At 42.5% G+C, this 72,089-nt stretch overlaps 1 protein-coding gene and 1 pseudogene across 2 annotated transcripts; both read right to left on the reverse strand.

Annotated features, from left to right (window-relative positions):
- Nucleotides 1-2,666: 2,666 nt before the first annotated feature.
- On the reverse strand, nt 2,667-3,213 carry LOC307050117 (large ribosomal subunit protein uL22-like; annotated as a pseudogene). The gene has a single exon. The product of its transcript is annotated as a large ribosomal subunit protein uL22-like (transcript).
- Nucleotides 3,214-6,892: 3,679 nt separating this feature from the next.
- Nucleotides 6,893-58,565, reverse strand: DHTKD1 (dehydrogenase E1 and transketolase domain containing 1; the record flags this gene model as incomplete). Its single annotated transcript, XM_079700853.1, has 17 exons — nt 6,893-6,997; nt 7,818-7,903; nt 9,586-9,755; nt 10,101-10,183; nt 13,529-13,693; nt 19,031-19,137; nt 19,517-19,667; nt 25,653-25,792; nt 26,726-26,810; nt 27,992-28,304; nt 30,700-30,898; nt 32,097-32,268; nt 36,880-37,149; nt 41,333-41,527; nt 42,292-42,503; nt 43,882-44,037; nt 58,409-58,565. 17 exons carry the CDS (start codon nt 58,563-58,565, stop codon nt 6,893-6,895), a joined length of 2,766 nt encoding a protein of 921 aa, XP_079556979.1.
- Nucleotides 58,566-72,089: the final 13,524 nt, after the last annotated feature.

The following is a 72,089-nucleotide window of genomic DNA, read 5'->3' on the forward strand; positions in this document are numbered from 1 at the left end:
CCGCCCCCCGACAACAGCCAGGCCGTTGGCCGCCGGCGCAGCTGACGTCCGCCGCGTTGCCATGGCCACCGCCGGCTCTCCCGTGGGCGTCCTCCCGTGGGTGCCGGGAGCTGGGAGCCTCTGTGAGGCCAGGGCCGCCAGGGCCTTTCCGCTCTGAGTACCTCTCCGAGCTCAGTGTCCAGCAAGGGCCGTCTCCTCGTCCGCGGCTCCTGGGCGCCCCGCGGGGCAGGTCAGGACCCAGTCAGAGCGGCCGCCCCAGGAGCGTGGGCCGGGGTTCGATCCCCAGAGCCGGCGTGACCCAAACAAACTTTTTATTTTGCTTCCATCTTATTGGAACCACTAGGAAGTTTTCAGAAATTTGTGACTCTTTGTCTATATATAGTTAATAGCTTCTGAACTCTCCACTATCTAGTACTTTTTTTTTTTTTTTGGCTTCGCGGAGCAGCTTGCGGCATCTTAGTTCCCCCACCAGGGATTGAACCCTCAGTGAAAGCGGGGAGTCCTAACCACTGGACCGCCGGGGAATTCCCTCCACTGTCTACCACTCACGCTCCTTTAGCTTCTCCGAAATACGTCAGGATTTTGTCCCTCTGGACTAGTCTCTTTTGTCTCCTCTTGGACGGCGTAGTGTAAGGGAACGCATGCAGTCTTAGGAATCTAATGGCCGTACATTAGATTCCTAATTCCTAATGTATTAGGCCGTACATTTTAGTCCCTCCTACTTCTTAATGGCTTTGGGCGATTAATTTTTCTGAGCTACATCAGTAAAATGAGGATAATGATAGCCACCGCCTACAGGTGTGAAAACTAAATGAACGAAGAGATTGACACATGGAAGCCCCTCAAATTTATTTTCCTTACTCAAATTTTAAACCCCTGCAATATAACTTCTGCTCTAACAACTGCTGAAACAAGCTATTTCAAAGGACACTTAATGACTTATAATCACCAAATCCAATGATCCGTTCTAATGCTTAGATGTATGTCTAAAAAAGAAGCAAAGTACACACACACACACACACACACACAGCCTCCCCTTGACCACACTCTAGCCAGGCTCCTCTGAGCCCTTTCTCCACTAGGCCTTACCTTGGCCTATAAAGAGGTGGAACAAGCACCACACAGTTCCACCCTAGGCTGTCCTTAGCCCCCTTAAAATATCTGCCTGGGAAAGCTCAAGGCTGCCAAAAGAATTTACCGTTTCTTCCAGCCAACACTTGAAGGCAGGATCTCTGGCTCCCAGCCTCTGTGGAAGGATAGGAGCTTAACTTCCATTAGCACCAGTTAACAAACCTGGATGGGTTTCACATGGACCAAACCTTCCAACTTTTTTCACTTAATTTTTCACTTTCCTGACTCTACTGAGCCTCCACTCACTGCCCTCTTCCTATTCTCTCACTCTCCTCTTAAAATGCCAGTCACTTTTGTCCAAATCAATGTTGGGTTTAATTCACACTGGATTCTTTTCCCTAATGCAATACATAGTATATTACTGAATAAAATCTGTCCTTAGCACTTTAGTGTCCAGCTGTGTTTGTCTTTAAACAAAGTTATGTACATATACATACACGCAATACATATATATACATGGCATATATATATGGCAATTTAGGCTGGGCTTGCATGAGTCTCTGCTCCACTTGGGGTCATCTGCAACAGGTCCAAGGCTGGGGACTTGAATTATCAGGAGGCGCTCTCACTCACAAATCTGGCATTTGATGCTGGCTGTCAGCTAAGACCTCAGCAGAATCTGTCAGCTCCAACATCTCCACGTGGCTTCTCCATGTGGCCTGGGCTTCCCCACAACATGGCAGCTGGGTACCAAGGCATGTCCTTGGAAGTGACCCAACATGACTTTCAGTGCATTGCATTTATAGAGGCAGCCACAAAGTCTTGCTCAACTTCAAGAGGGAAGGGAAATAGACTCCACCTCCAGGTGAGGATGTGGTAAGATTCTGGAAGAGCTTGTGGGGCACAAAATACGGCTCTGGCCTTTTGGAAAATGCAATCTGCCATAATCATCACTGCACATCCTGTGACTTCATTCTTCTCTCATTCTACTTTGTTTTAGTCATTTTCATACTTGCCTAATCTCCCCTATACACCATAAACTTCTGGATAGCAAGGAGGGTCTTATTTAATTTTTGTATCATTTTCAGTTACCTGCAAGTGTTTGACTTAAATAGTTTTTTTGTTTTTTTTTTAGATGTTAGGGGTAGGAGTTTATTAATTAATTAATTTATTTTTGCTGTGTTGGGTCTTCGTTTCTGTGCGAGGGCTTTCTCTAGTTGTGGCAAGCAGGGGCCACTCTTCATCGCGGTGCGCGGGCCTCTCACTGTCGCGGCCTCTCTTATTGTGGAGCACAGGCTCCAGACGCGCAGGCTCAGTAGTTGTGGCTCACGGGCCTAGTTGCTCTGCGGCATGTGGGATCTTCCCAGACCAGGGCTCGAACCCGTGTCCCCTGCATTAGCAGGCAGATTCTCAACCACTGCGCCACCAGGGAAGCCCTTAAATACAGTTTTGACACTAGATTGTGAACTAATTTCGTGAATCCTTTCAATAAAGATGAACTAAATCGAAAATCTAATTGACAGGAAGAGAAGAGTGGCCTGTACCTCTCTCTCTTTTTTTTTTAAACTTTTATTTGCATTTATTTTTTGCGGCATTTATTCCCGGGCTATAAGTTTTTGTTTCTTCAGTTTCTTCTGGGATATTTTTCTTCTGGGCAATCTCCTCTTCTGGTTTAGGAACAATCTGTTCTTTTTCAGTAAGTATCATCTCAATGTGGCAGGGAGAGCTCATGTATGGTTGATCAGACCATGAGCTCTGTAAGTCCTGCACCACATCATTGGGGCTTTGTTCACCTGGATTTGCTCAATGACCAGAGAATCTAAATCTAAGCCCTTAAGTTCGGCATTACTCTCTGCATTTTTGAGCATGTGCAGTAAAAATTCAGCACTCTTTTTGGGCCACCGACCCTGGGTCCAGCCCCGCTCTTTGGCCTGGGCACACCTACCAACTCCACCATTGTAACAACAGAATGGCACACATTGCTTCTTTAAAGTAACATCCTTCAGATACTTGGTGGCTTTTCGGATATGCATACCCTTAATGGCCTGGGCAGTTTCACAAGTGTTCTTAAAGTGAACATGAAGATTTGAACCTCTTGCATGATTTTGTGGGGTTTTCTGGGTCACGTGAATAGCGAACCATTTTTAGAGGTGACTCACCTCAGGCCCCTTACCAGAAAAGTTCTCTCTTTACTACCTGTTTCCGGGACAGCTCGCTGGTTCAAGGAAAAGCCTGGGAACAAGCTGGGAATATACCCTAGATAACTTTTGTGAATTTCCTTTCCAAGATTCTTCAGTCTTTCTGCTACTACTTGCCACTCAGGACTTTTCCTTGCATAACCACAAGACGCCACCTAATCTACATCTATCAGGAATATCACTCTATCATGACCTTCCCCCTTGTTTTAAGCACATTCAGCAAGAATCTCTCTCTGCATGTAAAATACTTTGTCTTCTCAGATTATTAGTCCATTGGGGCAGTGGGCAACCCAGTTTATCTCTAAATTTCATGTGTTTCTAATGTCAGAACAATGCCATGTATGCAACACATGTTCAATAAACTATTTATTGAGGAAATACCATTCTACACTTACAGGATCATATCTTATCTTTGTTCCATTATAGCTGGCTCTTCATGTGAGTCAGAGAAGACACAGGGAAACAACACTAAACTAGTATACTTTTATTAAGTTTGCTAAAATTAACTGATTTTGCAGCTGGCCGTGGGGAACTAACAATCTGCTTTAGATTGTGCTTTATCAGATTTAAATACAAACATGACAGTGAATTACTACTTCCATAGAATAATTTAGGAATTGTCTACTTGTGTAATAGTGTGTTACAAATATTGAGGATTTAAACATTTTGTCCAAATTTCCCAAAAATTTAATAGTTTTAGCCTGAATCCTCTGAGAAGCTGAAAAATGTAAACCAAATATCCAAATACATCTAAGAGAAATTAGGTAAAGCTTTTGGAACTTCAAGACCCAAGTCTTGATTCTTTTTTTCTTTCCTTCCTTCTTTAAATCTAAGTATAGTTGATTTACAATGTTTCAGGTGTACAGCAAAGTGATTCAATATCATATATACATACATATATATATTCTTTTTCAGATTCGTTTCCATTATGGTTTATTATAGGATAATGAATACAGTTCCCTGTGCTATAGAGCAGGACCTTGTTGTTTCTCTATTTTATATATAGTCGTGTGTATCCATTAATCCCAAGCTCCTAATTTATCTCTCCCCACCCCCTTTCTCCTTTGGTAACCATAAATTTGTTTTCCAGGTTTGTGAGTCTGTTTTGTAAATAAGTTCATTTGTATCATATTTTAATTCCACATATAAGTGATATCATATGGTATTTGTCTTTCTTTGACCAAAAGTCTTGATTCTTAATCTGTGACTTCCTTCCTGTGTAACCCTTAATTGCTAAAACCATATTTCTTCAATTTTGCAAAAGTGATACTGTTTCTATTGCCAGCCGAGGAATTTTTTTAAATAGTAAAACTTCAAAGATAATACAGTCAGCCCCAAAACGGCTATGCTTTAGAATATTTTTGCTTATAGTATGTGTACGGAAAATATAGGAAAACTGAGCAAAATTGTTCTTATAAAAAAGAAAATTTGGGGGACTTCCCTGGCAGTCCAGTGGTTCAGACTCTGTGCTTCTAGCATAGATTTATATAAATGGGATATTGATACCACATTATCAATTTTTAAAATATTTTACTTTATTATTGATATATTTATCCCATTCTTTATTATGTGAGTATTTGATTTGGAATTCTTCAAATGGCCTCTTCCTGCAAGGTAATTCAAAATGCTGATCCACGTTGCACTGGTGATTGAGAGTAAGGTTAAGATACAGAAGACAGGGCTTCCCTGGTGGCGCAGAGGTTGAGAGTCCGCCTGCCGATGCAGGGGACGCGGGTTCGTGCCCCGGTCTGGGAGGATCCCACGTGCCGCGGAGCGGCTGGGCCCGTGAGCTATGGCCGCTGAGCCTGCGCGTCCGGAGCCTGTGCTCCGCAACGGGAAAGGCCACAACAGTGAGAGGCCCACATACCACAAAAAAAAAAAAAAAAAAAAGATACAGAAGACATTTCACGGCTCAAGTTGGAGATGTAACAGGAAACAGACTCATGAGGGGTAAAGTTAGAAATCTGGAGAGATCGCAACTAAAAAAAAAATCTGGTTTTCCATCTCATTTTGTGCTCAGACTTTTGAAATGTTTTAACTCAAGAAACCGAGAGATCTGAAAAAAAAAAATGGCACTGTGCTTTTATTTTTTTTCTAGTTCAATATACAACATTGATAACCATTCTCATTAAACAGACCTTTGTAATTTTACTGGTTGACATGCGTGGCACTAAGTTACCTGATTTATAAGGCTTGGCGAAGGAAGAAAGCATTCATGTGTATAGGAATAAAAGGGATGTGAATGTTACAGGAACAGTAAATCAGTACACTAATGTACACGTTTAAGATGTGAATCATGAATCTACTGCTGTGGCCAGAACAACCTATACATTGATTCTGAAAGACATTAAAAGTTGCCAGTAAAAGTGGAGAGGGTGTTACAGGGCCCTGGTACTTCCCCCATTTGAGAAAAACAGTGTCCCAGCACAAGCATGGTACATGGTAGTGCTCTGTGGCACCAAGCCATGTAAATGTACACAGTTTACTGATATTTAGTTATACTTCCAGTTGTAAGCTTAATTTCAGAATAAGGGAGTGGGTTGGTGACCTCTAGAAATCCAGAAAGTGCCTGATGTTGGGAAGTTCCTGCTATCAAAGTTAAAGTGACCCTTAAGTATCACAAATTAACATCATATGACAGCAGGGACTTTTAGAGGCAAGGCTGATGATCAACCAGGAGCTGAAATCCCCATATCAGACACCCAGAGTTAATTAAAAATATTAAGTATCGCGGCAAGAACAATTTAAGGAAAAAAAAAAAGATACTATGGCAAAGTAGGCCACAAATCAATTTCATCATAACTATAACTCAGCTTAATAATACTGTGCTAAAGGATCATACACCCAGAGGTTTATATTTAATAAGACCTATTTTTAAGGATAATGGGTAAAATAGTGATCTTGAAGAACACAAATTAGGAATAATACAGTTTTGCTATAGTGTTACATAATGTGTTACATAAAATAGATTGCAGGGAGATCTATGTCACAACTGAAAACTAAACTCCAGGCATGATAAGGTGAGACATATCCTGGAATCTGTCCTATTCTTAGGTAACTGTTAGTTGGTTTTAGCTGTAGAGTTTCCTAAATTAGAACTATTTACAGGTGAAAATGATTTGGTGAAACATTTTTCACAGTGGCTGGAAAGCAGTACCAGAGATGACATAAACTGAAAATACAGGTAGTCAGGGACTTTGAATAAAAAAGGGAAAATTCATGAAAGTCACATGCATCAAGAAAATAGGGAGGTAATGTGGAGGTAATCCCTATGCAACTATAAGTTCAGACTCAAGAACTTTTCCTGGGTATACCCAGTTAATTAGAAAGAGTCGAGTCTGGAAACATCCGGATAAGGACCTAGCTCTACGACCCACGCAGGTCTAACAAAATATAGCACTATGGTACTTTTAAGAACGAAAGTGACTTGTGGGATTCACGTCTTGATGAACAATTCCTTTGGCTGTTCCATGTATTCTTCTAGATTAACCTCTCCTCTGTTCTCATCAATCCCAACATCTTCGAGGAATACATTCTTTTTGTGGCACCTAATGGAAGGAGGAGGTGAGCCTTTCTTTTTATGGCAGTTTTCTTACGAGTAAGTAGTGTTTCTTCGAAGGGCATCATTGGGTGAAGGTCTTGGCGAGGACTTCTTCATGCTGCTGTAGATGAACGCTGCCGATTCCTACAGCAGGTACCGGCAACGCGGGTCGGCTCACCAGACGGAGCTAGCGTTGGAGCAGAAAAGAAATACAATGACATTTGGACTAGACCAGAGCTCTGCTTAGCTCGTCCAGGGATGTGCATGTATTTCTCTGAAGTTGTCTAACTATAAATCACCTTTTTGGAAAATAATGTGTTACATAAAATAGATTGCAGGGAGATCTATGTCACAACTGAAAACTAAATTCCAGGCATGATAAGGTGAGACATATTCTGGAATCTGTCCTATTCTTCGGTAACTGTTATTTGGTTTTAGCTGTAGAGTTTCCTAAATTAGAACTATTTACAGGTGAAAACGATTTGAGTGCCGTAAACTGGTATCAAGTGACCTGAGTTTTAATCAAAGCAGAATAGAAAGATAAACAGAAGCACAACTGTTCATCTCCTTGTTTTCCTCTTCCTAAAACATAACAAAGAATTTGGCCTCTGATGTCTACCAGCTTTGCAGGTGGGCCTGGAATAAGTTTTACTGTAAAACAAGCGAGCTCATCGCTCTCCTCCCCCGGGGCTTGGATACTGACCTTTGGGACAAGAATGCTGAGTAGGCTAATGGGAAAGGTAGACAACAGGTAGGTAGGTCTTCTACCTTTTCGAGTATAATCATTGGTTTTTGTTTTTTTTTTAACATGATACTAGTAGGTACACATATACATCTTGCTAAACACTCAGCACTTTAGTCTGAAAAAGGAGCCTAAAACTAGGTTTTATATTTTAGTTTATCTTTAGAAGCTTTGGACTGATAATAGGGGATAAACCTATTTGTTGGCACTCCAATAGGAGAAAAGGGACACACACAAAACACTGCAAAGGGGAAAGAGGTATCACCTTGCAGGCCAGTTGCTTTTCAAACCTTGGAGAAACAAAAAACCAAGGACCCATGTTCTGAGGCTCCTCCTGACTCCATATAAAATCTATGAAAGAAGAAAGTTCATCTCAGTACCTCAAGTAAATATATACAACATACTACACACACAGACACACTATATATGTATGTGTGTGCACATACATACACATACGTATACTATACATGTTATATATGTATATATACACATATACATACATAGTTACATATATATACATATACACACACACACATATATCCTCAAGTAAATATATTATTACCTTTCCAATATGGCACAGTGTTGTCTTTTTTTTTTTTTTTTGAGAAATGCATAGTCGTGTATCCATCACCACAATCATGATACAGAACAATTCTCTAAACCCCAAATATTCCCTCATCCTGCCCCTTTGTGCTCAGCTCTTGCTCCCACCCCCAACCTCTGGCAACCACTGATCTTTTCTCTATCCCCGAAGTTTTGTCTTTTCCAGAGCATCAGGTAAGTGGAATCACACAGTATACAGCCTTTTGGTTTTGGCTTCTGTGAATTAGCAAAATCCATCGGTCATTTTGGCGATAGCAATAGTTCACTCTCTTTTATTCTTAAGGAGCAGGATATTGTAGGGATGCACAATGAGATTGTTTCTTCATTCACCAGTTGAAGGATGTTTTGGTTGCTTCCAGCTTGGGGCAATTATGAATACAGCCACTAAAAATATTCACATATGGATTTTTCCTTTCTCTTGAGTAAATACCTAGGAGTGGGACTGCTGGGTGGTAAGGAAACTCTGTGTGTAACTACATGAGAAACGGACAAAACTGTTTTCCAGACTGTTGTACAAAACTGCTGTACAAGTTTGCATTCCCACCAGCAGTGCATGAAGGTCCCAGTTGCTCTGCATCCTGATCAGTCCTTGATATTGTTTTGTTTTCATTTTAGCCATTCTAATAGGTATGTAGCCATATCTCATTTTGGCTTAATTTGCATTTCCCTATCACTAATCATGTTGATGATCTTCTCATATGGGTATCTACCATCTGGTTCTTTGGTAAAATGACTGTTCAATTCTTTTGCACCTTTTGAAAAACTGGATTATACGTTTTCTCACTGTTGAGTTTTCAGAGCTCTGTAAACATTCTGGAGAGTCCTTTGTCAGATATGTTTTTACAAATATTTTCTCCCAGTTTGTGGCTTGTCTTTTTTATATTCTTTGCAGTGCCTTCTGCAGTGCAAAAGTTTTTCATTTTGGTAAAATCTACTTTTTCTTTTCTGGAACGTGCTTTTGGTGTTATGTCGAAGAACTTCTTGCCTAACCCAAGGTCAGGAAGATTTCCATCCACTTCCTTCTAGAAGTTTTATAGTTTTACATTGAGGTCTATGATCAACTTTGAGTTAATTTCTGTATAAGGTGCACATAGATATCTAATCATTCCAGCCCCATCTGTTGAAAAGGCTTATCTTTTACAATTATACCGGATGTATCATAAATGATTGTATAGCACTGATTCCCTCCAAACTCAAGAAATTCGATGTCTTATACGAAAGCAGGGGAGAACGAAAGGGACACCCAAAGGGACACCAAAAAAGACATAGAGACATTGGCTTCAGTTGTATTACTTTCATATCTCCAGATTCCATGAGATTCAACTTTCTAATAACTCTCACTGCTCCCATACCATCTTTTTATTTGAGATAGTTCAAATAGGTTTCAGGTAACTTAAAACCAAAAAAGCCTAATGAGAAGGACCCTTTACCTCTAACATGTTTGTATTTGCTCATCTCTTCCTGCAGCGAATCCAGCGGGAAAGGGCAGAGTTCTTCCATTCGGATGATAGCAAAGTCATGCTTCCTAGCCTCCAAAGATCCTCTTTGCTTCATCAGGGCATAGAAGTGTTTGCCGCAGCAGAACACTAAACTCTTAACCCTGTTGGGTAGAAAAGGGACAGTGAGGCGGGGGAGAAATATCTTAAAGTAAGAACTGTAGCAGAAGAAAGGGGGAGACCACAGAGATTTAAATGCTTCACCACTGAAGCAGCGGGGGCGTTGTAGTGGGGTTCAGTCATGCTGTGCCCAGGCCAACCTTCTTAAGCAACATATGCCTCCAAAATTCACTCTTCTGTGCATATTCTAACTCCTACCCCATGAACTTAAAGGACTTATATAAGGATAGAGAAGATTTGGGTCACTTGGTGCACTTAACATGAACTAGTTTTCCCACTCACTACAAATCTACTGCAGAGTATGAAAACAGAGCTCCACATCAGATTACTTTTTTGGATCCACAGATGAATCACCAATGACTGGTTTGAATGCTGTTCCTGGTGCCATTTCTTGAAGAGTTGACACGGCTGCCTAAGGAGGGGGAGGGGGAGGAAAAAGCCACAAATCTATCAACCGAGGGAAAGGACCTGAAGATGCTTTTACTTATCAGGGATCTTTCCCAAAAACTAGTATCAAAATTCTCTCCTGGGACTATAAGTAAACATATGTACTAATAAACAACATATCTTTCCCAAAAGTATCTGTTCTGTATACTTCAGAATAAAATATTTTTCTGAGGTTACATAAGATTGCCTTTTGTCTGGTGCCACAATAAATTTTAACAGTCAAAATTTCAGTGTGGGGGACTTCCCTGGTGGCACAGTGGTTGAGAATCTGCCTGCCAGTGCAGGGGACACTGGTTTGAGCCCTGGTTCGTGAAGATCCCACATGCTGCAGAGCAACTAAGCCCGTGCACTACAACCACTGAGCCTGCGCTCTAGAGCCCAAGAGCCACAGCTACTGAGCCCACGTGCCTAGAGCCCGTGTTCCACAACAAGAGAAGCCACCGCAATGAGAAGCCCGTGCACCGCAACGAAGACCCAACGCGGCCAAAAAAAAAAAAAAAAAAAACTGCAGTGTGATGACTCAACTTTATTATCAATAAAAACTACACCTTAACTTTTTGGAATCAGAAACAACATTTTATAGAATTTATATCGTGAACCAGAATAGCTGAGTTAGGGCAATTATTTCTGTCTTTAGGATTTTGACTATAATTTATAAACGAAACAGAACAAGTAGGAACAACATATGAATATTTCCACGATGAAAAGAAATTTTATTACTGAACCCAATTTAAAAAAATACTTGGGAATTCCCTGGCAGTCCAGTGGTGAGGACTCAGTGCTTTCACTGCCGAGGGCCCAGGTTCAATCCCTGGTCGGGGAACAAAGATCCTACAAGCTGTGTGGTGCGGCAAATAAATACTTGTTGCAAAGAACTTAAAGTAGAAAACTGATGAAGCCAAGGTGAGGGATTTGATCCCTTTTGCTATCATCTAGTTAGTTTCCCTATAGTCTAGTCCCAAATGGGTATATGACATTTAGACTAGGCCATTGAGGGCAGCCATACTGATGCTGGGATACTCTATATAACCTAAAAAATTAATATTAGCTATTCAGCTATGCGTATTAGTAAATAATGTGTGATAGAGGCAATCTTTCTCCCTTCTGAAACAGAGCCTTTTGTCAGTCCCCACTTCCTACAGCAGGAATCAAAAGGTTCAGAGTTCAGAGTTAGGTGGGAAACTGGGCTAGGATTTTGGTACCACTTGACAGACAAACTCCCTGTACCCCTGAGTCATGTTTGCTACATGGTAAGTCATCTCTGAGTGGGCCATGGATAGAGAAGGCTGGCTATTTATATTCTGCTACATCACTTGTACCAATAATCCAATTTTCAGGAAGAAATCAGAATTCAATACTGGTTGTACTGACTTTCCATTAACAAAAGGACTTACATGTTTAATGAAAATATTTGACTACTTAATAAGAGTAGTTTTTCACTTGAAAGTCTATAAGATAGCTGTTGATATTTTTTAAGCTCCCCAAGGAAGGCTTCACTTATTTAATAAGTTGTATATTAGACTTGGGGAGAGGGGTGGAGCATTAGGGCCAAAAAATGAACTCATTTTCAGTTTCAAACAGCAAAAGAAATTCTCAACAAAACTTCTAATAATAAAAAAAAAAACTTCTAATAGTTCACTCAATACCTAATAATATACATGCATTATATTTAATATCATTGTACTCCTTTTAGTTATGATTGAGAGAGCAGGTGACAATGTTAGGGATACAAAGAAAGTTGGGTTCAAGAATCCCAGATCAGGACTTCCCTGGTGGTCCAGTGGTTAAGACTCTGCCTTCCAATGCAGGGGGTGCGGGTTCGATCCCTGGTCAGGGAACTAGATCCCACATGCCGCAACTAAGACCCAGAGCAAAATTATAGTAACTTTACATTTTGACTTGGCTCCTTTCACATTGCTGTTTCAAAATATCGGTGTCAAGACAGCCCCATCAGAAAGATGGTATAAAGGGACTGAATTTGTTTGTCTTGAACGTCCCATGATGCTCATGAAACCATCTCAAAATTCACAAGGTTGTTCACAGAGAGAATAAGCAGACCAAACAAATGAACTTTCAGCCATTGGTGAAAGAACTTGAAGTGCATTTTCTCATTATTGACCCCTGAGGCTGGGGTGAGACAGGTGAGGGGCCTGGAGAGCAAAACTTAAGGGGGCTCTCACTCTGGGATCACTCAGGTACCCTTGACCGACTATGAGAACAAGGGTCACCTTACTCCCCTCCAAATGCTAGAAACTCCAAAAAAGGCAACCGGTGAAGGCAAATCACTGGCAGCTTCCCTCAACACCCCTCACTTCCAAATACACATTCTCTAACCTCTGTGAGAAGCACAAGGTCATCTCAAACAGCCAAGTCCTAAATGACTTAGTTCACCTCAGCAGTGGCATCCAAATAAATGCAGAGGTTTTTCAAATGTTAATCCTAATTCAGACTCTCATACAAAACTGAAAAAAAAAATAGCAGGTGGGGTAAATATATGCTTAGCAGTGTTTCTTATCTTGAACTCTGCCACTTGAAAACTAGCATATTTGTGTGATTTATAAAAACATGTGCCCTTAACACTTAGTTCCGGTAAACCAAGAGAAAATATACTCTTGTAAAGCCAGGTAGTGATAAGCTATCTTGTTACAATGTTTGAAATGGGGTCTACTGGTGATAAATCAGTTAACAGAAAAAGTCTAAATAAGAGTCAATGAATAGGGCTTCCCTGGTGGCGCAGTGGTTGAGAGTCTGCCTGCCGATGCAGGGGACATGGGTTCATGCCCCAGTCTGGGAAGATCCCACATGCTGAGGAGCAGCTGGGCCCGTGAGCCATGGCCATTGAGCCTGCGCTTCCGGAGCCTGTGCTCCGCTACGGGAGAGGCCACAACAGTAAGAGGCCCACATACCGCAAAGAAAAAAAAAAAAAAAAAAGTCAACGAATAAAACCACTCATTTTCATCAAAGTACTTTCAATTCCCAACTTGCAACTATCAACATAGCAGTGCTGAGACCATTTGGACTTTGAAACTTTTCCTGAAAGATTATTTCTGCTCAGACTGGGATGCCAGGGTTATAATATTTGCTATGCCTGTCCTTCATGACAATGAAACTGAGAGCGACTTAGATTTCTAGTTATTCTTGAAAGGTTAAAAAAAGAGAGAAAGAGAGAGACAAAGCAGCATGGCCAACTAAAACCAAAGAGATGCTTCTGTCATTTGCATCTACAATCAGATACAGAAAAGAGACGAAAATGCAGGGGAAAAAAAAATGACAGGAGGACAAAGACTAATAACCAGCTTTTTCTACTTACAGGGAGTCTGAGCAACATCTTCGGAGAAGCAAGGATGAGGGGCTTCCTGAAGTTCCGGACCATCTGTCTCCGTAGCAGGTGAAAGTACTGGGCGGGTGTGGAGGGGTGAGCCACACACATGTTCACGGTGTCCCCGTCCACGCCCTCCTCCACGCTGTCACACATCTAGGAAGGAAGTGAGAGGAAGGGCAGACAGTCGGGTCATCTCACTCCATCCTAAGGGCACAGGCCTAAGCTAAGGGGGACACGGGGCTCTCGATGAGCAGGAGAAGAGATGTGTCTCTTCATTATAGAAAAAGACCAGAAGGTAAATTTATGACCTGTGAAGAATTCACCAGAGGAGAAGCCTGATGGCTCCCCATCGGCCAAGTCTGTGTGTTTTAATGTGGTTCTTTCCAAACACAGCTGACTGCAGGAAGCATGTGGAGGTGGGGACTTCCCTGGTGGCCCAGTGGTTGGGACTTGGAGCTTTCACTGCCAAGGGCCCGAGTTCTATCCCTGGTCAGGGAACTAACATCCCACAAGCCGTGTGGCATGACCAAAAAAAATTAAAATTAAAAATTAAAAAAAAAGAAGGATCTGGAGGAGACTTTTTGAAAAATACAGATGCTGATGACTGTGGACTGAAGATGTTGGAAGGATGCACTATCCGAATCTCACTCTCCTGATGGAATAAATGTAAGTATAGTTTGTTTTAGAGACAAGAACAAGAGCAGCTAACGAGGTTGAAAAATTGAGGGCAAGGAATGGAATCTCAGAAGATCCTGCTGGGACAGAAACTTGAGGCATGGCTCCTAACCCTGATCAAGAAGCAGTACAGAGGGCTTCCCTGGTGGCGCAGTGGTTGAGAGTCCGCCTGCCGATGCAGGGGACATGGGTTCGTGCCCTGGTCCAGGAAGATCCCACATGCCGCGGAGCGGCTAAGCCCGTGAGCCACGGCTGCTGAGCCTGCGCGTCCGGAGCCTGTGCTCCGCAACGGGAGAGGTCACAACAGTGAGAGGCCCGCGTACCACAAAAAAAAAAAAAAAAAAAAAAGAAGCAGTACAGAGGAAAGTAAGTGAGTTGACAAAATCCTGAGATTTTTACTGGGCTCCTCCAATTTGTGACAGGGTGTGAGTGGCACCCTAGGGAAATAAAGGCAAAATCTAGGGCTGAAGCCCCTGCAGAATTCAGTGGAGGCAGATAGGGCTGCCAGGCTTGCTGCTTCCAGCACCAGGACATGCCAAGGAAAGAGAGGCCCATGGAAGTGATACACAGCCCTGACGAGGGAGTGGACCCTTGTATGGGCTTAGCTATTGAATCTCAGAAGGGACACCGGAATTTAGCAAGAAAAACCCTCTGTCCAGCAGAGCTATGTCCTCCCAAGCCATGTCCTCAGGCTTCATGTACTGGAGACTATTCTCAACTGTTGTTCTAAGAAGGTAAATTGGTACCAAATGGGAAGGGACATTAAGGGGAATTCACCCACAGCCTCTCAGGGAAACTATAAGGTTTTTGAAGAATTGCCCTAAATAATCAAAGACAAGATGAAATAAAATGATACAGTAACAATGTAAATATTATACAGCCCCTTATAACTTTTTATAAGGGGGGGACAAAAAGAAAGGAACATAGCAGGCAAAAGGCAGCCAATTTTAACAAAAGACATAAGTATTGGCAAGGATGTGGAGGAAAGGGAGCCCTTGTACACTGTTAGTAGGAAAGTAAATTGGTATAGTCACTACGGAAAACAGCATGGAGGCTCCTTAAAAAATTAATAACGGAATTACTGTATGATCCAGAAATCCCACTTCTGAGTATTTAACCAAAAGAACTGAAATCAGGATCTCAAAGAGGTATTAGCACTCCCATGTTCATTGCAACACTACTCATGATAGCCAAGATGTGGAAACAACCTAAATGTTCATCTACGGATGAATGGATAAAGGAAATGTGGTATGTGGTATGTAGGTATATTTATCTATATATGTAATATTACTCAGCCTATTCAAGGAAGGAAATCCTGCAATTTGCAGTAACACAGATGAGCTTTGAGGACATTATGCTAAGTAAAATACAGATACTGCACAATTCCAGTTATATGAACAATCTAAAATAGTCAAACTCATAGAAGCAGAAAGCAGAGCAGTGGTTGCCAGGGGCGGGGAAGGGGAAATGGAGAGTTGCTAGTCAAGGGGTATAAGGTTTATTATGTAAGAGGAATAAGTTCTAGAGATCTGCTGTACAACACAGTAGCTACAGTCAACAGTATTGCAATGCACACTTAAAAATCTGTTAAGAGGGTAGGTCTCATGTTAAGTGTTCTTACCACAATTTTTAAAAACAACAATGTTTTTAAGGGCAGATAGTCTTAAAGATAACACAGTAGAATTAGATAAGAAAGGTGAGTGCAATGCCAAGAAAACCAAGTGAGAACCAAACTCTACCATTACAAATGTAATAAATAAATAAGAAACATCAAGAAGCAGAACAGACAGGATGAAAAAGAAATGGCCTGAACAAAGAGCTTGAGATAATCACAGTGAAAGAAGATGAAGTAAGCAAGCGCTTATATAAACAGCAAACACTCTTCACTTTACATATCGATATATTAATTCTTTTGCAGGGTTAAAAATAAAATTAATAGTGTAAACCAAGAGCTTGAGGTAATCCCAGGGCAAGCACAGGAAACGATAATAATAAAAATGGTAAACAGCAAACATATAAATGTCAATTACTGTCCTAAGCATTTACATATATTGACCCTTTATACCTCACAGTAATCCTATGAAGTAGGTTTGAGAAAATTATTAACATGGACTTGGTAATTTTTTTTTTTTTTTTTTTGCAGTATGCGGGCCTCTCACTGTTGTGGCCTCTCCCGTTGCGGAGCACAGACTCCAGACGCGCAGGCTCAGTGGCCATGGCTCACGGGCCCAGCCGCTCCGCGGCATGTGGGATCTTCCGGGACTGGGGCACGAACCCATGTCCCTTGCATCAGCAGGCGGACTCTCAACCACTGTGCCACCAGGGAAGCCTGGACTTGGTAATTTTAATGCATATGTAGATGATCCTTTCAAATCCCTGGCAACCTGGTTCCTTGAACTCCTGTCCTCCAATCACTCTGTCCTCCATCCTACCTCAACAACCCATTTCCATGGCTACATCCTGGTTTCAATGACAGGGATCTCTCCATAAGCTCTACTTCATCCATTCCACTCTGACCACCACTTCCTACCTTTCTAGCTCAATTCCCTTTAACACGTTGACTCCATCAATCCTTCAGCCTCATCAATACCACCAACATATGGATCCTATCACCTTTTCACTGGGCTTCACCCTTCACATCTCCTCCCTCCTCCTTACTTAAGCTAAATTCCATAGTCAATCATTATAATCATTCTTTTGCATACACCCTTAACTCCCTTGACATTTTTTCACTCCAAACCACAAGCCGAGTTAATCTCAACTTTCCATCTGTCCCATTTCTGCACCTATGCAGGGAATGAAGCTGGAGAAAACACACAATCACACTGATGGATCTCACTTTAAAACCTTGACCAAGAATCTTAAGTGGGCCCTCAATGCTCTTAGACTATTATCTTCTATTTCCCTAATTCACTCATTCTCCTCCTCTTCCAGACGACTATTTCACAGCTTTAACCCAGGATCTCCTCCTGCATCATCACTCTCGGCTATCTCCTCAGACCTTCACCACAACATCTACCATGTTCTATCATCTGCCTCGCATTCTCTGCCTTCTGGTTATTCCCATAGATGAACCTGCCATGCTGCTGTCTAGAGCTGATCCAGTCCCTTGTGCAGTGGACACCAGCCCATCCTGCTCTCTCAAGGCCATCACTCCAGTCATTCTACTCTCTCACCTATGTCAATATTTTCTTCTCTACTGGATCATTCCTATCAGCATACAAACATGCTGTTATTTCTCCTATCTTTAAAACAAAAGCAAAAAGAACCTCTCTTGGTGCAAATTTCCCACTTCCTTGTTCTATGTGCAGCAAAACTTTTCAAAAGAGTTAAACTTTCCTCCTTCCATATACTCCTAATACCACTCCACCTAAACAAACTGCAGTTACCAACCACCAAATGAACCCTTTATTGCTAAATCCAACGGCTAATTCTCAGTCCTATCCTGATGGGCCTTGATACGTCCTCCTTCTTAACATGTATCCTTCACTTGCTCTCTAGGACCTTCCTCCAGCCTCATTGGTTGCTCCTTCTCAGCCTCCTGTGTTCTCCTTCCCCGCAGCCTCTAACCGCTGGTCTATCCCAGGGCTCAGTTTGGGGGTAACTTCTCTTCTCTAACTGTACTCATTCTTTTGATAATTTCATCCAGTCTCATGACTTTAAATATCATCTAGAAACTGATGACTCCCAAACTGTATCTCTTGCATGCTCATTCCTATATTTCTTTGAAAAACTGTAGTTTTGTATTTCACAGCTAGTTCTTTAATTTACCTCCCATTTATTTCTGTAATCTAATTTTTATGAAATGATTTCTCTGTCATTATCTATCTACCAACCAGTTATATCCATTTATCTAGCTACTGTTCTATCTACCTACCTACTAATCTATCACCTTTCTATATATTTTATCTGCCAGTATGCTAGGATAATTAATGATATTCATGTACTTAGGGCGATGTGTACTGATGTCTCCATTTACTTTCAAATGCATCCAAAAATTATATGGATTTATGGATAGACAGAGGGATGACAGATGAATAGATACATGATAAAACAAATATAATAAAATATTAATGGTAGAATGTAGCAAGTGGGCATATGAATACTCTCTGTAAAGTTTTTTCAACTTTTCTGTATGTTTGAAATTTTTCATAATAAAATATTAGAAATATGCATAAAGAGGCATTGGTAATGATTCTTACCAAAAGATAACAATGGTAATTTCTGGGTTGTTGTTTGACATTTTTTAATGGTCACGAATCATTTTATAAAAATACTATCACTACTTAGATCTGGGGTTGGTCACTGTATCTCTGTTTATAAAAAGCCCCTAGATGACTCCGATGATCAGCCTGACTCAGAAACTACTGATATTTGCCACATAAGAAGCACTTTCAGGGACTTCCCTGAATGGTCCAGTGGGTAAGACTCCACACTCCCAATTCAGGGGGCCCAGGTTCCATCCCTGGTCAGGGAACTAGATCCCGCACGCATGCCGCAACTAAAGATCCTGCATGCTGCAACTAAAAATCCCGCATGCTGCAACTAACTCCCGGCACAGCCTAAATAAATAAATATTAAAAAAAAAAAAAAAGAAGAAGCACTTTCATTGCCGTAAAACCGTGATACTAACATGCTTGAGGCATCACATTTCCAAGGAATATTGATTGACATTGCATTAAATCTGTTTCATGCAAATACTACAATGTCTTATAGTCCAAGGTTCACATTAGGTATTTGCAGGAAGCAGTTCTGTTTCAAAGCACCTAGAAAGCAGGCAAACGTTCCGTGGAATCCAGAAGGCAGTGGACATACCTGCAAGAAACGCTCTATTCGGCAAGACGAGTGCTCTGGTCCAGCCCCGTCGTACCCGTGAGGAAGGAGGACCACGAGGCCGCTCTGGAGGAGCCACTTGGCCTCACCTGCGAAGCAGCAGTGGGAGTAAGAATGCTACGACGCAGGCGCAGGACAGCCCGGGGCGACTGGGCAGTGAGACACATGTTAGTTTGTTGCTGGACCCCCAAAACCATTTTCATTGCACCATTCATTACAGCCAAGCACATTCCCCAGGAGACGCAGCCCTCCTGCTGACAGAGGACTTACAGGCTCTTCCTGGCAGCTCATTTAACTGCCTGATAGCTGCCATGCCCCAGTGGATGACAGAACAGGCTCCCAACTCTCGGAGTGGGGGGATGCCGTGGTACCCAGGAGGCTCATAAGCAGTTATGGCCCCTTTTCTGTCATTTGTCCCCGTGAGGCTGGTGCCACACGTCCACTACACACCCACAGGCCAACACCAACCTCCAGAGATGAACGTGTCAAAGATGATCTGGGCACCGTTGAAGAAATCGCCAAACTGAGCCTCCCAGAGGGGCAGTAGGTTAGGGCTTTCGATGCTCATCCCATACTCAAATCCCAAGACGGCCTCTTCCGACAGTGGGCTGTTGCTGACCTAGGGCAAAGGAGGAGAACAGAACCGTCGTGCAGGGAAGACGGGATGTGAATCAGTAAGAGTAAAGCATCATATTGGTACCAACTGCTCAAAAGGGAGGAGGGCCGTGAGGGCAGCTGTGCTTTCATTCATCCCCACATCCCTGAGAGAGGACATCTCCTGATCTCCATGAGTGATGTGTGTGGGAAAAGCTGGGGCAAACAGAGGAAGACATACAAAAGGTTGGAATATGGGCATTCAAGATTTTCTTGAAGGAGAAGCAAAATTAACTTCTCAGATGCCCCACCTTTGAAGCTGAGAGTAAAATGGTGTCATAAGAGCTTTTTTAAAAATGTCACAAAACAAAGTGGGGGGAGGGACTTCCCTGGTGGTCCAGTGGTTAAAAATCTGCCTTCCAATGCAGGGGACGTCAGTTCGATCCCTAGTCGGAGAACTAAGATCCCACATGCCATGGGGCAACTAAGCCCTCATGCCACAACTACTGAGCCTGCGCTCTAGAGCCCATGCTCCACAACTAGAGAGAAGCCTGCGCGCTGTAACGAAGAGCCCGTGTGCTGCAACTAAGACCTGATGCGGTCAAAAATAAATAAATAAATATTTTTTAAAATCTAGAAAAATGGTATAGATGATCTTATTTGCAAAGCAGAAATAGAGACACAGACGTAGAGAACAAATGTATGGATACTAAGGGGGAAAGAGGGGGAGAGGGAGGAATTGGGAGACTGGGATCGACACATATACACTATTGATACTATGTATAAAATAGACAACTAATGAGAACATACTGAATAGCACAGGGAACTCTACCTAATGCACCGTGGTAACCTAAATGGGAGGGAAGTCCAAAAGGGAGGGGATATCTGTATGTGTATGGCTGATTCATTTTCTTATGCAGTGGAGGCTAACACAACATTGTAAAGCAACCATACTCCAATAAAAATTAATTAAAAGCAAACAAACAAACAAAGGGGGGGAAAGTTACTTGAAAAAGGCCTACCTTTCAGAATCCATTATTCTAATATCCTGTTTGCATGATAAAGCAAAAGAATCATCACCATATGTTAAGATTAAAAAAGCAGAACAGGGCTTCCCTGGTGGTGCAGTGGTTGAGAGTCCGCCTGCCGATGCAGGGGACATGGGTTCGTGCCCCGGTCAGGGAAGATCCCACATGCCACGGAGCAGCTGGGCCCGTGAGTCATGGCCGCTGAGCCTGCACGTCCGGAGCCTGTGCTCCGCAACGGGAGAGGCCACAACAGTGGGAGGCCCGCGTACCGCAAAAAAAAAAAAAAAAAAAGCAGAACATAAAATTACATCTCTGAAGAGGCTAAAGAGATATGACAGTTCAAGGCAGCACAACTCTGAACTGGGTTTGCGGACCAGATGTCTTCATGTCTCAGTGTTAACTTCCTGACTTGGATGGTTGCATTGGGGTAATGTAGGAGAATGACCTAGTTTGTAGGAAATACACATGTAGGGCATCAGGCTGGCAACCTGATGTTTCCATCTGGATGGCTCTAATGTCTCAGAATGAGAAAAAGTTCCTTTTGCATTATACATCCAACTTTTTTGTAATTTTGTGTTTGTTTCAACATTTTTCTAAAAAAATTTTTTTAAGTTACTTTTTTTTTTGGCCATGCTGCGAAGCATATGGGATCTTCCCCAGCCAGGGATCAAACCCATGTCCCCTGCAGTGGCAGCACAGAGTCCTAACCACTGGACCACCAGGGAAGTCCTTAAGTTACATATTTATAGAATAGCACTTGGCAACAAAAAGGGATAAAATACTGACACATGCTACAACTTGGATGGACCTTGAAAACACAATGCTAAGTGAAAGAAGCCAGTCATAAGAAGCCACATATTTATGAGTCTGTTTATATAAAAAGGCCAAAATAGATAAATCAATATAAACACAAAGTAGATTAGTGGTTTTCAGGGGCTGAGGGAAGGAAGGAATGGAGTGTGACTGCTAATAAGTATGGGTTTCTTTTAGGGGTGATGAAAGTGTTCTAAAATTAGATAGTGGTGATGGTTGCATACACTGCATACACTGAAAACCACTTAATTGTACACATTGAAACATTGAATTCTGTGAGTTTTATCTCAATAAAGCTTTTAATTTAAAAAAAACTCAAAAAAAAATTTCATCTCTGCAATGAAAAAAATTTCATTGCACCATAAAAATGCATGATTTATACAGATAAGCACTCAATGACAATAACAAAAAATGAAAACAGATAATGTATTAGTATGGCGGGATTATGCATAGTTTACCTTTCCTGATTTCTATTTGATTTCAATTATGATCTTTATAAGACATCAACTTGAAAAGAGACACTGTATTTCTCAGATCCATGAGTCTGTTGTCAACGGGATTTGAACTGAGTGCTTTACTTGCACCTCCGCGTCTTCACCTCATTCCCCATCTCCCTTCCTACCCAAGGCTGACACACCCACTCATATTCTAATCCACACCTTTTTTCTGCTTCTTCACCCGGCTCATCACCAAACTCCTTTTTTTCTGAACCTCTCCTCACTGGCTTTCTCCTCTTGGCAAATGAACAATCAAAAGCTTAAAAATAAAACAAGAAAGGACTTCCCTGGGGGTCCAGTGGTTAAGACTCTGTGCTCCCAATGCAGGGAGCACGGCTTCGATCCCTGGTCGGGGAACTAAGACACCGCATGCCACACAGTGCGGCCAAAAAAATAAATTAAAAACAAAAAACAAGGAATATTCCCCTGGCCAGTGCTCTCTAGCTCCTGCTTCCTGTAACAGTCAGGCTTCTAGAAAGAATTATCTAATCTAGTTGTCTCTACCTCCTGAGCCCCTGTCTACCCTTCAACTAGTACAATCTGGCTTCTGTTCTCCCCCCTCCACAGAAATAACTCTAGAGGAGGTCAACCTTGACCTTCCAGTTGCTAAATCCAATGGCCATGTTAGTCTTCCTCTTTTCAGATTCCTCCCTCCTTAAGTTCAATGACACAGGGACTCTAAGTTCTCCTCCTGCCTTTCTGGACGCTCATTTGGGAAAATGCTCCCTCTGCCAGCCCTTTAAAAGTTGTTTTTCCCAGGACCCTATCTGTTCTCATTCTGCTCTCTCTCAGAGAGATTCTCCCATCCCTGTGGTTTCAAACATTCCTGCACCCTGATGACTTCCAAATAGACATCCAAGATCAGATTCCTTCATTAACTCCAGACATACATATCTAATTACCTGAAATATCTACGTCAAAGTTTAATGTCCAAAACTTAGTCCATCATCTTTCCTTACCACACCTGTTCCTCTCCCTCACTCTTTATTTGGGTAAATGCCACCATCATATGCCAGCTGTCCTAGTCAGGGAGCTAGGAGATAACCAGGACTGGTCTTCTTCACTCCCTACACCTACCACTGAGTCTGATAGCTGTTGTTTTCTGACTAGTTCTCAAATCTTGGCCCCATCTCCCCTCTGCACTGCTATTGCCCTAATTCACAGCTCCAGGATTTCCTGCCTAGATGACTGAGAAGCCTCCTTAGAAATTGTCCTAAGTCTCACCCTTTTTCAGCTCAGGCTTCCGAAGTATCATCAGGAGTGCTCTTTCTTTTTTTTTTTTTTTTTTTTTTTTTTTTGCGGTACGCGGGCCTCTCACTGTTGTGGCCTCTCCCGTTGCAGAGCACAGGTTCCGGACGCGCAGGCTCAGCGGCCATGGCTCACGGGCCCAGCCGCTCCGCGGCATGTGGGATCCTCCCGGACCGGGGCACGAACCCGTGTCCCCTGCATCGGCAGGCGGACTCTCAACCACTGCGCCACCAGGGAAGCCCGGGAGTGCTCTTTCTAACATGGAAATCTGATCACTTGTTCAAAATTCCTCCATGGTTTCTCTTTTACATAACACTCGAAGTCTTTCACAGCGTGGGTAGTCCTGACTAGCCCGTCTCTTCTTTTACATCTGTATCCACTTTGCAGCTTAAACTCCAGTCACATGAAGCTATATGTAGTTCCCTGAGCATGAGGTCAGGGCCTCTTATTTCACAGCTTATGTATGCACTACTGTGTCCACCTAGAATGTTCTCCCTACACTTACTAGACTAGGCAGTTCCAAATGTCCCTCAAGTCCCAGCTCAAATCTGGCCTCCTCTCTAAAGCTCCTCCTTTTAATCCACAAGTAACCTAGCTGCCCCTTCTCCTGTGCATCTATTGTACTTCATATACTTGTATACCCTTATCTACATTAATTTGTTGAATCTATTAATGCTTTCATTTATTCCAAAAATTATTTAAGATGGCCTGTACATACAGATAATACACAAAATGATAGTTTAAATGTAAGTGGACAGGGAAGTCCCTGGTGGTCCTGTGGCTAGGACACCATGCTTCTCTTGCAGGGGGCACGGGTTCAATCCCTGGTCGGGGAACTAAGATCCCACATGCCGCATTGTGCAGCCAAAAAAAAATAGTAGGTGGGTAGAAAGAAAATAAATAGATTGACACACCCAACAGGGTCGGGGAAAACACACAACCTGGTGACCTGCTTTCTTGAGGCCGCCATGGTCTCTACCCGTTCCCAGAAGCCATTATTGATAAGGGAAGGTTGATCGGTTGCAGAATTTTCGATGTACACACAATAAAGACGAGCCACTGCTCAGGGAACTACAACTACTCTCAATACCAAGATCAAGCAGGAGCCCCCCCTAGGGTCTTCATATAAAGGACAAAGTGTTAGGTAATAAACAAAATCTTTGACAGTATCCCCATAACAGATGTGAGATGTTTACTTGGGGCTTTCTAAATAGCAATATTCAAAATTAACTGACACTATATATCAAATCACAAATCAATAGAAGACATTGGGTGGGGAAAATACGAAATGTTTCAGTATCTAGGTCACCAATCTGATACTGATCAAGGAGGGGATTTTAGACTAACTTAAAGATGAGCTGCATGTCCTTTAAGTAATTGTCCTGGAAGCTTGCTTTTGACAAAGTGAATTTTTTAAAAAAATATTGAGTATTGGGCTTCCCTGGTGGCACAGCAGTTAAGAATCCACCTGCCAATGCAGGGGACACGGGTTCGAGCCCTGGTCCGGGAAGATCCCACATGCAGCGGAGCAACTAAGCCTGTGGGCCACAACGACTGAGCCTGCGCTCTAGAGCCCGTGAGCCACAACTACTGAGCCCATGTGCCACAACTACTGAAGCCTGCGCGCCTAGAGCCCGTGCTCCGCAACAAGAGAAGCCACCTCAATGAGAAGCCCGTGCACCGCAACAAAGAGTAGCCCCCCGCTCGCCACAACTAGAGAAAGCCTGCACGCAGCAACAAAGACCCAACGTAGCCAAAAATAAATAAATAAAATAAATAAATTTATTGAAAAAAAAAAACGAGTATCAGTGAACCCAATACTCTCAAACAAATGGCTAGAGTAGGAAAGAAGATGACACACCACTAATTATACCTTAAAGGATAATTTCATAAACTCCATGTGCCAGGCACTATGCTAGTTGTTGGAGAAACAAAAATGAAAAGACCCAGGCCCTGCTCTTGACTCTAATGAATCTAATTCAGCAACTGGCACAGAGAAATGCATGCCAATGGATACATTCATCAAGCCCACTAAACCCTAGAGAATAAAGTAACCTTAAGTCAGTGGGTTTTTTTTTTTAAGTTGGCAAGAAATGTTGGCTTATTATCCACATCTTTGACTCACTTTAATGAATTCAGCAACAAGCAGGTTATATAATCAATTTTGGACTGACAAAATGAACGCCCATTTTGACATTTACATGATTATAGATAAGTAGCCAGAGTAAAACAGCTCTAGTCTACTCGCTAGTCTGTTACTTCCACTCCAAGTGCATAGACTGGCATTGTCTACCCAGTCGGCATCCCTTTATTTCAAAAAGGACTGAACCCAAAGTTTCCAACATCTGTTTCTAGTTGGTCTAAGAAGCCTGTAGCTATAATCACCAGCACCTGAGGTTTATACTAGATAATAAAACAGCCTACCTCTAGAAACCCCTTTTGATTAGGGTCCATATGGTTCAGGGGGATATAGGTGTCATCGGTCTTCTGGCAAACAACCATTGCGTGCCTCTGGCTAAAAGTTCCACGGCCAACATCTTGGCCACTCAGACGGACATTAAAACCTTAAAGCAAGCAAGAAGGAAAAGAAAAAAATCCAGATTCCCATGAATAACCCTAAGTAATAATAAGGCCTGGTGACCCTGAATTCTTATACATCAGCTCATCCTGAGAACTGTCCTTAGGACAATAGATTATCCTCCTTAAAATATACCTGTCCTGGGCTTCCCTGGTGGTGCAGTGGTTGAGAGTCCGCCTGCTGATGCAGGGGACGTGGGTTCATGCCCCGGTCCGGGAAGATCCCACATGCCGCGGAGCAGCTGGGCATGTGAGCCATGGCCGCTGAGCCTGCGTGTCCAGAGCCTGTGCTCCGCAATGGGAGAGGCCACAACAGTGAGAGGCCCGCGTACCGCAGAGAAAAAAAAAACAAAAAAACAAAAAAACAAACCTGTCCTATATTCAAAACTCCGTAGTCTAATTAAGAATGAAGAGTCATCATTTGTCCTACAATTTTTTTTTTTTTTTTTTTTTTTTGTGGTATGCGGGCCTCTCACTGTTGTGGCCTCTCCCGTTGTGGAGCACAGGCTCCGGACGCGCAGGCTCAGCGGCCATGGCTCACGGACCCAGCTGCTCCGCGGCATGTGGGATACTCCCGGACCGGGGCGCGAACCCGTGTCCCCTGCATCGGCAGGCGGACTCTCAACCACTGCGCCACCTGGGAAGCCCTGTCCTACAATTTTTAAAGGAAAATGTCTTTCCAATACATTCAGCACTGAGTCCTTTGTTTCCATAGTCCGTTCGCTGATGAAGATTGTCAACATGACTTATACCAAGATTAAATAATGTTTTCAGGTAAGAAATGTTAACACGTTTGAGAACCTCTCTAGTCGATAAAAACAATACAAGGTAGTTGTAACTCAAAACTGCAGGCGTCACATATAAGAAATGTCATATAAAGCACCCCCTACCCGCTGTGCAGCTACACAGAAATGTCTTACCTTCAGCAAGTAATGAGCCTAGGGCAAGAGCTTCTGCCGTGGCCCAGTCTAACTTTGTTCCATCCATCACTTTCTCCACTCTGGACTGTAAAATTGAATGGGAGGGGAAAAGAAAATTTTAAGAGTTCCCATGCTTTTTCACATTGAGTTCAAAAAATGTAAGGCGGGCTTCCCTGGTGGCACAGTGGTTGAGAGTCTGCCTGCCGATGCAGGGGACACAGGTTCGTGCCCCGGTCCGGGAAGATTCCACATGCCGCGGAGCGGCTGGGCCCGTGAGCCACAGCCGCTGAGCCTGTGCATCCGGAGCCTGTGCTCCGCAACGGGAGAGGCCACAGCAGTGAGAGGCCCACGTACCTCAAAAAAAAAAAAAAAAAGTAAGGCAACAATGGTTAAGAATCAAAAACATAACATTAAATACGACAGATAGTGCAGAAGGAAACATCGGAGTATGACAGCGAGTACATGACGTTTGAAAGCAGGCAAAACAAACCGGCACTCTGGTGAGCAGTTAACCGGGCAGATGGATGGGAGGAGGAGACGTCAGGGAGGGGAGAGAGGAACGGCATTGGTAATATTCTATATCTTCAGCCTGATGGTGAGTACACAGATTGTTTTAATAGTCTCTATACCTATAATAGAAACTTATAAATGAAGTTAGTGTTTTAAAAAAAATCCAGAGTTCATCGTGTCTTCATCCAAGTTCAAGAACGATGAAGACCTATATCTCCTTGCTCTCCTCCTGCTTTTAGCGCTGAAAGTCCCACGTTCCAGGAAACCACAGGCAAACCCTGACAGTTTGTCAATCCATCCTTAACATGAGACAACATGTAAAACCTCAACATGCTTAAGGGTGTAAATGGTTGCCTTTCAGGAGTATGTGTGCTGATTTTTATTTTATTTAAGCCAAATCCCAACCACCTTCCTCAAAATGAAAGTGTCTTCTGCTCACTGCTCAGAAAAACCAAAAAGGGCATTCCTGCATGGCTGTGTTTTTAATAATGTGCATGCAGTACCTGTATATATAATGTATTAATGAATGACTGAAAGAATAAGTGGAGGAAAAATAGAAGTAGATTAAAAAAAAAAGAAAAAAAATAGAAGTAGACAAAATTTGATTTAATTGACGATCAGTACCAAAACACTGCTAGGAGTGGTTCACAATAAATATTTGCCAAGTGCATTAGCCAACCAACAAGACCAGACCAACACCAATTCCTTGCTGTGAGAGATGGACAAACAATGCCCAGAGATTCTCGGGCTCCCTACCTGCACATGCATCTTCAGAAGGTGACTGTGCATTTGGAGCTCCTCCGGCACCTCCACAGACTTCTTGCCAATAAACCGCAGGAGGTCAAGGGGCACACCTGTGTTCCAGGTGGTGATGCAAGCTTCTGGCTGAACCAGGCCCTGCCAGTGGGCCTGCAGGTTCATGGCAGGGGGGCTGTAGTGCGCCATGTTAGTTAAATGGCCATTTAACTTTGCGTAGTAGGAGGCTTTGATTTCCGACACCTCCTCCTGGGTCATGAGTCCATTGGCCACAAGGTACTCTGCATACGTGTCGGGGATGCTCTTCCGGGCTCTGTCCAAGGAAAAGGGAAACAAAAATCAATATGATTTGTAAAAATCAAAGAGACAGATACAGGAATTCCCTGGCGGTCCAGTTGTTAAGACTTGGGCTTTCACTGCCGTGGACCCGGATTTGATCCCTGGTTGGGGAACTAAGATCTCACAAGCCATGCAATGAGGCCAAAAAAAAAAGGAGAGACAGAAACAGTTATTGTCAAAGGTATTCTGGAGTGACATCGCTATAAAAATGCACACGGGAAATGTTTTGGGACTAGATAGAGGGGGTGCTTGTACAACATTGGAAATACACTAATTCACACTGAATCGTTCACTTTAAAATGGTCCATTTTAGGGAATTCCCTGGCGGTCCAGTGGTTAAGACTCCACACTTGCACTGCAGGGGGCACAGGTTCGATACCTGGTCGGGGAGCTAAGATCTCACGCGCCCCGTGGTGTAGCCAAAAAATAAAAGGTTCATTTTATGTCATGTGACTTTCACTCCAATAAATTTGTTTTTTAAAGGCAGTGGTGAGTAACCACCTCTTTCAGGCAAGCAAGTGAAAACAAATTTATCTTTTTTTTTCTTTTTTTAAATTTATTTATTTATTTGTTTGTTTTTGGCTGCGTTGGGTCTGCATTGCTGTGCGCGGGCTTTCTCTAGTTGCAGTGAGCGGGGGCTACTCTTTGTTGCGGTGCGCAGGCTTCTCATCCCAGTGGCTTCTCTTGTTGCGGAGCACGGGCTCTAGGAGCATGGGCTTCAGTAGTTGTGGCTCTAGGATGCAGGCTCAGTAGTTGTGGCGCACGGGCTTAGTTGCTCCACTGCATGTGGGATCTTCCTGGACCAGGGCTCGAACCCGTGTCCCCTGCACTGGCAGGTGGATTCTTAACCACTGTGCCACCAGGGAAGCCCACAAATTTATCTTTATAAGCTTTTGTCTACAGTCAGGCAGAAGTAATGAGTAGTAGAGTTTTCTTACAAACTGTTAATTCTGGACAGTTATTTACAAGGCTGACTTATATTGTCTACCTATTCTGCATCCCTTTATTTCAAAAAGGATTGAACCTAAAGTTGCCGACATCTGTTTCAGGTTGCTTGAAGAAGGCTGTAACTATTCAGCATCCGGGTTTTACAACTATAGAAATAACGATGATGCTACTCTGCATTTGCTTAATACTTTAAACCTCCAAGTCTGGTCACGTTGATCATCATATTTAATCCTGAAAAAAGTGAGAGGTAGACAGGATATATTTTTAAAAGCAGGGTCCTGAGTCACATCAAGTCATTCAGGTGCTAAGTTCAAAGCTAAATGGAGAAACCAGATTTGTTCTTCCAAGGGCAGTCTGCTACCCACAACCAGAAAGGCCCGTAAAATATCATCAAGTTTATTCCTCTGCTTTAATTTATGTCTATGAGGAAATAAAGCAGGAAAGAGGGATCTACTTTACTTTCTAGCATCTGAAAAGGAAATCCTGGGACTTCCCTGGTGGTCCAGTGGCTAAGACTCTGTGTTCCCAATGCAGGGGGCCCAGGTTCGATCCCTGGTCCGGGAACTAGATCCTGCGTGCCGCAACCAAGACCCGGTGCAGCCAAATAAATAAATACATAAATAAATAGGAAATCCCAAAGTAACACACTCCTCTCCATCATGTGAACCTTCTGACTTGGTGCTGTCCCACAGAAATATAACGCAAGCCAATGTGTAATTTAAAATTTCCCTGTGGTCACATTAGAAAAGGTGCAAGAGGTGGAATTAATTTTAATCATATATTGATTTAACTCAATATACCCAAAATATTGTCCCTTCAATACCTAATCGATATAAAAATTATTATCGAGATCATTTACACTCTTTTTTTCACACTAAGTCTTTGAAGTCTGGTGTATAGGTTACACTCCCAGCACATCTCCTTCAGGAGTTGGCACATTTCAAGTGTCCAACAGCCATTTATAGCTCGAGGCTTCCACATTGGACAGTGCAGTTCTGAACTTCGTTAAAATCCATCATGTAACCTCTTGCCAAGGCACAAAGTAGGTCCACGTCTATAGCTTGCAGAAGTGAATCACGGAGGTTCTGTTTCTGCTCCTGTCAATGTTGCACTGAGCAGCTTCGGGCAAGGCTCTGCCTACGTCTTCTGTTCAGTCCTCCCTCTGCTAAGTGAGGGGGTGAAGTCGCCCTTTGTCTATTCATTGAGGAAATATGCAGAGTTGGAAGAACATGGGGCGCTTTCCTGCGACCCATAGGATGACCATCCCAGTGTGTCCAGGTCTGTCCCAGTTTGAGCATTGAAAGTTTCATGTCCCAGGCACACTGGGAAAGCTGGTCGCCCTACCGGAGAGTGTCTAACACAAATAATAATGTGAGCACTGTGGGGGAAAGGGCACATCGCATGACGTTTCATCCTTGTACCTGATGATCTGGTACATGACCGGGTTGGTGAAGAAGGGCTCGTCCAGTTCGTTGTGGCCCCACTGCCTGTAGCACAACAAGTCAACAATCACATCCTTCCGGAATTGGCGCTGGTATTCAAACGCCAGTCGCGTGGCCCGGACCACTTCCTCTGGGCTGTCTCCATTGACGTGGATGATGGCGCAGCCCACGAGCTTCCCTGAGACAGAGAAGCTGGAGATGAGGCCGGCTAGTCAACCCATGAACCTACCCCCAAGTCCTGTTGCCCGCACGGGGAGACAGCCCTTGTCTTTAGGGGTAGTTTGGCTTGGGTGTTAAGAACCTGCACTTTGGGAGTTCCCTGGTGGCCTAATGGTTAGGATTCTGGGCTTTCACTTCCATGGCCTGGGTTCAATCCCAGGCCGGGGAATTGAGATCCTGTAAGCCACATGGTGCGGCCAAAAAAAAAACGAACCCGCACTTTATGAGAAAAAAAAAGGAACCTGCACTTTAGAGGCGAGGTGACAAGCATGAGTTCAAGTTCCAGCTCTGTGTGATCCTGGTAAAGTTATGAATCTCAGTCTCCTTGTCTGTAACGCTGGGATAATAGCTCTTACCTCTCAGCGATGTCCTAAAGAGGCAAGGAGTTAATGAATAGAAAGTGCTTAACAGAGCCTGGTACATCATAACTGATATGTATTTACTATTATCATCATGACTATTATCTTTCTTCCTGAGATAAAAGGGTCATGAAAGGATGTATCCGAGAAAACAATGGATTTTCTCCAAAGAGAAGACTGAGAATGAATTTTCAAATCTCTACCTAGCTAATGACAAAAAATTCATATAGGTAGCCCCAAAGGCATCCAGGCCAGGCTCTGGACGTAAAAACAGAGCAGTTCTTACCGTCTAACAGTTCTGGAAATTCTGTGACATAGGGAATGAATAATAAAAAGCCCTGTGTTTCTTTTAATACTACTAGTTTCCATGGGTTAAAACAAGCTGACTTTGCTTCTTCACATCTGATTTCCAACCAGACCACTTGGCCAAGTTTACTGGCTGAACATATCCTTTTTGACTGTCACCTTGGGTACTCCAAATCTGAATATCCTAAAGACAATTGCTCTAGCTGTACTAATTGTGTTATCTCTGGATTCCAGCAGATCATTCAACTAGATACTTAAGCATTTTGAGGTTGCACCCTCTAAATTCTACTCTTGTTTTATTTCCTTGGATTTTAAGATCACACTCAGACTTTTAAAGGAATATTAACAACACTGTTGGTGACCACTGACCACATCTGATCCAAAATTTAAAATGGAACCAGCAGTGAGGCTCACTGTTCTGAGTGAACTAGAAGTTTCTCCAGGAATTCCTTGTCTGACTCCACAGCATCAACTCTTCCCTGTGTTACATACCGATGTCACTACAGTATAAGGAAGACCTTCCTCTTTCTGCAGGAGTGGTGTAACCCAGCTGGTTATTGACAATCAAATGGACACTCCCACCAATTCTGAAATGCGGGATATTAGAGAGCGTAAATGTTTCAGGAACAATCCCTTGACCACAGAAAGAAGCATCACCGTGAACCTAGATCATGGGGGAGAAAAAAAGAAAATGAACATAAGGGATGGAGAGATTTAGGTTTTCAAATAGTAACAGGAATAAAAACAACCATGCTCTCACTGGTCCCCTGCCCTCCTAAAAATCTGCCAGTTATAGTATTTCCTAGAATGGTTAGGCTGATCTCAAGCAGCTTTCAAAGATGCTAAATCAGCCCTTTTCCTCCTGCAGCCGCCACCAGTTGACCTATTCCTTCCGCCCCACGTCATCACCTATACCCATCACTTCTCACACCCCCATCAACACGCTAGTGTTCACAGCAGCACCACAGAAGGAAGGGCGATTGGAGGTGTAGAAGGCAATTCAACTCTAGTAAAGCAATCGTGAAAACAGCCTGCAAGACACTAAGACCAATGCACAGCTTCGAACTATCACTCTTCCCCAATCATTTTCCCCCAAAACGAGACTGCGTGTAGCTCACATCACCTCATTCCCACTGGGTATATTAGCCACCACTGTGAACATAAAAGAGGATGATGTGACAGCAAAGACAGGAGCATGGGGGGGTAAGTATATCATACACAAGTGAAAGGAGGCTTTGGGGAAAGAGCAAAATACTATTATAAGAGAATCGCTGAAATGTGCTATTCTTCCAGAACTTGTGAAGTCTGCTAGATCATAATAGCACAAAACCTGACAACAAGGTCCGACTGTATAGCACAGGGAACTATATTCAATATCCTGTGATAAACCATAATGGAAAAGAATTTTTAAAAGAATGTATACATATGTGTATAAGTGAATCATTTTGCTTACAGCAGAAATTAACACAACATTGTAAATCAACTATACTTCAATAAAAAATAAATTAATTTAAAAAAACCTGGTAAACAGAAGGTGGTAGAAAAGGGGGTAAATTTTTTTTAGAAAACTTGAAAGCAAATAATGAGGGAATTGCAGACCTTAGGAGAAAGTATGAGCTCCACTGACTTCATGCTGTATAAAAGGCTGTTATATCAATAAGGTATATGTTGTACACCTTAAATTTACATGATGTTATATGACAAATGTATTTTAATTAAAAAGTTATTAAATAAAAGGCTACTATCATAAACAGCCAAAATGCTCAGCTAAAGAACAGAATGATCTGATATGGGGAATTCCCTGGTGGTCCAGTGGTTAGGACTCGGTGCTTTCACTGCTATGGCCCGGGTTCAATCCCTGACCAGGGAACTAAGATCCTGAAAGCTGCACAGCGCGGCCAAATAAATAAATAAATTAATTAATTAATTAAAATGACCTGATATGGTAACCATTGTGGCTCTAATACTAGCAGAAATAAAAGACCTAAATACGAATGAAGAAAGAATCCTTGGGCTTCCCTGGTGGCACAGTGGTTAAGAATCCGCCTGCCAATGAAGGGGGGGACATGGGTTCGAGCCCTGGTCCGGGAAGATCCCACATGTCGCGGAGCAACTAAGCCTGTGCACCACAGCTACTGAGCTTGCGCTCTAGAGCCCTCGAGCCACAACTACTGAAGCCCGAGTGCCTAGAGCCCCTGTTGTGCAGCAAGAGAAGCCACCACAATGAGAAGCCTGTGCACCGCAATGAAGAGTAGCCCCCGCTCACCATAACTAGAGAAAGCCCGCACGCAGCAATGAAGACGCAACACAGCCAAAAATAAATAAAATAAATAAATAAATAAAAAGAAGGAATCCTTGGAAGCAGATTTTTTTAATGACAGTGAAGACGTCCTAAAAGAGTAATTTGTATATAGGTAAAACATTTTGGCTAAGAAAGGAAGCACTGTTTTGCTTAGCGAAATCTCCAGCCCACACCTTCCCATTGCTAGGGCCTACAGGGATGACTGACGTTTTGGAATATCCAGACGTAGTGATAACATACCCTTACATCACCTCCACAATGCTATGTACATTATCTCCATTGATCCATTCAACAATCAGGTGTAGGGGCCAGGTAAGGGAATCACCACTATTCTTTTCACAGATGAGAAAACCAAGGTTCAGAAAGAGTACGTATTTCACGTGCCAAGGACTAGACCTTCTGTGATGCCTCCATTTTCTTTTGGCCACGCTGCGTGGCACACGGGATCTTATTTCCCAAACCAGGGATGGAACCCGTGCCCCCTGCATTGGAAGCGTGGAGTCTTAACCACTGGACTGCCAGGAAAGTCCTGATGCCTCCATTTTTTTGACTTAGTTCCCCACCCCTCCAAGCCCTCCGCCTGGGTTAAGGAACTTACTATCTTCTCATTTAATCCTCAGAACGCTATAAGGAATGTAACATACTCCCATTGACCTCTGAGATTCAGAGAACCTGAGGAACAGAACCAAGCACGCCAAGCTAGAAGGCAGCAAAGCCAGGATCTGAACTCAGTGCTTCTTGGTTCCAGAATCCTTGTCTTTTCTACACTGGGCTACACTGTCAAGTCCAACCCTCAGCTGCACGGTGGTCCACACAGGGTCAAGGGGTTCCTAGCATCTGAACACTCCACACCCTTTGGCCTCCTTGCTGATGGGACTTCTTGTGGGGTAATGATGTAAAAGGAGACCAATAAAGCAAGGAAGAGAGCTGGGTGTCTCTTGCACTCCTTTACAATAGCGTTTACAGGAGAAGCATTGCTGAGAACATAATATCTGTTCATAACTTGCGTCGTTTTATCATAGTCTTAGGGTTCTTGGCACTAAAGCCATGTGTCATCTGCTAATTTTATTTCCTGTCTTAGAAGAGAAAACACTCCATGATGCCCATAAAGCTTTGCAGAAGTCGGGTCCATAAGCCCCAAGGAATGCTGGGGGCAGTGGAAACTGCTCAGCCAAACACAGCAGGGGGCTTGGACACACACAGAGGATCACATGTGACAATCCACTTCCACCACATTCAGGACAAGGATGAACAGAAGACGGCAAAAGTAGTATCCAGAGTCTCATCCACCATGATTTTATCGACTCCAAATTTCAAGTTCCCACAATAAATTAGAATTTTGAACTTGAGTGAGGCAAGACCCAGGCAGACACAGCAGGGCAAAATGTTTCGGGAACACAAAGTAGAGAAAAGAGGGCAGTTTCTTATCACTTTAAAGAAAATGCCACTTTCACCTCTTACTTCAGAAATCAGTCTCAAGATCAGCTTAATGTACTGGGAAAATGTGAGTGACTGAAATATTTTAGAGTCTCATGAATTCAAGCGAAAGGTGAAGAGAATGTCTGGCTAATGATGAAGATTTCTACTTAGAAATACTATAACATAATCAAATCCAATTCTGCTTACCCCCAATTTATTTACTACAAGTTTCTGGCCCATGGAAAATTAACAGTAAGATAATGTGGTTATTTGTATATGTAGCCAAATATTCTACTGCCTTGTAGATTTACTTATTTCCGTTGGGTTTGAAGACTCAGTTACTGATATCCAGGATTAATCAGTAGTTATCCAGTAGTTAAAGGTTCATATTTATGTTTTTACTTTTTTGGCGTGGTATGTGGGATCTTAGTTCCCCGACCAGGGACTGAACCCTCGCGGCTTGCAGTGGAAGCGCAGAGTCTTAACCACTGGACCACCAGGGAAGTCCCTAAACGTTCATATTTAAATGAATACTTGCAGAAGAAAAATGTGACCCACAATCTAAACCTCTAAAGAATACCTGTTGGGGGCCTCCCTGGTGGCGCAGTGGTTGAGAGTCCGCCTGCCGATGCAGGGGATACGGGTTCGTGCCCCGGTCTGGGAGGATCCCATATGCCGCGGAGCGGCTGGGCCCGTGAGCCATGGCCGCTGAGCCTGCGCGTCCGGAGCCTGTGCTCCGCAACGGGAGAGGCCACAACAGTGAGAGGCCCGCGTACCGCAAAAAAAAAAAAAAAAAAAAAAAAAAAAAGAATACCTGTTGGGCTACCAAAAAGTGGGGGTCAGAGGAAGCAATCCATTATATAATTTGTATTGTTTGCCTTAATGCCAAAGACCTTCATTGGAAAATAAATAAAGAAGCAAATAAAATAAATCCAGACTCTTGCAGCCTTGTTAGACAGATGGATAACCACGTCGTTTCCAAGAGGGTTATAATTTCAGAGAAGTAATGACATCTGTCCTCTTAACAGTAGCAGGTATGCCGGTCTATATCCCTTAATTAATTCATAACTCAAGAAAGGAAAAACACAGTGAAGACCTCCATCAGTTGCCTTGAGCGGGGAGGGATAAATTGGGAGATTGGGATTGACATATACACACTACTATACATAAAATAGTTAACTAATAAGAACCTACTGTATTGTAATGACCTATATGGGAATAGAATCTAAAAAGAGTGGATATATGTATATGTATAACTGACTTACTTTGCTACACACCTGAAACTAACACAACACTGTAAATCAACTATACTCCAAGAAAAAAATTAATTAAAAACATTTTTAAAAATCAGTCAAAAATAAAAGTCAGCTGCCTTGAGACTACACCTCACATCTGCTATTAATTTTTTAAAGAACCCCAAAAATCTTCTTTTCCCAAAAGTTCATCTCAATTTCATCTGGGACATCTGCCATCTCCTGTCGTAACTACCAGCCTGGACATTCTTACTTCCTGGTCTTCCCAACCTCAGGCCTCACTTCCTGAAGCTACTAGTACCTGTAAGCAAATGACCTTGTCCCCAGGCTGAGCCGAACCGTCTGGAGAGTAGTCCCCATCCCGCCTGGACTGCTGTCTCCCGCGAGTCTTCCCAACAGCCACGGGGTTAACGGCTTCCAGGTGTGAGGGGTTGGGCAGCATTGTCACGTGGAGGGGATGGTGCGCGCCGAAGTCCAGGTCAACCGAGGACGTCAGGTGAGACAGGACATCGCCAGCGGCTGAGACATTTTCCGGAAATTCACTTAAGCCTCGCATTTTACGGAACATCAGCTATGCCGAATAAACGTACAAGAAAAAATGGGAAGAGGTTGTTCATTTAAAATCACACAATAGGAACTTCCCTGGTGGCACAGTGGTTAAGAATCCGCCTGCCAATGCAGGGGACACGGGTTCGAGCCCTGGTCCGGGAAGATCCCACATGCCACAGAGCAACTAAGCCTGTGCGTCACAACTACTGAGCCTGCACTCTAGAGCCCGTAAGCCACAATTACTGAGCCCGTGTGCCACAACTACTGAAGCCCATGCACCTAGAGCCCGTGCTCTGCAACAAGAGAAGCCACTGCAATGAGAAGCCCACGCACCGCAGTGAAGAGTAGTCCCACCTCGCCGCAACTAGAGAAAGCCCACAGGCAGCAACGAAGACCCAACGCAGCCACAGATTAAATAAATAAATAAATAAATAAAGATAAGCACACACTTGTAACTGCTCGAATGCACAGAACTATTTGGAGATGTTCAGTCATATGAAGTTCCAACACTTTCAGAAGAGTCTAGCCCGATGCATATGGTAAGATACCTCTGCCTTGCAATAAGCAAAATATTTTTTCTTAAATGCACCTGTTAGTATGTATTTTCCAAAATAATTTGTATTATTCTTGTTAAAGGTAGAGAGGCAAATAAGAATTTAATCCCATTTAGTCAGGGGATGACATACACTGCTTAGCGCAAGTGGCATCTTAAAAACTATATTGTCCAATTCTCAAAGGACTTCTCTGCATACATTCTGTCACCTCATCTTCACAGTCTTCTGACATAGATGTTACTACCCATTTTAAAAATGAAGAAGCTGGGCTTCCCTAGTGGTGCAGTGGTTGAGAGTCCGCCTGCCGATGCAGGGGACACGGGTTCGTGCCCCGGTCCGGGAGGATCCCACATGCCGCGGAGCGGCTGGGCCCGTGAGCCATGGCCGCTGGGCCTGCGCGTCTGGAGCCTGTGCTCCGCAGTGGGAGAGGCCACAGCGGTGAGAGGCCCGTGTACCGCAAAAAAAAAAAAAAAAAAAAAAAAAAAATGAAGAAGCTAAAAAACTAAAAACAGAGTTGATAGAGTTGCCAGAGTTGCCATATGATCCATATATCCAGAGAAAACTCTAATTCGAAAAGGTACACGCACCCCAACGTTCATTGCAGCCCTATTTACAATAGCCAATATACAGAAGCAACCTAAGCGTCCATTGACAGATGAATGGATAAAGAACATATGGTGTGTGTGCACACACACACACTGGAATATTACTCAGCCGTAAAAAAGAGCAAAATAATGCCATTTGCAGCAACATGGATGGACCTAGAGATTATCATACTAAGTGAAATAAGTCAGACAGAAAAAGACAAATATCATATGATATCACTTATGTGTGGAATCTAAAAAAATGATACAGGAATTCCCTGGCAGTCCAGTCATTAGGACTCTGCTCTTTCACTGCCAAGGGCCCAGGTTCAGTCCCTGTGAACTAAGATCCTGCAAGCCACACAGCACGGCCAAAAAAAAAAAGAAAAGGGAAAAAAAAATGATACAAATGAACTTATTTACAAAACAGAAAAAGACTCACAGACATAGAAAACAATCTTATGGTTACCAAAGGGGAAAGGGAGGGATAAATTAGGAATTTGAGATTTAAAAAAAAAAAAAAAATGAATGAGCAAGAGAAATTAACTAGATGGTTTAAAGGTCCTTGGCTACAAATCTGGGTCTCAAACCAAGGTATTTACCAAAAACAGCATGTTATTCTCTACTCGCCAAAAGGTTTGAATGACCCAAAAGCTTCTCCAGTTCACAAAAGCTTCTTATTGCCCTATCTGCAAATAGGAGCATACAAACTCACACAGTATAGGGATGGATGTGTTTCTCACAAATATGATCATTGATAATCATTTCTGTGTCTTTCAGTAATTGTTTTGTCTGGGATATTTTAGGAATGCAATTTTTGGTTTAAGAACTTCTGCAAGGGAATTCCCTGGCAGTCCAGTGGTTAGGACTCTGCGCTTTCACTGCCGAGGGCGCAGATTCCATCCCTGGTCAGGGAACTAAGATCCCGCAAGCCGCATGGAGCGGGCCAAAAAAAAAAAAAGAGAGAGAGAATTTCTGCAGGTACCTAAGCACATGTCTCCATCTGTCCATTATTTTATTCTGTCGTATTCTACCTTTTCTAAGGTGTCTTTTCAAAGCTGGTTACCAGTCTCTTAGCATCAGAAACACTGAGGTATGAATAATAAAGGTAAAGCTTGGCCCCTAGACATGACATCACATATATTTTTTTCATTAAAAAAATTTTTTTTAGAATTGAGGTAGAGTTGATTTACAATATTATATAAATTTCAGGTGTACAACGTGGTGATTCAAAATTTTTAGAGATTATACTGTTTATAGTTATTATAAAATATTGGCTATATTCTCTGTGTTGTACAATATATCCTTGTAGCCTATTTATTTTTTACAAAGTAGTTTGTATCTCTCAATCCCCTACTGCTATACTGTCCTTCCCTCCTTCCCTCTCCCCACTGGTAACCACTAGTTTGTTCTCTTAGTGAGTCTGTTTCTTTTTTGTTATAGTCATTAGTTTGTTTTATTTTTTAGATTCCACATGTAAGTGACAACATACAGTATTTATCTTTGTGTGGCTTATTTCACTAAGCACAATACCCTGCAAGTCCATCCATGTTGTTTCAAATGGCAAATTTTCATTCTTTTTTATGGCTGAGTAGTATTCCATTGTGTGTGTGTGTGCATGTGTGTGTATACCACATCTTCTTTATCCATTCATCTGTTGATGGACACTTAGGCTGCTTCTGTATCTTGGCTATTATAAATAATACTGCTATGAACATTGAGGTGCATATATCTTTTCAAATTAGTGTTTTCATTTTCTTCAGATATATACCCAGGAATGGAATTTCTGGGTCATATGGTGGTTCTATTTCTAGTTTTTTGAGGAACCTCCATACTGTTTTCCGCAGGGGCTGCACCAATTTACATTCCCACCAACAGCATACTAGGGTTCCCATGTGTTTTTTCTAATATTCTCAAGGATAACACATCCTTCCACAGGCTCCGTTAACTCCATCTAACTTTGAAAGGTCCTTGAACGTTTATAATTATTTTTAATCTCCCGGCCAAGAACGGTAATGAGGTTTATCCATGCGTAATGGCTACAACCTTATCAGACATTGAGTCCCTCTGATGCTCCCTGACATCGAATCTTCCGTCCTGACCCTCAAGTCTTTCGAGACTTACAGAGCAGCTGAGTTGGACAGAACAGGAACACCAAGATCCAATAACCCATAAAACCACTCACTTAGAGGGGTCTCTTGAGATAACAGTGTGTTACTAGTTTCATACAATCTATTAACTATAAGCTGCAAATAAGTGGAAGGTAAAAATGACTTTTTTGTAAGGTAAAATTGTATCAAATTGCACAGATCTTTGTGTTTGTTTGAATGATTTTTATGAAATAGGGGAAGCATGCTTCCGAAAAACAGAGTTTATCTGTTTGCATCATCCGTAGGAAACAAACTAAATTTTAACTTTCCTGAGTGAAGAACCTCTGTAAGTTGATACAGAAAATCAACCTAAATGCCAGGTCCAGGGACTTCACTGGTGGTCCAGTGGTTGAGACTCTGTGCTTCCACAGCAGGGGGCATGGGTTCGATCCCTGGTTGGGGACCTAAGATCCCACATTCCACGTAGCACGGCCAAAAGAATAAACAAACAAAAGGAAAAAGAAGAGGGCCATCCAACAGCAACAGGTTTCATCAATTAACTAAGCTGAAGTAAGTCAGAAAGAGAAAAACAAATATCGTATATTAACACATATACGTGGAATCTAGAAAAACAGTACAGATGAACCAGTTTGCAAGGCAGAAACAGAGACACAGATGTAGAGAACAAACGTATGGACACCAAGGGGGGAAAGTGGGAGCAGGCGGGGGGGAATGAATTGAGAGACTGGGATTGACATATATACACTAATATGTATAAAATAGATAACTGATAAGAACCTGCTGTATAAAAATAAACAAATAAAATAAAATTCAAATCAAAAAATAATTAACTAAGCTGTCTCCTGGACAAATGGCTCATATGCTTAGTCGGTTTTCTAAAAGCAGTTATTACCATTGGTTTTATTCTTTTACAGTCAATTGTACATGAATAGTGGAAAACATAGAAAGTCTTTTACCTCTGGAGGGAACTGCAGAAGGCCTGTCAATAAGTTCAGCCTCCCTCTATGTGGCATCCCAATAATGACATCGGTTACCCCGCTGTAGGCCGCCATTTTCAGCAGCTCGTAGAAAAAGCCCATCATGCTTTCAGCTCCTTCGCCTCCGTATCGCTTCACTGTGGCAAACTTGGTGGCCAAAAAGTGGTCAAGCTCCTACGGAACACCACATCAGACGCATTAGTTACAGGACAGCTAACTACTTGGGTCAAAGTCAAACACGTTTAAGAAGACCCCACACTACTTCAAGCAGCTGCAACAGGGTTCCTTCACTACAGACCGCAGAGATGCACAGAAGTCACCCACAGCCAGGCAGGAAAGCCCTGCCGAGGACACCAGACAGCAGCAGGGACGCAGAGAAAACAACCTGAGTGGTAGAAGAACTCACCCCAACAGGAATCCCCTCAGAATGCCGGGCCTTTCCCATGACTTGAGTTTTAGTACAGGGCTCTACAATAGCATTTCATCTGGGCTGCAAACTAGCCAACCACCCACATTATTGGGAACAGGTTTCTTGTCATCTTGATATGCCCGAGTCCTGACCACAGCCCTGACAGACATTCAATCCCATTAATCTGTATTGAGAGCCTCCTCCACGTACAGTTCCTTTTTTTCTATCACTTCAGGTAATAAAAAGAGAAATAAGATCTTAAGGATTTTGCAGGCTTCTATAGAGGGAATAGACAAATACATAAAACATATTGACTCTGAGAAGAGCCAATAGTTCTGTTGTTTGGTGATCTACTTTTTTCTACTTAGAATAAAGTGGTATGTGTTACACTGCCCCTTGTGTTGAGGCCATGGGGTAAATGGGGCTACATTCAGAGAGTTCCTGTCTTAACTCCCTCTCTTCAATATTTATATGTCTTTGTAGAAAATGAGTCAGCCTATTTCTTTGATATTAGCTGCTACTTTTATACCTGAGATTCTAGCATTAGTTTTGACAGATATTTTCGCTCTTCTGTGGTAAATGCCTCCTTTTTCAGTTCCTCAAACCGCTTGGCAAACCATTCTTTCTCCTCCTGGCTCTGAAGTTGGGAGGTTTCAATAGAAATCTGCCCACAGTAGATCTGGTTGAGATAGGCTACCACTTCCTCAAGAGAAGCCTCCTCCTTCCCCATGTTCAGTAATCCTATGAAATGGAATCAAAGGGATCGTTTTAAAGAATAATCAACCATGTAACTAATTATAGAACATACCAAGATCCTTATTTAAATTCAGAGCATTTCATTCCAAGTAACTTGGGTTATCTAGATTTTTCTAAAGGCAAAACTAAAAATATGATCAAAGGCCATAAGGTACTAAAAGGAGAGGGAATAAAAATCTTCCTTCTCTCGAACAGAGCCATGAGGCATTATGCCAAATTTTGATTCTATAGTCATTTACTAAATTGTGAAACTACCTTTCATCTGCTTTATAGCTACAAATCATATGTACTACCTTTATCTGAAATATCTATCTACCAAAACGTTCAAGTCTTATTAATATCTATAAAGCAATGCCTATTATTGCACAGTTGGTCTTAATGTGAATTAATATTGATAGCAATGCAATATTCTAAGGTAAAAGGAAATCTCCCTGAATCTCAGCCAGAGAAAAGAAAGGTTTGTAGTACGTGATTGGCCCAGCACCAAATCAATTATCAGTCATTTGCCTAAGCCTACAATATGAATTTAACAAACCAACATTTTCTTTATATTGTGTATGGTTTCTTACAATAAACGTTAGATCTTTGATACTGATTGGGCAAAGCTGTGATGATCGTGGGATTGCAGATATCTCTTTAAGATAGTGATTTCGATTCCTTTAGATTTATACCCAGACATGGAATTGCTGGATCATATGGTAGTTCTATTTTTAATTTTTTGAGGATCTTCCATACTGTTTTCCATAGTGGCTGCACCAACTTGCATTCCTACCAACAGTGCACAAGAGTTCCTTTTTCTCTACATCCTCGCCGACACTTGTATCTTTGGCTTTGTTTTTTTTTTTAATTGAAGTATAGTTGATTTACAATGTGTTAATTTCTGCTGTACAGCAAAGTGATTCAGTTATACATATATATACATTCTTTTCCATTTTCTTTTCCATTATGGTTTATCACAGGATATTGAATATAGTTCCCTGTGCTTGACAGTAGGACCGTGTTGTTTATCCATCTTTGGGGGGTTTTTTTGACAATAGCCATTGTAACAGGTGTGAGGTGATAGCTCATTGTGGTTTGATTTGCATTTCCCTGATGCTTAGTGATGCTGAGCACCTTTTCATGTATCCTTTGGCCGTTGTATATATGATTTGAATACAGAGGAAACGGGCCCTATCAGAAGACCATTCTAGAACCCCAACACTGCTCCTCCCAGACAGTGTTCGAATGTGCCCCTCACTGTCTCCTCACACCCGTGGAAGCCTCAGCTCCAGCGGGCATGTGGGTCCTTTAAGAACAGAGAAAGGAGCCCCACCTCACTGGCAGTTAACTGTCACGTGGATAGTCCACTGTTGATGGGCTTTACCTGCGGTATTAAAGGGTCCCTGCAGGGTCTGCACGAGGGCTTGGATTTCAGGCACGTTCTCCTGCAGGGCTTGGCCAGTGAAGAGCGGGTTGATTTTGGCAGCTTTATGGCCATGCTCACAATACACCGTCACCAACCTGGCAAGGCCATGGTCCACTAATTCAGGGGAAAAAAACAATAGAACAATATAGTTTAGGAAATGCCCACAAGCTGCAAAATCAGTTTTTCAAAGAAGCCTCTGTGGCCTTGGACAGTTTTAAACACACGGCTCCTACCCACCACAGCTGCCAGTGGTTTTCAGGATTAAAAACTAACGGACTCCAGGAAAACACACTTATTTCCTTAAATTTATCTCCTGAGAGCAAAAGTCACTGAAAAATACAAAAAGGAAACAGAACTATAAGTGCACATTTGTGAAACTAATTACGCACGAGGATAGATATTAAAAGGAAACACCCCAAATTGAAAATAACTGTTAAAATGCTGAGATTATGGATAATTATAGTCCTCTTAATTATTATTTGAGATTTTTTATATCATACATTAGAAATACAGACAATTTGAACTACAAAATCAATGTTACATTTCCTTCCTTATTTTATTTCTTTTTTTAATACATTTATTTATTTTATTTTTGGCTGCATCGGGTCTGCGTTGCTGTGCGCGGGCTTTCTCTAGTTGCTGTGAGAGGGGTCTACTCTTCGTTGGGGTGCGCGGGCTTCTCACTTCCGTGGCTTCTCTTGTTGCAGAGCACGGGCGCTAGGTGCGCGGGCTTCAGTAGTTGTGGCAGGCAGGCTCAGTAGTTGCGGCTCGCAGGCTCAGTAGTTGTGGCGTACAGGCTTAGTTGCTCTGCGGCATGTGGGAACTTCCCGGACCAGGGCTAGAACCCGTGTCCCCTGCATTGGCAGGCGGATTCTTAACCACTGCACTATCAGGGAAGTCCCAGCCTTCCTTATTTCTTAAAGACCCCAGGTACATACACTCATGAAATCGTACAGTAGGAAAAGACCTTAGAAATTATCTTGTTACTCCAATAATGAAAAAAAAATTTTAATCCCGTTTGTACAGGCTTAAATGAGTAATTCCCCAGTCTCTACTCAAGGGGGAATCATTATCTTTCAATGAATCCAATTCTATCTTAGATGATTTTATATTGAGCCAGAAGCTGCTTTTCTTCCCTTTCCCACAGGAAAGCCCTTCTAAAATTTGGAAGAAAATCCTTCAAGCCCACAGTCGATTAACCTTCAAGGTCGTATTATACAAATCAAGCACAAATCTCTGAAGATGAGCAAATCCACTATGAAGGGCACACATTTTCTGTACATTACAAAATTTGCATTTTTATTTTCAGAACCCAAAGAAAATTGTTAGCATATTTTGAAATACTTAATGACCATTTTATGAATGTGTGTTGCCATACAATGATTTCAGAGCTACATGTTTATGTGCTGGGGTTTGTATTCAGCGTACTGCACAGCGTATCTCTTGTCACAGGCTTAGAGGAAAGAACTGAGGTGTGTTGAACGTGCATTCAATATTCATATGAATATGTAGGATGTGTTGGCACAAATCCAGCAGTTAAGGGGATCCACACTATGTCTAATAAACTCATCAAACAATCCCAGTAAATGAACTGATTTCAAGCTGGAGGCGTCATATATAATTTTGCTATAGTCTCTATTCTGGTTATGAAGTAGGACACCTTCATATTTCTGGCTAAAATATAGACAGATATATCTGTCTAAAGCATTGTCCCTGTTGGCCACTCCTCCTTAAAGACAGTTGCTTCCCTGGGCTCTCTGGCATTGCAAGATCCTGGATTTCCTCCTAACTCGCTGGCTACTCAACCTCAATCACTTTTGCTGGGCGAGAAGGGGGTTAGGGGATCCTCCTCTTTGTCCACCTCTAAAATATTGGTTCTCCCCAGGTCTGCCCAGGGTCTTCTTCTCAATCTACTTTCTCTCTAGGTGATCTCATCCACGACTTCCAATATCATCTGCAAAACTATATCCTTAGTGGGGTAAGTCCAATGGTAAATATATAGGGTTATCATCACCATTCTCACCACAATCTACTAGCCCTCTTTTTTTTAATGCTTTATTTTTTTTAAACTTTTGGCCATGCCACACAGCACGTGGGATCTTAGTTCCCTGACCAGGGATTGAACCTACGCCTCCTGCAATGGAAGCGTAGAGTCTTAACCACTGGACCACCAGGGAAGTCTTCTACTAGCTCTCTTTTGAAAACATTCTCTTTAGTGAACCACATCAGCTCAGGGATCACTGCTTCAATTTCTACCTGAAATTTCTAACTGAAAAGCCAAGTTTTTAATGATACTCTAGAACACTGATGGGGGAGTTGGGACAAAAGGATGCTGCTCACCCCAAAGAACATGTGGCACCTACTATTCTGGAAGAGCCAGAGAGAGAGGACTATTCCCCTCCCACCTTGGGGCACATCTTCCACCCATCCTGACCATCTATTTTCTCTCAGACCCTCATTTCACTGCTCTGGTTTCTTCTACCAGACCCAGTCCCATATCTCTTCCCTCTCTGTCTCCCAGATCCTTCCATTATGACCTCTGGAATTCTGTTCCATGCTTAACAGATCTCCCTACCTTCTTCACCTCTTCCCTAAACAATTGTTTATACTCCTGTCGTCACGGGAATCTGCTTTCCCCTGAGGACACCAGTGGAAGGTGAAGTTACTCATCACCCACACACACATCCCTCCAGTACTGAAAGTGGAGTCAATGCCTCCTCATTCCTCACTGACATTTCCCTGTAGTTAGTCCTCTAACTCTCTACAAACCCCTGGTCCTCTGAGGGACATGCCACAGTGTTGATAACTAATCCCCACTGGCCAAAAGTCATCACAAGATAATGCTGTAGGAGAATGTTTACTGGAAAAGCGTCAGTTTGTTTAGATGAAAAAAGACTAAAAGACACTATATATAGCATAAGCCTGATTTTTGTTAAAATGTGTGTATAATATATATTTCATTATATAGTATATCTAGCATATTAGTATCTATATGCTTCATATATGTCTCTGCATTTGCATGTGTATATTCCACATATATAAAGGAAATAGACCAAAAACTTAGTGATGATCCTATGTCAAAATTCCTAATTTTGGGACTTCCCTGGTGGCGCAGTGGTTAAGAATCCGCCTGCCAATACAGGGGACATGGGTTTGAGCCCTGGTCCGGGAAGATCCCACATGCCACAGAGCAACTAAGCCCGTGCGGCACAACTACTGAGCCTGTGCTCTAGAGCCCTCGAGCCACAACTACTGAAGCTCTTAAGCCTAGAGCCCATACTCCACAGCAAGAGAAGCCACTGCAATGAGAAGCCCGTGCACCACAACAAAGAGTAGCCCCGGCTCGCCGCAGCTAGAGAGAAAGCCCACACACAGCAACGCAGACCCAACGCAGCCAAAAAAAAAAAAAAATTCCAAATTTTTTTCTTGCTTACCATAGTTTCTAAGTTTTCTGTAATGAACACGTCCAGTAGAGCTCTTTATTTATTTATTTATTTTTGGCCACGCCATGAGGCTTATGGGATCTTAGTTCCCCGACCAGAAATCAAACCCAGGCCCAAGGCAGTGAAAGCACCCAGTCCTAATCTCTGGACCTCCAGGAAATTCCCAGAGCTCTTTAAATTGTATCCATTTAACTGACTTAAATACACCCTGAAAGCTTCTGATGATCAGATTCTCTCCACTGTCCTCAACAGTTGACTATATGCTTGTAAGAGTAAATTATATTTGTTCCTAAGGCTGTTGCTATGGGGAAAAGTAAACATTAGGGGAGACATTATAAAAATCTAGGAGATTCCGCACTCAGATTGCTTTCATAAGTGCTCTTCACTTTAAAGATTTGCATATACAAAACCAAAAATAAACATACTTGAGTTAAAATACGTATAACACCTCTCATTTCGTTATGATAATCCTTGATTTAATGATTTTTTGTTAAATTAACTGACCAAGTTTCAGTGTCGAATGCATTGGATAAAATTGCTTCAGCTGGATTACTTTAATGAAATTAAAAGATTTAAATGGATGCGATCACAGCAATAGAATACATATCTTCTTCACAAAAAAACTCCGTTACTGTATAAATCAAAGGATTACTGTAAGAGAAAAATGAATCCCTTCACCTGAGGCATAATACTGACTAAATGACTCAGTGCTCACGATATCTATGAAAGTTCAGAGGAATTTAATTGGATGTTTAAATTCCTAAGAAGCCAGAGAGAATAGGGCAAACGACAGTAGCAGATATATACGCTCTTCTTCCAAATAAAATGGAAAATACTGGAGGCGTGCTTCTGACTCAGGAGAATGGCACATAGTAGATGCTCAAGAGATATTTGTTATTACTTGAATGAATGAAGTCCTGAAATTCACTGTGTTGTAATGGCATCACAGAACCCTCCTGATCAAAGGTTTCCAGAGCCCTCAAACATGCCGTACGAGGGCTGCAGTGGATCCCTCCTGATCACTTTGGGTCCTTCTCTTCTGAGAACTGTACCCTCCCATCCCAGAGGGTGGGTTCCAGGGCCATGTCTCTATTGCTCCACTTTGCCTCCCAAAGAGTCAATGGATTCCAAAGACACCTGAGTCAAGGTGGGTGAGATTCAATCTTCCCAGAATTTGAGACTTGGAATTAAAAGATATGAGAAGAGTGAGCGTGAGACTGCTACCCTTAGAAAAGCCTGCTTGCAAGGTTTATGCTCTTGGTTGCTGCCTGGGAACTTGAATTTCAGGAATGGCCTCACCTGTTCCTAACTGATAAGGGTGATCCACTGTGCCTCGACTGTTTGGGAGAACAAGGTAGTTTAGGCTGAACACCTGCTTTCCTTCTTGGAGTCTGGGATTTTGGCACATGCAGAGGGTGCTTATACGAACCTCTCCCAATAAAAACCCTGGGTGCCGAGTCTCTAATAGGATTCCCTGTGCAGGAACATTGCACACATGTTGCTGTGTTTCTTGAAGAGGAGTGCATTCCGTGTGACGCCTCATGGGAGAACGCAGAAGGAAGCCTGCACAAAGGTCCTCCAGACTCTTCCTGTGCCTTTTCCATTATGGTCCCGCTGTGCGTCCTTATCACATCACTGCAATAAACCTTAGCCATGAGTACAACTATAGACTGAGTGCCATGAGTCCCTTCTGGAGATTCTCTAAATGTGGGGTGGTCTTGAGAACCCCCAACACATAATGGGTGACACAGGAGCTAAGTACCTTAACAGCTGTGCCTTATTGGGCCACACACAGCCTCTGCCAATATTCCCAGAGTTAGCTTTGGTTCACTCCCTTCTTGATTACTTGAAACGTTTTTCAGCTCTCGAAGATAACCTTGTACCCTTCAAATAAAGTCCCCCCTTTGCTTAAGCTAGCCAGAGTTGGTTTCTGCTGCTTGTGACCAAAAGAACCTTAGCTAAAACAAGAGTAAAAAAACATTTTGAGGGACTTCCCTGGCGGTCCAGTGGTTAAGACTCTGTGCTTACAATGCAGGGGGTGCAGGTTCAATCCCTGGTCAGGGAACTAAGATCCCATGTGCCGTGCAGCCAAAACAAACAAACAAACAAAAAACATTATGATAGGGATATCTCCATCACTTTATTCTCTGCTGTAAGCAAACACGGTGGGGGCACTGGATAGTGTTGAATAGTATTTTATTTTCAGAAAGAAATGTGTTCATATTAACCAGCATAAAGTACACTGACAGAAAACCTAAACTAAACTTAGTACTTCAACTGTAAGTCAGTACAGTTCTCTTTCATCATCTGGTCATAAACAGCCTCCCCCCAAAATATCTAGATCCAATCCACAGTCTCTTTGCATTCAAGTCAGCATATGCTTAGAGCAAGTGGGAACATTGGCTATCTATAAAAACACTGAAGACTCCAAGAAAGAGAACTCCATACTTGGAGTCCCATAAGCCCTATTATTATTATTATTTTTTTTTGGTCGCGCTGTGCGGCATGTGGGATCTTAGTTCCCTGACCAGGGATTGAAACCACGTCCCTTGCAATGGAAGCGTGCAGTCTTAACTACTGGACCGCCAGGGAAGTCCCCTCTTAGGCCCTATTAAAATGAGACGGGGACTTCCCTGGTGGCACAGTGGTTAAGAACCCAACTGCCAATGCAGGGGACACGGGTTCGATCCCTGGTCCTGGAAGATCCCACATGCCGAGGAACAACTAAGCCCGTGCTCCCCAATTACTGAGCCTGCGCTCTAGAGCCCGCGAGCCACAACTACTGAGCCTGCACACCACAGCTACTGAAGCCCGCGCGCCCTAGAGCCCGTGCTCCGCAACAAGAGAAACCACTGCAATGAGAAGCCCGCACGCCGCAACTAGAGAAAGCCCGCGCACAGCAACAAAGACCCAATGTAGCCAAATACATAAATAAATAAATAAACAACAGAAATTTATAGAAAAAAAGAGACAGCTGCCACCAGCTTCAACTTAGGAACTTCATAGATAACCATATCAAAAGGCAAGACTTGGTACCAGAATACTATTATTATGAATTCTGTACAACAAACTCATACCTAGGCCGTGCAGCTGAGTTCATTTTACATCCTATCTTCTCTTCCCATCTCAAACATGATATCTTTATAAGCTAAATTTATTTTGCCAGATAGTTCTTTCTTGCAAAAAACCAAACTTTAAATAGAAACCTTGTTCTGGTCCTTTCCTTTTTTTTTGAGATTCCTTTCTTACATCATTGCCGAGATAGGTAAGCAACAGTCACAGATTGATAATAAATGATAGTGACCATTTAGTGAGTACTAACTTGTGCTACACGTTGTGTTGGATTTTTCACATACGTCATTTTATCTAATCCTGTAACAGCCCTGAAATAGGTGCCCTTATCTGCAGAAGAGTTAACTGAGGCCCAAACACGTTAAGTGACTTGCAGAAGGTGACACTGGTAATGAAGAAGCTGGAATTTGAACTATTTGTACTCAGGTGTGCTTGATTTTAATCCAGTGTTTTACCCACTATACCATAACAAAAATTGAAAAGGAAAGAAAGTCCAGGGCCTACAGCAAACAGGATGAGATAACTAGAAGTCATTGAAACATTTAAAAAATCATCTAAAATTTTTTTGAAAATCTCTAATGCAATAAGATTTTCCCCGACTGTTTTTCCTATACCTCCAGTAAAGACTTCTATTATTTCTTTTTTTTTTTTTTTTTTTGTCCGCACCACGCTGCTTGTGAGATCTTAGTTCCCTGACCCGGGACCGAACCCAGGCCCCAGCAGTGAAAGTGCCGAGTCCTAACAACTGGACTGCCAGGGAATTCCCAAGGCTCCTATTATTTCTAATATGCAACATACCTGCAACCTCACTTCAACTACTAAAGCTGATCACCAAGATCAGTAACCACTAAGCACTGTTTGGAATCTTACAGCTCCCATCTCCTAATGGTCTCTAAATTCTGCCATTTTTTAATAACCCAAATCCTTCATAATGAAATTCATGCCTATGAATCACTGGTCCTAAGCTGTTGCATTTCTATATACTAACAACGAACTATCAGAAAGCTCAATTAAGGAAACAACCCCATTTAGTGCCATACCAAAAAGAATAAAATACCTAGGAATAAATCTACCTAAGGAGGTAAAAGACATATACTCAGAAAAGTATAAGACACTGATGAAAGAAATGGAAGATGACACAAACAGATGGAAAGATATACCATGGCCTTGGACTGGAAGAATTAATATTGTTAAAATGACCATACCTCCCAAGACAATCTACAAATTCAGTGCAATTCCTATCAAAATACCAATGGCTTTTTTCACAGAACTAGAACAAATAATTCTAAAATGTATATGGAAACCCACCTCCATTTTAAATTAGGATTGTTGATAAATAAATTCAAGTTTACTTGGAAGTTGAGGTATACAGAGGTTAAAGTACAAGCTGTTTTACTAATAGCCAGCTACAAAGGACACTTATCACAGGTCAAATTTTAACTAGTGAAACTGCTGCCATCCAAAAAGGTTACTACAAGCAAATCCAATATCTCTTCAAAGCCTTACTACAGTGAAAATCTTAGTAAATGAGGTAGTCATCCTATGCAGGCATTGATATTTGGCCAAGATAAACATATTAAGAAAGAAGGCTGATGAAGGTCAAAGAGGAGGAGGGAGGCACCGTAACTTTGACCATACCTCCTCCCATTTCTCTATGTCACCTTGGATGTGGGAGGATGTCTTGTGCCCATTTTCAGTAGGGTTTGTCCTTTGATTCATTTTGCCAATACCAAAAGTTAATGTACATGATCCATCCCACTAACTCGGTCATTCCTCTCAACAAAGATGGTACCTTTTAGGACAACTGGTAGGCATTATGAAAAAGACTAAAGCTGGGACTTAGCTGGCAGTCCAGTGCTTCAGACTCTGTGCTCCCAATGCAGTGGGCACCTCCCAATGCAGGGGGCATGGGTTTGATCCTTGGTCAGGGAACTAAGATCCTGCATGCTGCACAGCGAGGCCGAAAAAAAAAAAAGACTAGGGCTTCCCTGGTGGCGCAGTGGTTGAGAGTCTGCCTGCCGATGCAGGGGACACGGGTTCGTGCCCCAGTCCGGGAAGATCCCACGTGCCGCAGAGCAGCTAGGCCCGTGAACCATGGCCGCTGAGCCTGCGTGTCCGGAGCCTGTGCTCTGCAACAGGAGAAGCCACAGCAGTGAGAGGCCCGTGTACCGCAAAAAAAAAAAAAAAGACTAAAGCCAATTAAACTGTGTCCTTGGCCTCATCAGCCTCCTAAAATTAATAGAACAGACCATAAGCACACAGTTAAACAGAATTTAAGGAAAAACCCAATGAATCTTAATTGTCTTCATCAGCAAAAAAAAAGTTATTCCTTCTTCTAGAACATGGTAATACAGTATATTACCCTATATATAAAGTGTTTCTTTTCTTAGTTCTTGGTGTTACGGTTGTACATGCAAAATTCAAATGTACTAAATGTCACAAAGAAATTGCATATACAGAACCCTATTTCCACTTCTTAGTAGGAATCAATCATTGAATAAGTATTTAGTTAAGTGTAGAGCTGAAAGGAATATAAGGCAAGGTCTTTACTAGGCAGGATCTTACAATGTAAATGAGAAGATAATCCCCGCACAAAACTGCACACATTAGAAAAAGTTTAATACAGTCCAAGGGGTGGGCCCCATACTGAGAGTTAAGGGAATTCAGATTAGGATAGCCTGGAGTTGTCTGGAAAGATGTCACGGAGGACTTGGGAATGGAGCTGGACTGTGGAGAGTGAGTAAGAAGTGGAAAGGCACAGAGTGAAGAAGAGATTTGGAAAGTGGGGGAATTTATGTTGGAAAGAGGTAAGAAAGAATTAGAACAGGTCAAGAAACATGAAGGGCATTGAGTAGCAACCTAAAGAACCTGGATTTTATTTTGAGAGGCAAAGTAGAGCCTTTGGAGACCTGAGTAAGAAAGTGACTCAGTTAAACCAGTGTTTTAGAAAGACTGGACTAAGCTGGAAGGGAACTAGGCTATAAATTATAATACCAGCTAGGCTAGCAGTTTTACCTCTTTGAAGTCATGGATCTCTTTGGGAATGTGATGAAAGCTATGGGCCTTCGGCCTAGAAAACAGACACACACACAGAGTTGTGCAAAGTACACAGACCCCCTGAAACCTTCTCATAGGGATCCATGGACCCAGGTTAAGAACCCTTGAATTCAACTTTTTTTTGGTAGCAGGCCAGAATTAAACACCTAGACTAGGAAAATAGTGAAAATTTTCACTAGTGAAAATATGAAGAAAGCAAGGCTTTGAGAAAGAGTGCTCAAAATGTGACAGGAAGTACAAGGTGAAAAAGTTGCTTGCCCCAGATTTTTAAAGTACATCTGTAGCAGAGACTATTATAACTCCCAACATCCATTTTCCCTTCTCTTTTATGGTAACAGATAGTTGAGTATATGACGACCCAGAATAAGGATACCCTTTCCGGCCTTCCCTGCAGCCAGGGTGGCCATATGACTATGTTCTGGCCAATGAGAGGATAGTAGAAGTGATGTTTCAACTTCTGGGTCTTACCCTTAAAGGGATGGTGTTCTCTTCCCCTCCCCCTTTTCCTCCCTCTTGCTAGCCAGTATGTGGCTATAGTGGTGAGCGATCCTGGACCAGAGTTGAAAGCAACACCCACAGGGTGGCAAAGAAACAATGTAGAAGAAACTTGAACCTCTACAGCTTTGCAGAGCAGAGCTGTCATACCAGCTCAGACTTCTACTTACTTTATTCAACCCACTGTTATTCCAGGTCTCTGGCACAGCCCCTGAACACATCCTATCCAATATTGAATTTGCTACCGGAGGTGGGTTGCTGCCATAACATAACCTAAAATGTATATGACACTGGCTTAGCAGTCAGGTGGTGGGTACCGAGGACCCAGGTATTTCAGACTAGAAAGCTGAAGCAGTGTTATGTTATCTGACAAAACATTTGGTAAAACTGTCACTTGTGATATCTTGAAAGGCAGGCTGCATGCCCATGGAGCCTGTAGCTCAGTAGTCTGTGTTCATTGTTTCTTGTCACTTTCAGGAAAGCCCCAGAAGAAAGGTGAGGTCAAGGAGGAGCTAGTTCATCAGCAAGAAGAGATGGAGGGAAATTCACTCCACTACTGGGAGGTTTTCTCCATCTGTGGCCTCAGTACCTAGAGGGCAGACCCAGCCAAGGTTGGAAGAGTAGAAGCAATTAGTAAAGGTAGTTCTGAAGAGGCTGTCTTAGCCGGAGATAGGAGAAAAGATGAAACCCCTTTTTAAGTACCTTCTAGTAAGCATTATCTGTTAGACGATGAAAGCCAGCTGAGCCTTCATTTTGCCAATACCAAAAGTTAATGTACATGATCCATCCCAAAGGGTTTTGCCTTCCCACTACAGCATATTAGTTGAGATGGTCTCAAAATAAACACCATTAAATTTAGGGAGTCGAGTGGGTAAAAGCAGTAAATAAAAGACCAGGGTTTTCAGGCTTAAAAACTAGGCCCGGATGAGCTTTTTGACTGTGGGCAACTTGCTCGTGGAATGACTAGAAGCAAAAAGCCAAAAAGCAAAAAGACTGCAGTCCTAGGAATTTTATTTAAGAAACTGAACTGCTGGGCTTCCCTGGTGGTGCAGTGGTTAAGAATCCGCCTGCCAATGCAGGGGACACGGGTTCGAGCCCTGGTCCGGGAAGATCCCACATGCCGTGGAGCAACTAAGCCCATGCGCCACAACTACTGAGCCTGCGCTCTAGAGCCCGTGAGCCACAACTACCAAAGCCCGTGCACCTAGAGCCCGTGCTCCACAACAAGAGAAGCCACCGCAATGAGAAGACCACGTACCACAACGAAGAGTAGCCCCCGCTCACCGCAACTAGAGAAGGTCCACGTGCATTAATGAAGACCCAATGCAACCAAAAATAAATAAATAAAATAAATAAAATTTTTAAAAACCTGAACTGCCAAAGAAATTCCAACTCCAAATCTCAAAAAATGTTACAAATGAGCTTATTTACAAAACAGAAATAGAGTCACAGATGTAGAAAACAAACCTAGGGTTACCAAGGGGGAAATGGGGTGGGGGAGGATAAATTGGGAGATTGGGATTGACATATATACACTACTATATATAAAATAGGTAACTAATAAGAACCTGCTGTACAGCACAGGGAACTCTACTCAATACTCTGTAGTGACCTATATGGGAAAAGAATCTAAAAAAGAGTGAAAAAAAATAAAAAAATAAAAAAGAGTGGATATATGTGTATGTATAACCGATTCACTTTGCTGTACAGCAGAAAGTAACACAACACTGTAAATCAACTACACTCCAATAAAAATTAATTTAAAAAATAAATAAAATAAATAACTGAACTGCCAAAGAAATCCCAACTCTGGCCAGAAAAAAAAAATCTGTAATTGATGACTACCTAAAGTAACTCTCAGGCTCCTAACTTTATCAAAATAAAGTAGACCATGAAAGGTGCGCAGCCCCCAAGGAGGGCACACTCCCCAATGCCCTCAGAAGATACAGGTTAAAGAAGAACCCATAAGGCAAGACCAGGGGAAGGGACGGGGACAGAGCTGAGGGGCCAGATAGTCTAGTGAACTTACCACTCAGCCACATCAAGGGGCTTTATCATTCCTACCTATCATACCTATCAACAGGACTTGATAACTGGTCTGAACCAGTGGCTGCTATAGATTCCTCATTCTTTCCTTTTGTGGATGGGAGTTGCCTTTGTACATCGAATGTGTATATATTCAGGATGGATGGCAGTTCATAAAATTCCAGACTCCAAGGAGCCACAGCCAGACCTGCTGGAGAGGACTGCACATTCTCCAGAGATAATGGACTTTGAGCTGGATTAAGGAATTGAATGGAGGAGGGAGGAAGTGAGTACATTCTATGTGTGGGAAGAAAAGCTTAGGATATTTGAATGGCCAAGGGGCCGAGCGTGGTGATTACTAATTATTTTCCGACATCTATTTGCCTCTTCTCTCTCAAAATAATTTTTAATTGGAAGGTAGCCACCCTGAGTAAAGACTATGCTTTCCAGTCTCCCTTGCAGGTATGTATAGACGTGTGACCAAGCTCTGTGGACGTGAGCTATATGCAATCTCCTTCCCCATTCTCCCACACAGCCTAGTAGGAGTAGTATCTATAAAAAGAGTTTTTACAAAATGATGTGATAAGTTCTGAAACAGAAAAAAAGAAAGAACTGTCACAGATCTACATGGAATGATAATTTTGAAGAAAGTTACAAAATGGCCCACTTGCCTTTAAGTTTTATTCAGAGTATTAAAAAAAGATATAAGGAAAAAATTCCTTAAGTCAGATCCCACAACTGCAACAAACAACTAGTTCTCAGTGTTGATTTTACTCTATCCTCTCAGTACAACACAATATTGTACCCTTAGCCTGCAGTTCTAACTCCATACTGAACTTTCAAAGTTCACCAAGGATCCCACAATACAGCAAGTCCATTGCTAGGAGGGGTGGGGAGGCACAAGTTGGTGATGAGGGAAGAGAGAAGATTATATACAGATAAAATCAACTCCAGAGATATTTTTTCAAACCACACCAGCCCAAAGCTCCCTGGATGATTTGGATACAGTCTTGCCATTGAGAACCACCAGCCCAGACTTTTCCCAGGCAAAGATTAATTCTCGATTGCCAGGCTGTTAATAGGAATCAAACAGAGACCCAGCAGTGAGGGAAAACCTCAAATAAGATCACAATAATTGCACACTGAGCACACACTAGTAAGTTCTTAATTGAAGAAGAGATTGTCAAATACATCTTACACATACATCCCTTATGACTATCACAGTGTTTGGCCACAGTGGCCACGGACGTCCTGCTAGAGAATCACCTAGAGTGACATAAAAATACAAATTCCTGAACCTCATCTCAGGCCACTGAATGAGAACTAGGGTGGGGTTTGGGGGAGGGGAGGGGAGAGGGAGGCTGGCCTGGGAGCTAGCATTTTAACATCATGCAGAGTGATCTGAATGCACGCTTCAGTTTGAGGACAATTGGCATGTAAAATTCTGGGCACTCAATTTGCCAAGTGAAATAAGATACCTATAGTCTTACTCTCAAGGGATTAGCAATCTAGCTGGCCAAAATCCTGTCCCTAAAGAAACCCGCTAGACTCAAGAAGGAGAATCAGTTTTATTCTAAATGTCCCCTGAGATCAAAAGCAAAATATCGAGGTTCCAGTGTGTGATGTACTGCTCAAAGGTCAGGTGCTTAGATGATGAAGGGGCTCCTAATTGTTAATCCAATAACTGGATCAAAGATGCCAAATGACCTTCCTCTAATAATCGATCTGTGCTCATCTTCTATTCTGTGAGGATGAATAAAGATACAATAACTTTGGAGCATACACCAAATACTCCAAATTAGTCTCTAGCATATGAGGATGCAACAGAGCTTCCAAAAACTGATATTCGTGTCTCCTAGATACATTAAAACCCGAGTAACACGTTTCTAAATTCAGCAAAGAGTTCTAAACTTTGAAATTAAAGAGGCTACACAGAGGAGACAAATGGATAATAAATACCATGCTGTGGTCCAAGACCATCTACTAACTGCCCTCTTCACCCTAGTCACAGTCGCGATCCCCACACATCCCGGCTCACACCACCTTTGGAGACGGCCCTGGAAATGTATCCTTGGGTGAACTCCAGGAGCTGGGATATCTTAGAACTTTTCTTTTCCTGCAGCCCCGACTCCGCAAAGAGCTAAGTTCTTACACGTTTTACGACCAAGGAATGGAAAAGACAAGAGCTCACAAAACCATTCTGTGACCCCGACCCTGACAATATGCACGCCTGTCCGCCTCTGCTCCCTCGCCTCACCTTCCTCCCCACACTCCTACTCGCACACTGAGGCCCCTAGAAGCCCCAACTATCAAAAGCACCCCACCCCAGGACAGGCAGGAAGGCCCCCTGCCTCCCCAGGCCCCACGCCCACCGCCCGGGCCCAATCCCTGACCTGGGGGGCGCGCCAGGCCGCCCTGGGGCTCCCGGCTCTCGGGCTTCCTTGGCGGGTAGCCGTAGACACCCCTCTCTGTCTGGTAGCCGCGCCGGAGGAGGAGCGGAGGGGCCCGGCCGAGGCCCAGTCTTGCTGCTGACACAGTGGCCAAGGCCATGTCCCGCCAGGCCCCCCGGGCCCAGAGACTTCTGCGAGAGATCTAGGGGTCGCGTCCACAGGGAGGTAGCTCCTGGAACCCACCGCGTGGGAGGCGAGAGGAGGGAGGGGGTAGGCGAGGGGAAGCCCCGCCTTCGAGACAACGCCCCCAGTCCTGATTGGCCAGGGCCGGCCCTCGGAGCCAATCTAGATCAGCGGCCTTCAAAGCGAAGCCGCGCCCCGGGATCCGCTGGGACTCGCGCGGTCCTAGAGGCTGAGGGTAGCCCTGGATTTGGGAAAATGGGGAGTGTTGAGCAGAGCGTTACCGGCTTTCTGGTATAAACCTTGATATACCTGTATATGCTGCGGTCTCCCACCAGGAGTGATCACCCACCACCCCTCTCCTGGAAGCCCCAGAGCACATCCTCACACACACGATGCAGTCTCCTACAGAAAGGAAAAATTAGCGACAGGGTGCATGAAAAGTGGCTGGGACTCAAACCAAGGGACTTGGTTTGAAGGAAAGGTCATAGAAAGTAACCAGAAAATCAACATCCCCCCTCCATTTGCATTTTTGTAAGAAACATTGAGGGAGAAAGACTAAAATAGAGGAGAAGGAGCCTGTACGAAAGCGATAGAATAGGAGTGAAGAGAAAGTGAAAGTGGACGTGGAAGATTTCATGTGGAGTGAGGTAGATGTGCAAGGCGAGGGGCACACCAAGGAGAGGGGCAAGCATGAGCACAGAAGCCTGGGAGAGGCTGCAAGGCATTGCAAGTGATTCCAAGAGGCCGGCGAATTGGGTGTGTACTGAGAGATGGGAGTGGAAAGGTAAGATACAGGATAACTGCGTGATTAAAAGAGCTTTCAGTAAAAAAGAAGGAAGTAATTACGAGATCAATGTCCCTTTATATCCCAGAGAAGGGGATCTCCAATCTCCCACAGTGACAAGGTTAGCCTTGGACAGGAGCAAGGGCACTTCATAGAATTTAAAAGGAGGAAAGGCAGAGCATAAGCGTATCTGTTTCAATAGGCTGATAGATTTAATCAAGGAAAGATGATGAAGTTCTTTTCTGCTTCAATTTTTTTTGGTGAAATATTAAGCAAGATGAACAGCAGAAAGTGGGAGTGAAAAGACATGGGAGGACGTCTGGAAGGGATAAAAAGGTATGAAGCAGTGGGATGGGAAAGTGAACAGACCCGGAAATGTCATGATTTGGGGGATGCCAAGAGCCCACTGAGGCTTGTGGTTACGGACTTGACTCAGACAAGACAGGGTGATTGTGAGTTTTTGTCCAGATATGTTCAGCTCCTTTTGCAGGTGCAGGGTAGGCAGGAGTTGTATTTAACTAAGGATGGATTTTTGCCTGGCAGGTATGATGGAGAGATGGGGCAAGGGAGAATTCATAGCACTGAGCCATGCAGTCCAGGCTGGAGAAGTTGAAGGGAGGCTTATGTTGAAAAGTTGATTGGATCAGGGGACTGAATGGATCAGGGGACTGAATGTACCAGGGGTAAAAGAGTACAGAGCTGGAGTGGGGATTCTCATGTAGGTGAACTGGTGGTCTCACTGACTGACATTTGAAGTTGGGACTTTGGGTGGAAGGCAAAAATTGGAATCAATTTATTTTCTTTTCTCTCTCTTTTTTTTTTTTTTGGCCTCGCAGCATGCAGGATCTTAGTTCCCCTACCAGGGATCCAACACGTGCCCCCTGCAGTGGAAGCACAGAGTCCTAACCACTGGACTGCCAGGGAAGTCTCTGGAATAAATTTCTTGAGGCCCGTGGACCTTGGATAAGAATTCTTGATGTGGATTGGCAAAGTTCATAGTGTTTCAAAAAGTTTGCTGGCCCACTGTTTTGGTAAATATATGAGAAATAGGCACTCTTATACATTGCTAGTGGAAATGTAAAATGGTACAAACTCTATAGAGGGAAAACTGTCAATATCTTACAAAATTAGAAATGCACATTTCATTTAACCCCATGATTCCGCTTCTAGGAATTTGAAAGTCTAGGATAGACTTTCATACACACACTCGAACACAATTATGTGTGTACAAGAATATTCACTGTTGTGTTGTCTATAACTTAAATTTTAAAAGATTGTATCCTAAATATCAAAAAATAAGAGATTAAATACGTTATACTACTTCCTTACAGCAGACTACTATAGAGTCATAAAAAAGAATGAAGCAGCTCATTATGCCTTGAATTGGAACAATTCCTAAGATATATTTTTAACTGAACAAAGCAAGAGCAGAGAGCAGTATGCATAGAATGCCGACATTAGAGCATTAAAATATAGAGCATTAAAATATATAGACTTTAAAAATTTGTGGGACTTCCCTGGTGGCGCAGTGGTTAAGAATCCGCCTGCCAGTGCAGGAGACACGGGTTTGGGCCCTGGTCCAGGAAGATCCCACATGCCATGGAGCAAATAAGCCCGTGTGCCACAACTGCTGAGCCTGCACTCTAGAGCCCGTGAGCCACAACTACTGAGCCCGCCCGCCACAACTACTGAAGCCCGCCCGCCACAACTACTGAAGCCCACACGCCGAGAACCCGTGCTCCGCAATAAAGAGAAGCCACCGCAATGAGAAGCCCGCACACCGTAACAAACAGTAGCCCCACTCACTGCAACTAGAGAAACCCCGTGTGCAGCAATGAAGACCCAATGCAGCCAAAAATTAATTAATTAATTAATTAATTTTTAAAAAATTTGTAAAGGTAACTATACAGACGTATATGTGTGTGTATAAATATGTATTTCTTTACACATAGAGTATCTCTTGAAGAAGATGCTGGAAATTATTGCCTCTGAGGAGGGGAATTGTTAGGCTGGGGATGGGGAGGGAAGAAGTTTCACTTCTCACTTTTGTAATTTTTGAACTTTGTGACATTTGTGTTTTTCAAAACATAAGTTAAAAATCACTATTTAGGGCTTCCCTGGTGGCGCAGTGGTTGAGAGTCCGCCTGCCGATGCAGGGGACACGGGTTTGTGCCCGGTCTGGGAAGATCCCACATGCCGCGGAGCGGCTGGGCCCGTGAGCCATGGCCGCTGAGCCTGCACGTCCGGAGCCTGTGCTCTGCAACGGGAGAGGCCACAGCAGTGAGAGGCCCGCGTACCGCAAAAAAAAAAAAAAAAAAAAAAATCACGATTTAATTTTTTTTCAAAACTGTATCTCCTACCCAGGATTTAATATTTTCAATACTTCACTTTGAAAGGGAAACTATTGCAATCTCTTTTTGAGCTGCAGCACCCATGAGAAATGGCATCAAAAGACATGTACAAGAATGTTCATAACAACTTTATTATAAATAAATATTTATTATATTGTTTATTTACAATATAATAAAAAAAATTTAAGTATCAACATTGAAATAGATAAATAAAATTGTGGATATCAACACTTTCAATGCAGTCCTTCCATCCAGAAGGCACTCAATAAATATTGCTGAAAGAAGGAAAAAAAGAGGAAAGGAAGAAAAAAAAATGAAAGAAAAAAATATTTTCTAGCTCTGCCCCCCTAAAGTCGACAAGCAGTGGCCAGTCCAGGGGTAATAAGCTCTCCTAATGACCAGACTGTGGTCTCTAAATATCATTTTTTACACTAAAATGAGAAACGGCTGATACCATATCAAACCTGATCACAGGACAAGTGTGAGGAGGAATGAAAGTGCCCACTGAATTTTGCAATACGAGAGCATAAGTGACTTTACCAAAAGCAGTTTTCACTGTGTAGTAGGTGCAGAAACCAGAGCAGAGTGAGAGGAGAAGGGAATAGAAGATGAGGAAGTGGAGATGGTGTGGGCAGACAATTGTTTTGAGAAACTTCACTCTGAAAGGGAGTGGAGTGAATTATATAGCTGTTGTGATGAGTGAGGTATTTTTGTTTCTTTACATTATGTATTTATTTATTTAGCCTCACCATGTGGCTTGCTGGATCTCTTCCCCAACCAGGGGACCAGGGATTGAACCCAGGCCCCTGGCAGTGGAAGCACAGGGTCCTAACCACTGGATCGCCAGGGAATTCCCTCTTTACATTTTTTTTTTTTTTTTGCGGTACGCGAGCCTCTCACTGCTGCGGCCTCTCCCGTTGCGGAGCGCAGGCTCCGGACGCGCAGGCTCAGCGGCCATGGCTCACGGGCCCAGCCGCTCCGCGGCATGGGGGATCTTCCCGGACCGGGGCACGAACCCGTGTCCCCTGCATCGGCAGGCGGACTCTCAACCACTGCACCACCAGGGAAGCCCAAATCCAGATCCCTCTTTACATTTTTAACAAGAGAGAGTCCAGAATATGTTTGAAAGATGTTACAAAATATTAAGTTGGATATACAGGAGAGAGGGATAAGCCCACGGAATGAAGTCCATGCAGAGGGGGGAGGGGACGGAATCCAGAACGCAGATGGTGCTAGAAAGGAGAAAAGTCATTCTCCATCAATTCAGATGGAAGGAAGAGAAGATGGGGCAAAAGCAGTCAGATTTGTGGACCGGTGATGAAGTTTCTTCTATGTGAACTACGAGTCTGGATAATTTCCCCAAAAGATTTACCTGAAAATGTGCTGGGCAGTGGGAAGACGAGTCGGAGTTGAGGAAGGTGGAGACAGTATGAAATTGTTACCAAGGAGAGTAGCAGAAGGTAGAAGATTGTCTTAAAAGTTTTGAAGTTCACCCGGTTGAGGTTGGTGGCCATGAATATAGAGAGATACCAATTTCTGCTGTTTTGTAATTTTTCTCCTGCCTTGGTACTGAGAAATTCAGAAGGATGATAACTGGATTCATTCAGGGCTGAAGTTTTTCCAGGCAGATGTGATAGAAAGGTCAAGAGGCAAAGACATTTAAGATATTGGTTAGTGGACGATTGAAATAATAAAACATGGGCTCTAGGCTACCATTTTTTAAATGCTATCAAATATAAGAATGGGCTGTTGACAAAAGAAAGGGGCCAGTGGGTTGGCAGTTCCCATGAGGTTGAAGTCTAGGTAAACTGGGGGTGCTTGAGAATCACATCTGGAACAGAAGGCTGTAGACAGAAAACAGAATGTTTGAAGTGATCATTGTAGCAGTGATGCAAATTTTGATAATGACCAGCTTGTTGGCTAAAGTGGAGTGGGGAAGAGTGTCATCAGAGGTGAGAAGGTCAAGGAACTGAGACAACAGGTTTTTAGATGAGTTGCCATAAGGACATTAATATCTCTTTGGAAATGGCAGGACTCAGAGTAGAGGAAAACTCTTAGTCGTAGGTTAAAGTTTTCAGTGAATTAAGAGAAGTGACTAGGAAGTTGACAGATGATGCTGAAAAGGGGCAGAAGGTGTGGCACATCCCTAAAGCATGGATTCAAATCAGCAGGGAAATTTGCAAAAAAGGAGGAAGCAACTGGGAATAAAGATGATACAGATCCCATCTTTGGATCTTAAATACATCCAAAATCGTTCTCAAATATGTTCACTCTCCATCTATTGCCTGTCTGGGCCATCAGCACCCCTCTCCAGGAGTTCCACAGTAGCTTCCTAAATTGTCTTCTTGTCTTGGGTCTTTCCTTGCTTTGCTGTGCTCCTCTCACACTGAGTCAGAGTTATTTTTATAAATTAACAACAGATTCACATCACTATTGCCTGAAACCTTTTCATAACTCTCTGTTCTTCTCTGTTTCTTTTTTTTTTTTTTTAATAAATTTATTTATTTATTTTTGGCTGCATTGGGTCTTCGTTGCTGTGCGTGGACTTTCTCTAGTTACCGTGAGCAGGGGCTACTCTTTGTTGTTGTGCGTGGGCTTCTCATTGTGGTGGCTTCTCCTGTTGTGGAGCACGGGCTCAGTAATTGTGGCTCACGGGCTCTAGAGCACAGGCTCAGTAGTTGTGGCTCAGGGGCTTAGTTGCTCCACGGCATGTGGGATCTTCCCGGACCAGGGATTGAACCCTTGTTCCCTGCATTGGCAGGTGGATTCTTAACCACTGTGCCACCAGAGAAGTCCTCTGTTCTTCTTTGGATAAAGTCTGAATGTCTTATTACGGCTAAAAAGTTCTTTATAGATCACCAACCTTGACTCATTTTTTATTCATTTATTTATTTTAAAAATATTTATTTACGTATTTTGGCTGCGCTGGGTCTTAGTTGCGGCCTGCAGGATCTTTTAGTTATAACGGCATGTGGGATCTAGTTCCCCGGACCAGGGATTGAACCTGGGCCCCCTGCATTGGGAGCACGGGGTCTTACCCACTGGACCACCAGAGAAGTCCCTAGACTCATTTTTTAAAACTCTCATCTTCCCATTTTCCAGCCAGAAACTTCAATGTGCCAGACTTTCACACACAAACCCTTTTTCCTTTGTAATCTCATTCACACTCAGGACTTTAATTAGCAATAAAAAAGGAATGACCCCAAATACAAATCACCAGCATAATCTCTCTTCTGGACCCAGGATCCACAAATGTGGAATACTGCTTACCCGACATTTTCCCTCTTGTGTGTCATTATGAACTCATGATATACTAAACTCCATGATATATAAAAATATGATCATTTTGCAAACTGGTGACCCACAAGTCCCATCTAAACTGATGATATGGGGAATTCCCTGTCAGTGCAGTGGTCAGGACTCGGTGCTTTCACTGCCGAGGGTGCGGGTTCAGTCCCTGGTTGGGGAAATAAGATCACACAAGTTGTGTGGCACCGCAAAAAATAAAATAAATAAACAGCCCATATATGCTTTGTTTGCCATCAGAGTGTCTTAATTTTTTTTAATTGGATGCTTTTATTAAAAACATGGAAGATTGCATATTCAAGTCCAGATTTGTGTTTTTTCTTAGAAAGCTGAAAGATCTGGCCACACTGCACCCCCTGTCCCCCATGGCAGGAATCAGCATGAGCTGAGTGGTGGCTGGCCTCTCTAGATGGGGCGTATGGGTGCCAGTTTTCAGACACCATCACTCTTACCTTTATGTGGTCTGCTTGCTGGGACCTATAGCCACTTGTGTTTGCAACCCCTAGTCTGCTATGGTTTGTCTGCCTGCCTCTTCTTCCACCCTTAATTAGAACCACACTTCCTGTGGTTCTCGATGTGCACCAGCGATACTATTTTCAGTTCCACAAACATCCATACGTTTCCTCTTCAGGATTTTCACACAAGCTATGCTCTCTTCCAGGAAGGCTCTTCTTCCTCCCCTCCCACAACAATACATATACCTGGATGATTCCTACCCTCCTTCTCCACTGGGCTTGGAATTACTTCCTGAAAAAAAAAAGAAAGTGTTCCTGGCCTCCTTGGCTAATTTAGTTCTACTCTATGCCCTCATAGTACTCCTTATTATATTAGTACAATTTTGTTAAGTGTTTCCTGAGTACCAGATATGTCATAATTATAGTTATCTAAATTTTTGCCCACTTAGAGTATTTCAGTGACTCTTTCTCTACCCTCCCAAGCATAATTAAATAATTGATTAAATTTGTGTAACTTAAATGTGAGTATGATATGACTCCTTTGTGGGTGGCCCTCCCACTAAATTGTAAACGACTAGAGTGTGGGATTATGTCTGTCTACGGCATTGTTCTATCCCCAGCACCTAATTTACTGTTGAACACCCAGTAATTTAACAGTAGGTACTGAGTAAAAAATGTTGAGTACATGAATTAATGAAAGAAGAAGAATATAGGATAAAGGGATTGGATATGAAAACTAAGGGGAGGTGGGGAGATGAAGACCTTCTGGCTTCTGAGTTGAGCCACTGTACGGTTGGTGGTGCCATTAACAGATAAAGGTGCACTGGACAAGCAGAAGGCTGTGAGGCAGGATTAATTCCATTTTGGACATACCAATATTGAATGTTTATGAGACTCCTGAGTACAGGTATCTGACACATAATTAAACATATGTGTATAGAACTCAGAAAACTCTTTATAGTGGATAGTATCTTTATTTTGCAGAGTTGAGGTCAGACAGACCCCAGGCACACACAACTAATAAGCAGCAGAGATAGGACCTAAATCCTGTTTGTTAGGCCTGAGATTAATACTAACCAATTTTTCAGGCCTAAGGTTTCATACTATCCATTCTCTTCCTTATTGCTATGATACTTGTTGTATTATAAAGAACACTATTCATTTTAGAGATCTGTCCTTCTAATATATTCATTCTTAACAGAGCTTATAATAAAATAACATATTTTCAATTACAATCTTCAATTTCTACTCACCGGTTCTTAAATTGAGGACAATAACTCACCCTTAGACTTGGGTGCCAGTATAAAATTGTATAATGCTTTTCTGCCAGAATGTGTTTTCAAAGGAAAAAGAACAGTGTGGCCTAGCAGAAAAAAATACGAGCTCTGGGCCAGAGAGATCTGGATTTGAATCCAGGCCCTGCCACTTACTACTGTAGGAGAGGAGAAAACTTATTCTCTATCTACTCATGATCTGCTTCTGGGGGACTGTGAATTAAACTGAGAAAAGATATAATAACATGAGAAAAGGCATATATTTCTTTATTGGTGTTAATACTTTTTGTACATGGGGGCTTCACAGAAAAGAATGAAAACCCGAAGAGTGACTAGACTTGGGGCCTCATATACCATTTTAACAAAGAGTGATATATTATGGAGAAGTGACTAGGCAAAGGAAAAGGGATTTGTGCTCCTAGGAATGGTACACTGTGAAAGGTGACTACGAAAAATGTGGTAGATAAGGGTTATTTGGTATGGTTTGTTATGCAGATTCAATTCCTCTCTGGTGGTAAGAATCATTCTCCTCTTACTGGTATGGGAGTCAGGAAGTTTATGTCATCTTTACAAATGGGACTCTATATCATCTTTACAAAGAGAAATTTGTTTCTCAATTGCCTTCAGCTTAAAATAATTAATATGACAAAGTGGCACATTTGGGGTGGCATGCCCTGATCCCCTTTACTACATAAGCCTTAGGCAGATTGCTTTAACTCTTAATCCATATACTTACCTGTAAAATATTTAAGTATTTGTGTAAAACACATAAAGTCCACGACTAGAACATAGTAGATGCTCAATAAGTGGTAGCTACCACTATTATTATTATGAGAGTAAGAAAGTGATTGAGAAGATAGAGTTATATATAATGCTGAAGTGAGGTGGAAGTTAAAATTGTCAGAGCTAAAGTTAAAGTCCAACGAGGTTAGGATACAGGATAGAGTCTTCTACATGGACAATGAAATGGCCTAGAATAATAGTGGGGCTTTCATGAAATTTTGTCATTATCAGTTTCTGCCTTTCTTGAGGCCAGAAATAGTGCTTTATTCATTTTTCTACTTTATTTCCAAAACAGTGATTGATACATAGTAACACTTTCAAAATTGGATGCATGACACTGTCCAGAGAATGAGAAGACAAGACACAGATGGAAGGAAATATTTGCAAAAGATGTATCTGACCATAATGATGGATAAATGTCATTATACATCTGTTCCAACCCACAGAATGTACAGCACCACAGGTTAACTTTAATGTAAACTATGGACTTTGGGTGATTATGATGTGTCAAGGTAGGTTCATCAGCCACAGCAAATGTCTAACTCAGGTGAGGGATGTTGATAATGGGGGAGGCTGCTGTGCATGTGTAGGGCCATGGAGTACATTAGGAAATCCTGTACCTTCCCCTCAATTTTGCTGTGAACTTTAAACTGCTCTAAAAATATATAAAGTCTTAAAAAAGAGACATATCTTTTTTAAAATTTATTTTATTGAAGCATAGTTGATTTACAATGTTGTGTTAATTTCTACTGTACAGCAAAGTGATTCAGTTATACATATATATATATTCATTTTCATATTCTTTTCCATTATAGTTTATCACAAGATATTGAATATAATTCCCTGTGCTGGACAGTAGGACCTTGTTGTTTACCCATTCTGTATGTAATAGTTTGCATCTGCTAATCTCAAACTCCCAATCCATCCCTCCCCTACCCCTGCCCCTTGGCAACCACAAGTCTGTTCTCTTTGTCTGTGAGTCTCTTTCTATTTTGTAGATAAATTCATTTGTGTCATATTTTCTTTTCTTTTCTTTTCTTTTTTTTTTTTTTTTTGCGGTACGCGGGCCTCTCACTGTTGTGGCCTCTCCCATTGCGGAGCACAGGCTCCGGACGCGCAGGCTCAACGGCCATGGCTCACGGGCCCAGCCGCTCCGCGGCATGTGGGATCTTCCCGGAACGGGGCACGAACCTGTGTCCCCTGCATCGGCAGGCGGACTCCCAACCACTGTGCCACCAGGGAAGCCCCCATTTGTGTCATATTTTAAATTCCACATATAAGTGATATCATATGGCATTTGTCTTTCAAAAAAAGAGACATATCTGATAAAGGATTGGTATCCAAAATATACAAAGAACACTTAAACTTAACAATATGAAAACAAACAACCTGATTTGTAAAAGGGGCCAAAGACCCTAACAGATACCTCGCCAAAGAAGATATACAGATGGAAAATAAGCATATGAAAAAGTACTCCATATCATATGTCATTTGAGAAATACAAATTAAAACAACAATGAGAGGTTGGTGACCATATGGAGATGTGGGGAGGATGGAGGTCACGGAAGCTCCTGGTCCTTTACCGGTACCCTGCCCTAGGCATCTCTTCCATCTAGCTGTTCCTGAGTTATATCCTTTAATAACAAACCAGTGATATAGTAAGAAGCAAAAATGAGACACCACTACACACCTATAAGAATGGCCAAAACATAAAAAATACTGACAATACCAAATGCTGGCAAGGATTTGGAGCATCAGGAACTCTCATACATTGTTGGTGGGGACGCAAGATGGTACAACCACTTTGAAAGTCAGTTTGGCAGTTTCTTACAAAACTAAAGATACTCTTACATATGATCCAGAAATCACACACCTTGGTATTTTCCCAAATGAGTTGAAACTTTGGGCCTACTCAAACACCAGCACATGGATGTTTATAGCAGCTTTGTTCATAACTGCTAAACTTGTACACAATCCAGATGTCCTTCAGTAGATGAATGGATAAATAAACTGTGGTACATCCAGACAATGGAATATTATTCAGCACTAAAACGAGTGAGTTATCAAGCCATGAAAAGCTATGGAGGAAACATAAATGCATATTACAAAGTGGAAGAAGCCAGTCTGAAAGGGTCACATAATATATGATTCCAACTATATGGCATTGTGGAAAAGGCAAACTGGAGACAATAAAAAGATCAGTGGTTGCCAGGGGTTGAGGGGAGGGAGGGATGAATAGGCAGAGCACAGAGGATTTTTAAGGCAGGGAAAGTGCTTTGTATGATTTACTACAAAGATGGTTACGTGTGAGAGTACAGAACCAAGAGTGAACCCTAATGTAAACCATGGACTTTGGGTGATGATGGCATAGCAACATAGGTTAATCATCTATAACAAATGCACCACCTTGGTGGAGATGTTGATAATGGGGGAGGTTGTGCATATGTGGGAAGAAGGCAGTATATGAGAAAAGTTTTTATCTTCTTCTCAATTTGCTGTGAAGTTAAAACTGCTCTAAAAAATAAAGTCTCAAAAAAATTAGATGTGGGACTTCCCTAGTGGTCCAGTGGTAAGCCTCCATGCTCCCAATGCAGGGGGCCCAGGTTCGATCCTTGGTCAGGGAACTAGATCCCGCAGGCCGCAGCTAAAAGATCCCACGTGCCACAACTAAGACCAGGTGCAGCCAAATAAATAAATATATAAATATTTTTTTTAAATAGGTGTATGCATGGATGAATGAATGCATGAAAACAAACTGTGTGGTTAATTCAGGAATCTGTTGAAGTCAAGTGGGGTTAAAAAAAAAAGTGTTTATGAAGAAGAAGACTATAGGCCAGATTTAAAGTCTGAAATATGTCATACTTATAAAATATATTTGTTTAACTATATGTATAAAACATGTAATGTAGGGAATTCCCTGGCCGTGCAGTGGTTAGGACTCTGCGCTTCCACTGCAGGGGGCATGGGTTTGGTCCCTGGTCAGGGAACTAAGATCCCACATGCGGTGCAGCCAAAAAAAAAAACCAAAAACAACACGTAATGTTATAATAATGATTATCATCTCCTAGTTATCTATTGTTGTATAACACATTACCTCACAACTTAATGGCTTGAAGTGACAAACATATATTACCTCACAGTTTTTGTAGGTCAGTAATCCAGACACAGCTTAGCTCAGGGCCTCAGGCTCAAGGCATCTCACAAGGTTGCAATCAGGCTGCAGGCTGAGATTATGATCTCATCTGAAAGCTCAAGCAAGGGAGAATCAACTTTCATTCCATTCATTTGTTTGTTGGCAGGACTGAGTTCCTCACTGGCCACTGGCCAGAAGCCTCCCTCAATTCTCTGCCCTGTGGGCCTCTCTAAGCATAGCTTACAACATGGCAGTCAATTGTCCTCAGCGAGAGGTATGGGGAGATGAACCACCCTATTTCTGTAAACTAATATTGGTATTAACACCCCATCACCTCTGCTGTATTATATTCACTAGAAGTTAGTCACTAAATCCAGCCTACACTCAAGGGGAGAGCTTTACACAAGGGCATAAATACCAGGAGGAAGGGATCCCTGAGGACCATTTTATTTATTTATTTACTTAATAAATAAATTTTTTTAAGAAAGGAAATTCTTTTTTTTTCAAATTTTTATTTATTTTATTTTTGGCTGCTTTGGGTCTTCATTGTTGTGCATGGGCTTTTCTCTAGTTGTGGAGAGTGGGGCCTACTCTTTGTTGCAGTGCACAGGCTTCTCATTGCAGTGGCTTCTTTTGTGGAGCATGGGCTCTAGGCAAGCGGGCTTCAGTAGTTGCGGCATGCAGGCTCAGTAGTTGTGGCTTATGGGCTGTAGAGCACAGGCTCAGTACTTGTGGCACACAGGCTTAGTTGCTCCACGGTATTTGGGATCTTCCCAGACCAGGGCTCGAACCCATGTCCCCTGCGTTAGCAGGCGGATTTTTAACCACTGTGCCACCAGGGAAGCCCTTGAGGACCATTTTAGAGGTCACCTACCATACCCACATGACCATTTCTAGAAAGGTTTGACTGAAGTATATGCAGTGTTCATCCTCTTGGCCTATCAATCGTGAACTCTCTCATGTAACTCTTCCATGGGATGCTATGACACTCTGCCCAAAGGATTACAACTATGGTTATTAGCTTATTATTCTTCTTAAATTGATATTAAATGTTGGGTATGAGACCATTAATACAAAGTGACATCCTGTTTATTTTATTTTATTTTTTTTAAGTTTTTTTTTTTTTTTTTGGCCATTCCATGTACGGCTTGCGGGATCTTAGTTCTCTGACCAGGGATTGAACCTGTGCCCCCTGCAGTGGAAGCACAGAGCCCTAACCACTGGACTGCCAGGGAATTCCTGTGACATCTCTGTTTATTTTATTTTTTTAAATAATTTTTTATTGGAGTATAGCTGATTTACAATGATGTGTTAGTTTCTGCTGTACAGCAAAGTGAATCAGTTATACATACACATAAATCCACTCTTTTTTATATTCTATTACCATATAGGTCATTATAGAATATTGAGTAGAG

Source organism: Hyperoodon ampullatus (assembly GCF_949752795.1).
Source record: "Hyperoodon ampullatus genome assembly, chromosome: 3".
Lineage (NCBI taxonomy): Eukaryota > Metazoa > Chordata > Mammalia > Artiodactyla > Ziphiidae > Hyperoodon > Hyperoodon ampullatus.